At 44.9% G+C, this 72,089-nt stretch overlaps 1 protein-coding gene across 2 annotated transcripts; it reads right to left on the reverse strand.

The window, feature by feature from the left end:
- Positions 1–30,530: 30,530 nt before the first annotated feature.
- On the reverse strand, positions 30,531–38,667 carry LOC116754945 (histone H3.3A). 2 transcript variants are annotated; one of them, XM_032633836.1, is made up of 4 exons: positions 38,533–38,667; positions 36,843–36,989; positions 35,510–35,663; positions 30,531–31,194 (listed from the first exon to the last, which is right to left on the reverse strand). In XM_032633836.1, exons 2-4 carry the CDS (start codon positions 36,968–36,970, stop codon positions 31,066–31,068), a joined length of 411 nt encoding a protein of 136 aa, XP_032489727.1. In that variant the 5' UTR covers positions 36,971–36,989; positions 38,533–38,667; the 3' UTR covers positions 30,531–31,065. The 2 variants fall into 2 exon arrangements, with proteins under 2 accessions (XP_032489727.1, XP_032489735.1); XM_032633844.1 differs by having other exon boundaries at positions 38,537–38,629.
- Positions 38,668–72,089: the final 33,422 nt, after the last annotated feature.

The following is a 72,089-nucleotide window of genomic DNA, read 5'->3' on the forward strand; positions in this document are numbered from 1 at the left end:
CTGCTGGCCATATGTGACTACTGAGCGCTTGAAATTAGTGGAAATTGTGCAGCTGAAGAGCTAAATTTTAACTTTTAGTTAAATTTTAAAAACTGATATTTGATTAAACTATTGGAAAATTTTTAATATGTTTGGAAAAACTTGGGTATACAGATCTACTTTTTCAGCTGTAGAGTTTATAAAATCTAAATACAGATCAAGAACTTCCAGTGAGGGCTTCCCTGGTGGCGCAGTGGTTGAGAGTCCGCCTGCCGATGCAGGGGACGCGGGTTCGTTCCGCGGTCTGGGAAGATCGCACGTGCCGCGGAGTGGCTGGGCCCATGAGCCATGGCCGCTGAGCCCGCGCGTCTGGAGCCTGTGCTCCACAGTGGGAGAGGCCACAACGGTGAGAGGCCCGCGTACCGGAAAAAAAAAAAAAAAAAAAGAACTTCCAGTGAAAATTTGGTGTCCACTTTGGGATATGCTATGTCAAATATACACTGTTTTGAAGACTTAATACAAAAAGTTAAATGTCTCATTAATAAGTTGTATATTGATTACATATTTAAGTGATGCTATTTTGGATATATTGGGTTAATAAGATGTCATTAAAATCAGTTTTACCTGTTTCTTTTTTACTTTTTAAAAAATGGCTTCTAGAAACATTTTAATTACACATGTGGTTGATTAAACTTCTATTGGATAGTTTCAATCTAGGGAGGGAATGTGTTTAGAGAAGAGAAGGGGTCCACGGATTAACTGAGCCCAAGGGCACGCCATGATGTAAAAGCCAGCAAGATGGGGAGGAACCGGCAGAAAGCCTGGGAAGGAGCAAAGAGACAGGAGGAAAACCAGGCAGATGTGGTGTCCCAGAAGACCCTAGAAGAGGGTGATACCAGGAGGAGGGAGTGAGCATCGGCAGAACGTTGCTGCAGGGTCAAGTGATGAGGACAGAGCGTGGACACTGGGTCCAAACCGGGAGGTCACTCACTGGTGATGCTGGCAAGAGCAGGTTTGGAGGAGCAGTGGGCCCAAAGCCTGATTGGAGCAGCTCCAAGAGAGGAGGGGAGGAGAGGGACGGGCAACTCTTAGCAGAGTTTGCCTGTAAAGGGAGAAGGGAGAGGGAGCTGGAGAGGGAGCTGGGACAGAAAGGGCTCTTTTTAGCTGGGAGAAATGGCAGCATGTGTTCCTGCTGATGGGGATGAGCCAGTGGGGAGGGGAGAGCAGCTGCAGCAATGTCCTTGAGTAGATGGGGAGAGCAGAGGCCTTTGCCGGGGCCAGAAAGGCTCCATAGGTACCAGAGAGAAGGCAGAGTTCTCGAGCCCAGAGACAGAGAGGTGGGTTAGGTGGTGGAAGCTTATGGAAGTTCTGTTCTGATAGCTGCAATTTCATCCACTTGATTTGCCTCTAAACAGGCATGCCCACTTCGCAATTATCTACTTGCCCATCTATCAGAACTCTTCTTTTTACTACAAGACTCAAAGAAACAGCACCTGGGGAAGGAATATACCTTCGCTTTTGCTTCCTGTACATCCCAGGGCCGCAGCAGTGCTGGCTCCTCTCGTTCCACGTCCGGGACCCCTCTTGCCTCCCTCCACAGGGGCACTCCTCAGGACACAGGTAAACTGCCATCCGCCGTCTTATCCATCTGAGGAGAGTGTGGTTGGGAGGGGATACAGGTTGAGAGTCCTTCTCTCAGTTAAGACATCTGCATTCTCATTAACCCGGCTCTGGACTTGCCTTTCTAGCTGCTAATGAGGATGTGGATTTGTTTGTGCTTTACTCCTTCGCCATCCTCTTCCTAAAACCAAAGCTGCTTCCTGTCTTTCCTCCAGAGCCCAGCCCAGTGCCTGGTGGTCTGTAATGAAAGGGAGCTGAGTCTTTGGAAGATTGCTTTAACCGAATATTTCTCAAGTGTGTCTAGCAGGTGCTCATTCAGCTGTTGAAGCTGAGAGTCCCCTGTGCATGCGCTTACCCAAGTCCTTAGCTATGGGAATCAGGCTTGGCAGGGCCTGGGGCAGTGAAATATGTGTAGACACATTTCCTAAATGGATTTGACCCTGGACCTTTTAAAAATCAGAATGCTTAGGGGCTTCCCTGGTGGCACAGTAGTTAATCCACCTGCCAATGCAGGGGACACGGGTTCAAGCTCTAGTCCGGGAAGATCCCACATGCCGCAGAGCAACTAAGCCTGTGCACCACAACTACTGAGCCTGCGCTCTAGAGCCTGTGTGCCACAACTACTGAAGCCCACATGCCTAGAGCCCATGCTCCGCAACAAGAGAAGCCACTGCAATGAGAAGCCCGCGCACAACAATGAAGAGTAGCCCCTGCTCGCTGCACATAGAGAAAGCCCACACGCAGCAACGAAGACCCAATGCAGCCAAAAATAAATAAATAAATTTATTTAAAAGATTAAAAGGTTAAAAAAAAAACACTTTGTCACATTTAAAAAAACAAAAATCAGAATACTTATTAACAACACCCAAGGCCATGAAGGTACTTGGGAAGACGCAGTCTCTTGCCTCTGGGGAGAAACTCCCCCCAGGGAGCCATTTAGATCAGCACACCCTGCCCTGGATGCACCCTGCTCCCGTGGGCTGCCTCTGTGCTACCAACCCAGCTTCAACACCCGTTTCAATGGTGGGCAGTAACCAGGGGGACTGAGGACTTTCTGATCAGCCCCTTCATCCCAGGTTCCTGGCCAGCAGGGCCTGCCTCTGGAGCCATCTCTGTCCAGGGCACTGACCCCTCCCTCCAGGGTAGATGGGGAGGTCATCTCCCCTCAACCTTGGGTTGCCGTCACAGCCTCTGCTCTAAGAAATGCAAGGTCACAACATATTAGGGGTGGTTATTACACTGATCTTACAGAAAGATTCTTCTCTTTGAAGTGCCTCTTTGAGACTTTTAAGCACTGTTTACTGGTCATTACCCAACTGACTGAGGAGTGAAAAATTTGAAAAACTTAAACCACTGGTTGAGTGTCACTGACAAATGAATACTATATCAAAGGAATCTCTAAAATTCATAAAGTAAGTCAATGGGGAACAGTGACTAGATTTGTGAAAATATGGTTTGCACAGAATATTTTAGGAAAACATTTTTTAGGACTCAGGATCCTCCTTGGTGTGGAAGTCAATGACTAAAAATTTTATTTGAAAAGCAGTCTTTTAGGAAGACACTTCTTCTGTGAAATGAAGTCTAGTTCGATCCAGTTATGTGCGTCTGTCTCTTACATAAAAAGTCCAGAGTTAAGAATTCCAGATTAGATGGCAGCTCCACGATCACAGGAACCCAGGCCTCGCCATTATTAGCTCATGTCTTCTGTTCTCAAGGTTGTCTTTATGGTACAAGATGGCTGCTGGTGCTCTCACCCTCACCTCTCAGTTCCAAGAAGGAAGAAGGTGAGAAGGACAAAAGGGGCTAAGTTCCCTGTTGAGTTAACCCCCTTTAGAGAGCTTTCCCAGAAGCCCCACCCAATGACTCCCACTTATATCTCCTTGGCAACCCCTATCTGCAAGAGAGGTTAGAAATGTAGGTTTTTAGCCTCATCCCTCACCAACTATACAACAGTCAGTTACCAAGGAAGAAGGGGTAAGTGGACACTGGGTAGGCCACAAGCAACCTTCGCCAAAGCATCTGAGGTGAATTCTCTGTGTGGCTTGTCCTCTCAGGAGCCTGGAGGGGAATGGCTCTAGGCTTGACTTCAGCCCTCAGATGCCCTGTGCCAACGTGGCAGCCAGAGACAGAGCCGAGTGGCCCCTGGGGACTTGGACCTGAAGATGAGGGCACATCTGGAGGTCAGGTGAGGTAACCATTAAAAGGATGCAGGGGACACGGGTTCATGCCCCGGTCCGGGAAGATCCCACATGCCGCGGAGCGGCTGGGCCCGTGAGCCATGGCCGCTGCGCCTGCGCGTCCGGAGCCTGTGCTACGCAACGGGAGAGGCCACAACAGTGAGAGGCCCGCCTACCGCAAAAAAAAAAAAAAAAAAAAAAAAGGAGCAGAAACTAAAATGGCAAGTGATTGGGGTGGGGGTAAGGAGCAGACGCAAACAGCGTATGGCTGCCTGGGTCAGGTGCCACAGGAACAGGAGGGCTCGGGGCTGAGAGACGCCTGGGACAAGTCTTCAGTGCCGGCCTCAGCCCTGCCTCTGTCACAGGAGAAACCGCCTACTCGGCCTCCATCATCACGTCTTGAAGAGCACGGAAGGCAACAGAAAGACGGAAAGACATAGAGACACTCTTTCCATGTAGAAGCACTGGATCTCCATGACAACCCCATGAAGTGGGCAGACAGCTATTACTGTCCCATTTTACAGACGTGAAAACTTGCTCAGTGATACTGTACTCCTAAGAGGCAGTACCGGGATATTGAGATACTGAGCCCAGGCCCTGGGGCTCTTGGTGCCTTGGGGGAGTTAGAGGCGTGAGGCAGTGTAGCCCCAGGGCCTGGGAGTCCATCAGGACCGCTCTGGCTGGGCAAGCTGGTCTCTCCCTGCCTTTGTTTCTGGGTGTGTGGGGCCTGAGGAGTGAGGAGTCAGCAGCAATGCTTTTCAGCGGCAGGGCAGGGCGGCCATGCTGGGGAGCAAGCAGTGTGGATCACACCCACTCCTCTGGTCAGCAGGCCTGCCCCCTGGACTTGCTTTAGAGTCAGCCTTTCCAAATGGACCAGCTTCTGCAGTCATTTCGTGGGAAGGGTCCACAGCAGCATGGCACCAACTTGGATGCTACACAGCTTCCTCCCTTGGGTGACCTGGGGTGAAGGGTGCTTTGAAGCCTCTCCTGGGTGCCTGCCTCTCCCTCCACTCCCGGACCCGTGCCCTCTCTTCTCCACCAATCGGGGATTTGCTTACTGGCAGCTCTGCCTTTCTCGTTGTCCTCATGGCTCTGCTTCTTCAGGCTCAGCTCTTGGGGCCCCGCTCGCTCATCTCCAGGTTGTGGCACCCCTGATGCCGTTCTGCAGCTCTTCCTCCTGCTACTATTGCCTGGCCCCAGTTAAAAGTCTCTGGCAAGGATTTGATTGGCCCACCTCATCCTCGTGCATCAGGCTCCACCTCGTAGGCTGCTGCCAGGCAGCATATTGGCCATTTCGGGCTAGTCAGCTGTGGTTGGGAGGGAGTGGAGTCCCATGGTCGGCCTGGGGCCGGCCTGTCAGTGGGTGGCTCTAGGCTGGGCGGTGTCACTTGCAGGAGACTGTGGGGGTGAACTGTGAGACGAACCGTCACAGACGTGTCTGATACGCAGATGCTACGGTGTGGAAGAGTCTGGAAGCTTTTATGGACGAGGTGATACCTGAACTAGGCCTGGAAGAATGGGTAGGATTCCAATGAGCAGAGATGAGGCAGAAAGAACATTACAGGAGGAGTAAAGGAAATAAAGCAGATGTCTACAGAGCAGCAGGGAGTGTCGTGTGGCTTGAGAGGGACTCATGGTGAGGGTGGGGGAGTGGAGGGAAATGAGGCAAAAAGCTAGGCTGAGGCCAGACTGGGTAGAGACTGCATTCTGCAGGAGGGGGGAGCAGTGGGGCTGATGCTACCAGAGCTGTGCTCTAGGAAGCAGGGGCAGGGTGGAGGCAACCGGGAGGGAGCCCACACCTCCCCCTGCATCCTTTGTCATCCATCTGCCTGTGTCTAGGGAGGAGCCAACCTGCTCTTGACCCTGGCACTCACCAGGCTGAAAAGACACTGGCCATTGAGCACCTGTGGGCTTTCCTCCTTGCCAAAGTCCTGGCTGCTGGCCAATGGGCCGTCACTGGCGGCGATCTGTGTCAGTTCTGGGTCAGAGTTCTCTATGCCCTCTCTTCCCATGCCACTGTGACTGGTGATTGTTCAGATGGTGGTTCTTCTAGCAGCCTGGATCCCTGAGACACTAGGTGGAGCGGAGCCCTGCCATCACCCTCTCCCCCTGCGCTGGGCATATAACGTGACCGAGAAAGAAACTTTTACTGTGAAGTCATTGAAGTTTGGGGGCTGATTTACTGCAGTAGAACCGAGCCTAACCTGACTAATATACCAGCTCTGAGGGGACCTCCCCTCTCAGCAGCACAGAGGTGGGCTGGGCATGGGTAGAGCAAGGAAGACATCAGGACTTAGTGCCCTGGGGAGGATTTGGCTGGGATGTCTCCAAGCACAGGGCTCACTACTGCTGCGGGGCTACTGCTGGGCTGAGTCTGCATTGCCTGGGCGCAGACAGGAAGGGAAAAGGGAAAGGAAGGGAAAACGCTGTGGTGGGCAGGAGGTACCTGGAGAGGATGCAGGGGAGCCTGTCTGTAGAGGGTCAGCCAAAGGCGGCAAAAGAAGGGGGAGTGTGTCCGATTCACCAGCTGCTCAGCCCAGCGAGGACCCTGTCCCAGGAAGGAGTGAGGCTGGAGACCAGACTCCACTCTCAAGGGAGCTCTGACCATACTTGACCATATGACTTTCCCACTTCAAAACCAAGGGAAGGTCCAAGTACCCTAGTGGAGATTTCAAGGTCATTTACAAGCCGGCCCCTTCCTTCTGCTGATCCAGCCACTCCCTAGACTGTCTCCTCCAAACTCCTTGAGACAATGCCTAGAATGCCCCGCGCCCGCCCCTCCGTGGCCCGACCTGCTCGGGCTCTCGCCATGCCACCGTCTGCAGGCTCTGCTTTTGATTCATGCTGACCCGCGCTCCTCTCTCTGCTGGAAGCAGGGCCCTGTCATTATGGCCTGGAGGCCCCCGTCCACAGTCTCTGTCACCTGTCTGAGCTGCAGACATGGAATGGTTCCCTCCACAAACTCTGCCAGGCACGGTGCTGGGTGCTGGTTCAGAAGTGAGCAAAATAAACGTGGCCTTGCCCTCTGGGACTGACCGTCTTGGGGGCGGATGGATGTTAAACGCATAATCAGACAGGTACACCTATAGATTTGGCCTGGAAGGGAAAAACAAGGTGGGAGGGATCTCTTTTCTTGTGGATTGGGGTTTTCGAGGGAAGTTCTCTTGGAGGAGGTGTTTTTTAAACTGAGGCTGAGGCTGAGGGGTGAGGAGGCCTCGGCAGGCAGGGGCAGGGAGGGTGCAGCTGGCAGGGGGAGAGCTCAGGGTGGGAAATGGGCAATGCCAGGAAAGCCTAAACTGCCGGCCCTGCAAAACCCAAGGTGTTCTTGTTTCCCCTGGCACTTGCCTCTCTTGCTTTTCTTTTTGTCTCAGTCTCTCTCTTTTTTAAAATATTTATTTCGTTATTTGGCTGCCCTGGGTCTTATTTGTGGCACGTGGGATCTTTGTTCCTGCATATGGGATCTTTAGTTGTAGCATGCGAACTTCTTCGTTGCAGCATGTGGGATCTAGTTCCCTGACCAGGGATCGAACCCAGGCCCCCTGCATTGGGAGCGCAGAGACTTAGCCACTGGACCACCAGGGAAGCCCCTCTCTTGCTTTTCTTTCTCTCCTCCTTGCTGTTCTCCCACCAGCCCCATCTCCTCTGCCTGGACTATAATAGGTACTGCAGGTGCGCCAGGCATTGTGCCCAGGGGTCTGCACACATTCATCCTCCAACAACCCTGGGAGACAGGTGCAATTGTGCCCATTTTACAGACAAAGTAACTGAGGCTCAGAGAAGTTAAGAGACCTGCCCAGGTCACTGACCAGCAAGTGCTGAAGCGCATATTCAAATCCAGGCCAGGTGCTTGTGCTGCCTTCTCTGGCCCGCAGGGCTCTGGAGCTTGGCTTGTGCCCCAGGGCACTGCCTGGCAGGGGTGAAATGCCCTCCCTGTACCCTGGGGGGTTGTGGGAGTAGAGGAGGCTGTGACCCCAGGGCCAGGCTGCCCTCTGGGGCCCTGCACCCCACACATTGGTAATGCAAGGCCCTGAAGGTGCAGGCTGTGTATGGCTAAGTGGTTACAGCCCCAAACCACTCAATGGCCACTGTTTTTGCTGCCAGGCCCGATTGTGTCTACCAGCATCTCAAAGAAAGTAAAAGTGTCGCCATAAATCAAGGGGGCAGGCCCTCTTTCAGGCCTGATGACTTGCTGACAACATCATTTCTGGGATTAAAATGGAGCCCAGGTGAAGGCAAAGCAGCCAGGTCCAATCGCATGAATGGAACGTCGGCGGTGGCAGCACCTGGATGGGAGGGCAGGAGCCGGTCCTGCTGGAGCCCTGCCATCCAGGTGCTGCCACCGCCGACGTTCCATTCATCCGCAACAGTCCCTGGAGAGGTAGGGGTGAGGGAAGCTCCGTTTCTACAGCAGAGACACTGTGGTTCCTGAGGTCACACGGCCCACACACGCCGAGCTGGGGTTGGAACACTGGGCTCTCGGACCCGAAGCCCACATTTCTCTCCAGCGGGCCCGGCAGTGGCCGGGAAAGGGAGCCAAGGCACCACGTGGCCACCTGTGGGAGCTGAGTCCAAGCCCCATGCTGGAGGCCTTCTTAGGAGCTTCTTTCTGGGTCGAATATTTTTGCCACTGTCTGGACATCTCGATACGCCGATGGTCACTATGCTGACAGTCGGGTCTCAAGGTTGGTGACCTCCAGAGGATGAGGAGGGAAGAGGACAAGTGTAGGGCTGCATAGAGGAGACTCCTGGGGATGAAACCAGCTTTCCAGGAAGTGAAAGCAACCTCACTTCTTTATATTTCTGAGATCTTTTACTGCCTCCAGGACCAGTCCAGGAGACTGTTGGTCACTAACCTCTTAGTTTGTGTGTGTAATGGTAGCGGTGGGTGGAGGGGTGGGCGGGTTGGCCAGTCTCCTGAAGTCCTGTCAGTCTGCTCTCTGTAGACAAGGACCCTCTCCTGCTGCACCCTGCACAGCTTAACTGACCAGAGTAGTTTCTAGAAGCAGTGCTTCCTAGGTACCATAAAAAAAGAGAACACTGGGCTTCCCTGGTGGCGCAGTGGTTGAGAGTCCGCCTGCTGATGCAGGGGACGTGGGTTCGTGCCTCGGTCCGGGAGGATCCCACATGGCCGCTGAGCCCGCGCGTCTGGAGCCTGTGCTCTGCAACAGGAGAGGCCACAACAGTGAGAGGCCCGCGTACCGCAAAAAAAAAAAAAAAAAAAAAAAGAGAGAGCACTGACCCTTCTGGTTCCCCAAGAAGGGGTAGCTTTATGAATTTAGGTACCTGAGCCCGAAGCAGAGCTGAGAAGAGTCACTGTTTCTTTTTTTTTTTTTTCAACTGAGGTATAGTTGACATACAATATTATATAAATTTCAGGTATACAACATAGTGATTCACAGTTTGTAAACATTATGTTCCATTTATAGTTATAGTAAAATATTGGCTATATTCCCTGTGTTGTAAAGAGAGTCACCCTTTCTTAAGCAACCACCATGTTGAGAAACTGTTCTAGACATTTTACATCTTTTTAAAATAACTTTGTTGAGTCCTATTTTACATATCGTATAATTCACACATTTTGAGTGTCCGATTCAATGAATTTTTTTAGTAAATTTACCAAGATGTGCAATCATCAGCATGAATCAGTTGTAGAACATTTCCATCACCCCAATAAGATCCCTCACACCCATTCACTGTCAATTCCTGTTTTCTCTCTGTCCCGGGCAACCACTGTTTTCTGTCTCTATATAGATTTGTCCTTTCTGGACATTTTTTCAGAATTGAAGCATAGTTGATTTACAATATTGTGTTAGTTTCAGGTGTACAGCAAAGTGATTCAGTTTTGTGTATAGATATAAATTTTCAGATTCTTTTCCGTTACAGATATTACAAGATATTGAATGTAGTTCTCTGTGCTATACAGTAAATCCTGTTGCTTATCTACTTTACATATAGTAGTGTGTACCTGTTAATCCCATACTCCTAATTTATCCCTCTCCTTCTCCCTTTCCCGTCTGGTGACCAGAAGTTTGTTTTCTATGTCTGTGAGTCTGTTTCTGTTTCGTATATATATTTGATTGTATTCTTTTTTAGATTCCACATATAAGTGATATCATATATTATTCGTCTTTTCTGGACATTTCTTATAAATGGAATCATACAATATGCAGTCTCTCGTGTCTGGCTTCTTTCACTTTGCAGAATGTTTTCAAAGCTCATCCATGGTATAGCATGTATCAGTACTTCATTCCTTTTTACTGTTGAATAGTATTCCATCATTTGGATATACCACCGTTTGCCTATGCATTCACTGGTTGATGGGCACTGAGGTTGTTTCCAGTTTTGGGCTATAACGCTGCTAAGAACATTTGTGTTCTTTAATTTAAGTTTGTGTTCTGATACTTTAAATCTGTTGTTACTAATCCTTCCAATCCTGTGAGGTGGGCATTATCATCCTCGCCTTATACATGAGGGTACTGAGGATAATAGATATTAAGTAACTCATCCAAGGGCACACAAGTGCCATATTTCATCACTTCTAGAGAGTACTTTTTCATATTTTCATATTTCTGAAACCAGGATCTAATGAATGGCTCATCATAGCTTATTCGGCCGCATTTTCCCCTTTCTCAGTGATATGTAAAATATATTTTACAATCAAAGGCATCTTAAATTTGATGAGCTATGGTATTAAGTGGCTGATCCTAGTAACCTCCCTTATATATAGTTCACCCTTGTGTCAGGACTCTTGGTTGCAAGTGACAGAAATCCAGCTCAAAGGGGAACTTACCCTCAATAATTGGGAAGGATCCTGGGATTAAGTCATTGGACTGAAGGAAGAGCTGCAGAGACACTGAAAGTAGGACTCAACACTGTTAGGTCTTTGTCCATATTTCATCTCTGCTCATCTTTGCCTATGGGTTCTCTTCCGCCATGGGGGAAACCCCAGCTTAATAGTCCTGAGAATAAAATAACTCCCAATCCCTCTCTACCTACCTCTGTGCATCAATCCTAAGGAAGAACTCTGATTGGTCCTGCTTAGTCACATATCCATCACTGGTCTAATCACTGAGGCCTGGGGAATGGTGTACTACAATGGCCCAGGCCTGGCTGACATGCCTTTCTTCTGGCCAGCAAGTCTGTTACCAGAAGAAAGGGAGTAGGAATAAGTGAGCTGGGTACCACCACCCTCACTCCCTTAGGCCACTTTCCCATGGCATCACTCAGTATCACTGCAGACGTTACAGACTAAGAGGTATTTAGAAAGAATATCTGAAGTTTATGATTCATTCATTCTCTTGTGAGGTAATGTTCTAAAGAGTTTAATTATACTTCCAAGAACTGTGTTGTCTGAAGGGTTTAAGAAAGCAATGAAATATGCATGTAATATACTAGACGTAATTATGTTTAAACTTCTCATCAAGTAAAGATTTGTTTGCAGACAGTTCTCTAATAGAAACAGGAAAGAACCTTTTAGGATACTAAACCTGTGAATTTGCCATGTTGAATTTAAGCCCCAAAGCACTGGCTTATATTTAGCTCTACTTTTAAACTGTATACTATCTCTTCTGCATCTCTCCCAGAAAGATCTGTCATCTTCCTATCTCTACCTTTTGGCTCACTTTCCCTTTATCTGAACTTCCCATACCCCATTTGCCTCTATCCAAATTCTACCTTCAATTTAATGCCACTGTCTCTGCAGAAGTCTTCCCTAATAGTTCCATCTGAAGGCAATTTCTCCTTCTAGGTTCCCATAGCTCCCTTGCTGGGACCAGTTATATGGCACTCATCAGAGGAGACCTTAGAGCAGGATAATTTCCTGAGCATTGGTTGCGATTTTCCTCCCTATGTTTTAATTCTCATTTTAGGGAAGTAGCCAAGCCCTTCTGTGCCCTTGTCTCAGGGAAGGTTAGGTCACAGGGCTTGAGACACTTACTTCTAGTATTATTTGGGTAGAGACTAAGCTGCTATAACAAAGAGACCCCAAAGTATAGTCATTCAAACAGGATATAAGTTTACATCTCTCTCATGTGCCAACGCAGAGGAGGCCAGCTGAGGATCAAGAAGGATAAACTGCTCTGACAGGATTATTCAGGGCCCCAGGCTTCCTCTAAGCTGTTGTTCCTCCATCTCCTAGGCTGTTACCCTCATCTGCATGGTTGCAGCTGGGACATCATCCCATCTGTGATCCAACCCATTGAAAGGGGAGAGTTTAGAAAAGCACATGCCCAAGGCTTAGCAGTAGCGCACATCACCCACTCACATTCCATTGTCTGGAATTAAATCAAGTGGACACATCCAGCTGCAAGGAATGCTGAGAAATGGCGTCTCTAGCTGGAGCAACGTGTGCTAACCTAACTCGATTACTCTAGAGGAAGGGAAGAAGACATTTTGAGGCATAACTAGCAAGTTACCGCATTCTCCTTTCTGGCTTTAGTTTTCCCAAAGCTGGTGATGTTGAAGAGATTATGCTGGGTGCTCCAGGGGCTGGGGAGGGGTGACAAGCAGTAAGACCCAGAGGAGACAGTCTGGGGAAAGAAGTTATCTGCTGTTCCAGTTATCTGTTGCTGTATAATATAATACCCCAAAACTTAGCATTACACAATGACACCATTTATTTTGCTCACAAATCTGCTACTCGGGCAGTGTTTGGTGGGGACCGCTTGTCTCTGTTCTGCTCGTCATCGGCTTGGACCTGGACTCAAAGGCTGGGGCCTGGAATCACTGAGGCCTCAGTCACATGTCTGGTTGATGCTAGCTGTTGGCTGGACCCTCACTTGGACCTGTAGGCGAAGCACCTACATGTGGCCTTTCCATGTGGCTGTTGGGATTTCTCACAGCATGGGGCTTGGGTTCCAGGAGCAAGCATCCTGGGAGAGAACCACAAGGAAGCATATTGCCTCTTCTAATCTAGCCCCAGAAGCCACGCGGCATCAATTCTGCCACATTCTATTCACTAGAAGTGAGTTACCAAGGATGGCCCAGGTTCAAGTAGAGGGGGATTAGATTCTACTCTTTGATGGAAAGAGTGTCAAAGAATGTGTGGACCATGTTTGGTGATTGCCACAGGTTCCATGGAGCCTACTTGCTGTCAGCTGCAGTGAACAGGGTAGTGTTTCAGCGAGCTGGCTGCTTGTAACACCAGGGAAGGCAGATTCTAGATGTGGGAGGCCCAGCCTCACCCAAGAACCCCAACTTCATAAGAGGCATGGAAGCAACAGCACCTTCAGATCCATAGGGACCTTGTGAGCTGGGGTCACGGGCGTCACTGCTGATACCACCAGGGACCTATGACCAAAGATTGGAGACCATGTGGTGCCTGGGCACTGCACATGACCCTGTGATCCTGGGACGTGTACTTACTAGGATGCTTTCCATCTTCAGTAACAGCAAGTCCAATTTAAAATGATCTGAGGGCTGGGACTTCCCTGGTGGTCCAGTGGTTAAGAATCCGCTTTCCAATGCAGGGGATGTGGGTTTGATCCCTGGTCAGGGAACTAAGACTCCACATGCTGTGGGGCAGCTAGGCCTGTGCACTGCAGCAACTACTGAGCCCCTGCTCCACAGCTAGAGAGAAGCCCATGGGCTGCAGTGAAGATCCCGTGTGCCGCAACTGAGACCCAGCACAGCCATAAATAAATAAATATTTTTTAAAAAACTGACCTGAGGGAATTCCCTGATGGTCCAGTGGTTAAGACTCCATGCTTTCACTGCTGAGGGCACAGGTTCGATCCCTGGGCAGGGAACCAAGATCCCGCAAGTCACGCCACACAGCCAATGGAAAAAAAAAAAGTTAATAAACTGACCTGAAAAATAAAGCGTTAATAAACGCTTTATTTTTAAGAGTTTTAAGAGTTAATAAACTGACCTGAAAAATAAAAATAAAATACTTCTAGGTATTTACTTTAGAGAAATGAAAACTTACATTCACCCCAAAACGTCTACACAAATGTTTATAGCAACTTTAATAAGTCATCAATCTAGAAACAAATGTTCTTCAATGAGCAAATACATAAACAAATGGTTCATAAACACCACTCAGCAAAAGGAACAAACTATGATACAGGAAATGACATGGATGAATCTCAAAGGCCTTGTGCTGAGTGAAAGAAGCTAGCGTTGGAAGGTTGCATATTGTTCAAGTCAATTTATATGGCATTGTGGAAAAGGCAAAACTATACGGATGGAGAACAGATCAGTGACTGCCAGGGGCTAGTGGTTGGATAGACAGTTCAACTACAAAGGGCGAGCATGAGGGAATCTTGCAGAGTGATGGAGCTGTTCTGTACCTTGATTGTGGTGATGGTTACATGAATCTATATATAAGTTAAAACTCAGAAGTGTACACACACACCCTGTGAAAAAGGTCAATTTTTACTGTATGTAAATTCAAAAAATAAAATTATGCTTTTCAACAAATGGTGCTGAAACAACAGGACATGCACATGCAAAAAAGTGAATGTGAGATGTGGCACGTATATACAATGGAATATTACTCAGCTATAAAAAGAAACGAAACTGAGTTATTTGTAGTAAGGTGGATGGACCTAGAGTCTGTCATACAGACTAAAGTAAGTCAGAAAGAGAAAAACAAATACTGTATGCTAATGCATATATATGGAATCTAAAAAAAAAAATAATGGTACTGATGAACCTAGTTGCAGGGCAGGAATAAAGAGGTAGATGTAGAGAACGGACTTGATGACATGGGGTGGGAGGGAGAAGCTGGGGCGAAGTGAGAATAACATCGACATGTATACACTACGGAATGTAAAATAGTTGGCTGGTGGGAAGCAGAAGCATAGCACAGGGAGATCAGCTCAGTGTTTGCGATAACCTAGAGGGGTGGGATAGGGAGGGTGGGAGGGAGGCGCAAGAGGGAGGGGATATGGGGACATGTGTATGCATACGGCTGATCCGCTTTGTTGTGCAACAGAAACTAACACAGCATTGTGAAGCCATTATACCCCAATAAAGATCTATTTAAAAAAAAAAAAAGGGAGTATGGATACAGACCTTATACCCTTCACAGAAACTACCTCTAACTGGAGACCTAAGTATAAAAGGTAAAACTATAAAACTCCTAGAAGATAACATTGGAGAAAGTCTAGGTGAACTTGGGTATGGTGATAGCTTTTCAGGTACAATACCCGACACTGGTTTGTCCCGTGGAATGGCACGTGAGAGGCTGGGCTCAAGCAGGTTCAGAAGACACAAGGAGGTTGTGTGTGCTTGTGGCTCAGATGCCTGTAACAGAGACTCTTTCTTCATCGCCTGTCTTCCCTTACTCCCAGGACTTCATAGAAAGTTCCTTGTGATCAGTTGGCTGAGAAGTAAAAAATTCAGGTCTGGTTTACAGAAGGTTCTACACGATCTGCTGGCACCAACAGAAAGTGGACAGCCGTAACCCTACAGTCCCATGCCAGGGTGGCTCTGAAGGACAATGAAAGAAAATCCTCCTAGTGGGCAGGACTTCAAGAGGCACTTTGCCCACTTTGTCTGGGCGGAGAGACGGCCAGAAGTATGGGTCTATATGGATTCATTGGCAGGGATGTGGAAGGAATATGATTGGAAGGTTGGTGACAAGGAGGTCTGGGGAAGAAGTATGTGGATGTGTCTCTCCAAACGGGCATGGAATGCCAGGATATTTGTGTCCCATGTAACTGCTCACTAAAGGGTATTCACTGCAAAGCAGGCTCTTGCCAATCAGGTGAACAAAGCATGTTCTAAGGATGTCAGTCAGCCTCTTTGCACAGCTACCCCAGTGCTTGCTCAATGGGCCCATGGAACCAAGTGGCCATGGCGGCAGGGTTTGAGTCCAAGTCTATGCACAGGCTTCCCCTCACCAATGCTGACTTGGCCGACAACTGTCTCATCAGCTAGAAGCAGATACCGACACTGAGCCATATTGGGGGGCTCAGCCAGCCACCTAGTGGCAGGTTGATTACATTGGACCCTTTCCATAATGGAAGAGGCAGAGATTTGTGCCCAATGGACTATACACGCATTCTGGATATGGACGTGCCTTTCCTGCTCATAGCGTTTCTGCAAGCAGCCCATGCATGGATTTGCGGAGTGCCTCGCTCACGGCCTTGCTGCTCCACACAACACTGCTCTGGATCAAAGAAGTCACCTCATGTCAAAAGAAGAGCAGCAAAGGGCGGATGCCTGTGGAATTAACCAGTTTAATCACATACCCTATCACTCAGAAGCAGCTGACCTAATAGAAAGGTGGGATGACCGACTGATGACCTAGTTATGGTGCCTGTTGGGAGTCACCACTCTGAAGGCATGGGGTTCTGTCTCACAGGTTACAGTGGATGCTTTGAGTCAGAGACCATCACGTGGCACTGTCTGTCCCACAGCCACGACAGCTGGGCCTGGGAATCAGGGCGAGAGTGGCTCCTCTTGCTTTTTTTTTTTTTTTGCAGTACGCGGGCCTCTCACTGTTGTGGCCTCTCCCGTTGCGGAGCACAGGCTCCGAACGCGCAGGCTCAGCGGCCATGGCTCACGAGCCCAGCCATTCCGCGGCATGTGGGATCTTCCCGGACCGGGGCACGAACCTGTGTCCCCTGCATCGGCAGGCAGACTCTCAACCACTGCGCCACCAGGGAAGCTCTCCTCTTGCTTTTATCACACCTAACACTCCACTCGTGGTCCCAATTTCTGTATCAGTCAAGGGCCAGTCAGGAGACGGAAGCCACAGTAGTTTTTTTTAACAGAGAAAATTTAATATAAAGAACTGTTCATTAACACGACATTGTAAATCAACTCTACTTCAACAAAATAAAGTTTTAAAAAAAGAACTGTTAAGTAGGTAAACATTTAACTAGTAAGTGAAAGAGTAAAAAGAAAGCTTTAAGGTATCACAAAGGGAGTAACTGCAGGAAGCAGCCACCACTCTAGAGCTGGGAGAATCAAAGTGGTCAGAATGATGAAAACAGAAACTCACACGAGAGGCCCGGAGCTGACACACGGACCTCAGAGAAGGGGGTACTGCTCGGCTGGTGCTAGCGTCTCTGAGCTGGGAAGAAGGGCCCTGTGGGTCTGGAATCCAATCTTCTGAGGAGGGGGTGTTGTCCAAATAGTGCTGAGATCTCCGGTAGGTGAGGGGGGTGGGGGGTTGCGGTGGTACATGATGAGGAGAAACTCTGCAAACTGGGTTGAGCCGCTGCCACAGGAAAGAACTGCTATTGCAGGGCTGAAGAACTGAGACCGGGGTGATGCCCCCACAAACTGGAAGCAGATGGAAAGCCCACAGGAAGCCTCCGGGAAGAAGTCAGTCCCCTTTGCCCCCTCTAGGCTGGCAGTCTCCTGCCCTGCTCCCCGGTGCGGTCTACAGGCGAGCCAGCAGGAAAGCAGAGGTGCTGCCCCGCACTGCAAAGTGGAAATGGCACAGGGCAACCCAAGGGGTTGGGGTGCGTTGGTCATTGCCGTTTGGAAGACCCTGCTTACTAAACCTGTGGCTGGGTCCATGTTTGTCCTTATATGCTTCCCAAAACCTAACAAAGGTTTCATCCATTTCTTAATTATCTAAATTTCTCCTACCAAGATTGAAGTCAAGACCTGTCTTATAATTCTGATTCTGCCCCTCAACAGCTGTGTGATTGGTGCCCGTCATTTCATAACTCTGAGCTTCAGTTTCCATATCTCTAAAATAGGGAAAACAGGGCTTCCCTGGTGGCGCAGTGGTTGAGAGTCCGCCTGCCGATGCAGGGGACACGGGTTAGTGCCCCGGTCTGGGAAGATCCCACATGCCGCGGAGTGGCTGGGCCCGTGAGCCATGGCCGCTGAGCCTGCGCATCCGGAGCCTGTGCTCCGCAACGGAAGAGGCCACAACAGTGAGAAACCCGCGAACTGCAACAACAACAACAAAAAAAAGATTAAAATCGGGAAAACAATACTTATTCCTCAGGGTTGCTCTGACGACGTGAGAATGAAAGCTTAGCATGGTACTTGGCTCATGGTGAAGAAGATATTCAAGAACATCTCTTCATCCTGAATATGAAGCCAAATATCTCCCTTTAAATTGTTTGTCAACCATTTTCAACATTAAGTTCCAGGGTCCTAGGACTCTTGGGTTAATCCATCGTTCTTTATCTCCCAAGAGCAGGCTACTGGGAGACTTCCACAGTGTCCCCACCACTCAACCAGCAGATGGAAGGGAGGGAGGCTCTGGGGAGATCCCAGGTGGCACCTACCTGAAATCCCCAGGAGTGGAGGTGGCATCCTCTCTCTGGGTGTGCCCTTTCCTTAGAAAATTATTCCCCTGCTGTGCTGAGGACTCTTTTATTATTTTTTATTTATTTATTTATTTTTGGCTGTGTTGGGTCTTCGTTTCTGTGCGAGGGCTTTCTCTAGTTGCGCCGAGCGGGGGCCACTCTTCATCGCGGTGCACGGGTCTCTCACTGTCGCGGCCTCTCTTGTTGCGGAGCACGGGCTCCAGACGCGCAGGCTCAGTAGTTGTGGCTCACGGACCTAGTTGCTCCGCGGCACGTGGGATCTTCCCAGGCCAGGGCTCGAACCCGTGTCCCCTGCATTGGCAGGCAGATTCTCAACCACTGCGCCACCAGGGAAGCCCCTGAGGACTGTTTTGACTGCACCTTCTCTCAGACTCATTGCCAAGTGCTTGATTCTGTGAGGAGGGAGGAAATAGTCCTGTTAAAACCTCTGGGCAGGGGCTGGGGTGGTACAGAGGCAAAGCTCTGTTGAAGTGGTATTCGTGCTGGGGTCCCCTCCCCAGGTCGCCCCAGGCCTCCTCCCCAGCAAGTGGGAGAAGCTGAGCTGGGCCGTTAAGGCACCCTTGGGAGACAGCCCCCATCCCAGGACCCTTCTACATTTGATGTCCCCAAGATGACTCCTCCAGGACTTAGGATTCCCTCTCCCCAGGGGCAGCTCCTCAGGCCTTGCCCCGACTTCATAACTGATCACTTTGCGATAATCCCACATGACTGATTCCTAAGTAAAATCCCATCCTAAAGCCTCCCCGGTTGCCTCTCCTGACCTGTATAAATCTTGCTTATCCCCGAGGGCACGGGGAACGCTAACCTGGACGACCGCCGCCCCGCCGCTTCCCTCAGCACTGGCTCCCCTCTCCTGAGTGTCCCATAAGGACTCGCTTTCTCCGGACTGGGAACCGCCTGGTCATCCTTTCTCCTAGCTCCCAGCGGGGCGGCTGAATAAAAGACCGAAGCTCCGGGTAAAAAAAACTTAATCCGGAGCACTGGGAATCGGGCCGGTCCGGGCGAGCCAGGAAAGCGGCCTCTTCCTCCACAGGGGAGGCTGGGGTGCAGTGACTGCGCCTCGGAAGCCTGCGGCGTCCTGGCGTTTTCTCCGACAGCCCTGCTTCCTGATCAGTTTCAGTCAGGTCCAGGTGGGTTAAAGGCTGAAGCCCACCTTCGAGGGGCAGAAGGAGGCGGCTGCCAGAGACAACCGCGGACGCGGCGGGATCAGCAACTCCTGCTCTCCGGGAGCCGCGGCAAGAATAAACGCAGTTTACATGCTCATGGCTTCTCCGTTCATAAATGTTACATTTTCATCCACAGTTTTCATCTGAGGCAGCTGAGCATTAACCAGCTTTGTTTTTCCAAAACTCCAAGTGTAATCCCTCGGCGGAACGCGCGGCGTCTTCGGGGCCGCAGCTGCAGCTCGCGGGCCTCCAGATGGCCACGGGGGCGGGCCGGGGGCGGGGAGGCCCTGAGCTCGGAGCCGTGCGGGCCGCCGGCCCCTCGTCGGAGGAAGGGGCCCCAAACCTGAGGGTCGGGAGAAGCTGCGGGGACAGCGAGCCCGGGCCCTGCCCCTGACCCCCGGGGAGGCTGAGGTCTGGGAAGTAGGCCTCATCGTGGGCGCGTGTGGCCCTCGCAGGGACGGCAGGGGGCGTCCAGGATCTTCCCTCCTGGGGGTGCGGGCGGGGAGTGCGCTGCAAAGCCGTGACTCCCAGCGCTAGCTCACCTTCCGGAGCTCCAGAAGAGCATCAGGCGCGGAGGGGCGTGGTCTAGGAGGGGAGTGGACTTGGCGGGGGCGTGTCGGGATTCCGAGGGGCGTGGTCTGGATGGGGCGGCCTCCAGTGACAGCGGACGAAGGCTGCGGTGCTGCCCGCCGGCCTGGCGTTAGTTTGGAAAGGGCTGGAAAGATCAGCTTGGCGTCGTAGGAAGGTCCCTCAGGCGCTGGACAGTGGGTGAGGAGGGAGAGATCGCAGGGAGAGAGCCCAGGTCAGGAGGCGATTTTAGAAAAGTGCGGAAAAGGAAAAGCCCTCAGTAGGGCAACAACAGGGGCAAGGAGCGAAAGGGGTGGGCTCGAGAGGCGAAAGGCGTGGAGGACTGGCCTCCCAACCAGAGGTAGACGGGGTGTGGGCGGCGAGGGGCAGGGAGGAGTCTGAGCGCTCGATTCTCGAGGCCCCGTCCTTGCCCCGTCCCCCGCTGGCTGCTCCCGAGGGCGGACTGGCAGCGGCAGCCTTTTCCGCACCCGATTCCCCGAGACTAGGCAGCGCTCCTTCGGAATCCGTCCTTGGCAGCCGCCGCTTCGGGCGCTGAGAGCCGCGAGTCGCGCAGGATGTGCAGGAAGGACCCCTATGCGCGGCCCTCTGCTGACCAGTCTGGGGCCAGCGCGGTCGCCTCGGCTCAGCTGGCCGTGAAGTCACCAACACGCTGTCGGGCCCCACCGGGGCTAAGCCCGGGCCTGGGACGTCTTGAGGGTGCCCGAGGCTGGTGACAGGAGTCCTGGCCACCTCTCTCTCTCCCCACGCCGTCTCGCTCCCCTACACTTGGAATCAGAGCTGCTTATTTCAAGTCCAAATGTGATGATGATGACCAATTAAATCTGTGCATTGATCACTCACTGTGTGTGCGTTCTGGCTCTGTGCTAAGCATTTTTTCGTGCTTTTTCTCATAAATTCCCCTCCTCTCCTACCCCTTTCGTCATTTTGGCCAGCACCACCTGTACTATTATTTACTTATTATAATTTTTTTTTTTTTTTTTTGCGTTATACGGGCCTCTCACTGTTGTGGCCTCTTCCATTGCGGAGCACAGGTTCCGGACGCGCAGGCTCAGGGGCCATGGCTCACGGGCCCAGCCGCTCCGCGGCATGTGGGATCTTCCCGGACCGGGGCACAAACCCGTGTCCCCTGCATCGGTAGGCGGACTCTCAAACACTGCGCCACCAGGGAAGCCCACTTATTATAATTTTTAATCCACTCAAAATGTAAAGAGGTGCTATCTGAAATCCCAGGTTTGATGTACAATGTTTATTTTACTAGTTCATAAACTATATATATATATATATATTTATTTATTTATTTAAAATGTTCACTCATGGGAGTTCCCCAGCGGTCCAGTGGTTAAAACTCTGCGCTAAGAACTGCACGGGGTGGAAGTTCGATCCCTGGTCTGGGAAATAAGACCCCACATGCCCCGCGGCGCGGCCAAAAAAAAAAAAAATCTTTCATAAGCCACATGAAATCACCTCATGTCCCACCAGTGGTCCCTGTTTTTTGGACTGGTAAACTGAGGCTCATAGACGTTAAGTGCCCCGCCCACGGTTGTGGCACTGGCCAAGCTACTGCCCTACTTAACTCCTGAAACTGCCCTCAAACCAGACACAGGCGACTACAAAAGGATACAACCTGGAGCAGTCCAAACAGAAGGATTCTCGCAAAGGGGTACCACAAACACAGGGATGTGTCCAAGACGCTAGGGCTGGGCAGGGATGGGAAGTTGGGGATTCTCAGCCTCACTTCTCCCATCTCTGAAATGGAGGTAGTAACAGTCTCCTTCCTGAGGTCCTTGTGAGAACTGAGGTAAAGCAGAGCATTTAGTACAGTGCTTGGCTTGGCACGTAGCAAGCCCTCAATAAATCCCTCCTGTTGCTGTAAAAAGTTGGGTAAGGAGCTCTGAAGCCATGCTTGTGAGTGAGTGGCTCCTCTGCCAGAATATCTAAGATTCCACAAACTCTGCTCCCCTTAGGCTCCCACTGTTAGCGGTTTGGTGCATATCTTTCCAGATCTTTCCTCTGCATATGCATGTAGTCTCTGGTTATATATAATGTGTACATACACACACGATTTACAAGTGATTTGTGGTTTTGTTGCTGTTTTTGTTGTTAGACTCATAGAAAGAAAAATGCTATGCTTGTTGCCCAGCTTTCTTTTTTATTTAACAGTATAGCTTGGAAACCTTTCCACATCAGCATGTATAGGTCTCTCTGCCTCATTCTTTTCAATGGCTATATAGTATTTCTTTCTTTCTTTTTTAAAAATATGTGTTTATTTATGTGGTTGCATCAGGTCTTAGTTGCAGCAGGCGGGCTCCTTAGTTGTGGCATGTGAATTTTTTTAGTTGTGACATGCATGTGGGATCTAGTTCCCTGACCAGGGATCGAACCTGGGCCCCCTGCATTGGGAGCACAGAGTATTATCCACTGCACCACCAGGGAAGTCCCGGCTACATGGTATTTTTTTTTTTTTTTTTTTTTTGCTATACGCGGGCCTCTCACTGTTGTGGCCTCTCCCGTTGCAGAGCACAGGCTCCGGATGTGCAGGCTCAGCGGCCATGGCTCATGGGCCCAGCCGCTCTGCGGCATGTGGGATCTTCCCAGACTGGGGCACGAACCCGTGTCCCCTGCATCGGCAGGTGGACTCTCAACCACTGTGCCACCAGGGAATCCCTCATTATAAATTTTAACTAATTATTAATGTATAGAAATTATATTGACTTTTTAAAAATTGGAGTATAATTGACTTATTACATTAGTTTCAGGTGTACAACATAGTGACTCAATGTTTTTATACATTACAAAATGATCACCACTATCGACTTTTGTATATTTTATTACCTACCATCTTATTGAGATCTCATTAAAACCAATAATTTTATAATTGAGACTCTTGGGCTTCCAAGATAAATATTATTTGTTAATAATAACAATTTTATAATAAACATATCAGTGAATATTTATTGAGCATTTACTATGTGCCAGGAACGTTCCAAGCAGCTGACTTGTTTTAATTCATATAATCCTCACAACCCCAATAGCACAAACATACAAAACACACAACAGCAAACAAATATTCTATCTCTCCCATCTTACAGGAAACAAAAACAAAAACACTGAGCTACACTTTCCTCTTCATTTACTTTCCATTTCTCTTTATTTTAAGCAAAATTCCTGGAGTTACCAATTCATTTCTCCTAATTCTTTTTAAAAACATTTCCAACTGATTGTTTTGAAAATTTTAAGCCTATAGAAAAGTTGAAAGAATGGCACAATGTAAATTTACCAATTGTTATTTTACCATATTTGTTTTATCTTTTTCTCTATATATGTTTTCTTCTTTTTTTTTTTGTTTTTTTTTTTTTTTTTTTTTTTTTTCTTCTTTTAATTGAAGTATAGTTGATTTACAATGCTGTGTTAATTTCTGCTGTACGGCAGACTCAGTTATACATATATATACTTTTTAAAAATTCTTTTCCATTATGGTTTATCCCACGACATTGAATATATTTTCCTGTGCTATACAGTAGGACATCGTTGTCTATCCATTCTATATGTAATAGTTTGCATCTACTAACCCCAAACTCCCAGTCTATCCCTCCCCCACCTTCCCCTCTATATATTTTGGATTAAGCTGCAGCTGTTATGACTCTTCACTCCTTCAGCATGAGTGAAGAACAAGTACATTCTCCTCTATAACCTTAATACCATTATCATACACCAAAGAAATTTGAAATTGATGTATTATTTAACATATATTCCATACTGAAATTTGCCCAACTGTCCCCAAAGTTTCTTTTTAACTTTTTTTTTTAATCCAGGATCCAATGAAGGATTGATTAACATGCAATTAATTGTCATATCTCTTAAGTCACCTTTAACCTGAAACAGTTCCCTGGCCTTGTTTTGGTTTGTGAAATTGACATTTTTGAAGAGCCTAGGCCAGTTGTTTTGTAGTATGTCTCACGCTTTGGATTTAACTGGTTGTTTCCTCATGATTATATACAGATTAAACATTGGGGTAAACGTTTGGGTAATGTTGTGTCCTTAGTGTTTTACATCAGGGGTTTATAATGTCAGTTCGTCTCATTATTGACAATGTGAAGTGTGATTATTTTGCTTAAAGCCCCGGTCACTCTTGAATCCACTCTAATCAGGTTTTGTTCCCTCGATTTCACCAACATGGCTCTTATCAAGATCACCAATTACCTCCACGTTGCCAAATCCGATGGTCAACTCTCAGACCTCCCTCTTCCTGACACAGCAGTAGTATTTGTCACAGAGACCACTCCTCTTCCTTGGAGTACTTGCTTCTTCAGGCTTACAGACATCACGGACGCCTGGCTTTCTCCTATCTGCCCGCTCGTCTCAGTCTCCTTCGGAGTGCTCCCTTGCTCCCTAAACTCTGAATGTTGAGTCCCTGAGTGCTTGGACCTCTTCTCTAATTTCTATCTACACCCACTCCCTTGGTGATCTCATCCAGCTTCTTGGCTTTTAGACCATACATTTACTGATGACTTCTGAATTTCTGTCTCCAGCCCAAACCTCTCTCTTAAACCACAGGCTCGTATCCAACAATCTACTTGAAATCTCCACTAAAGTCTAATAAGCGTCTCAATCTTAACATGTCCATAACTAAGGTCCTTATATTCCCCTCCAACCTGCCCCGACAGGTTCCCCTGTCTCAAGCAAGAGCAACTTCATTGTTGCAGTTGCTCAGGCCAAAAACCTTGGCACTGGACTTCACTCGTGGCGCAGTGGTTGAGAGTCCGCCTGCTGATGCAGGGCACGCGGGTTCGTGCCCCGGTCCGCGGAGCGGCTGGGCCCGTGAGCCATGGCCGCTGAGCCTGTGCGTCTGGAGCCTGTGCTCCACTACAGGAGAGGCCACAACAGTGAAAGGCCCGCGTACCGCAAAAAACAAAAACAAAAAACCTTGGCACCATTAACTCCTCTTTCTCATGCCCACACCCATTAGCAAGTCCCAGCCATCCTACCTTTCAAAAATAGCCAGCATGCCACTTCTCACCACCTCCACTGCCATCACTCAAGTCCAAGCCACAATATCATGTTACATTTAGGTTACTGCCAGTAGCTTCCTAAGGGGTTTTCCTTCTTGCTCTACCTTTATTCTCCTCATTTTCCACACAGCAGTTGGAGTGATTTTGTTAAAACTTAAGTCACAACTTATTAGTCTTCTGCTTAAAACTTTCCCGAGGCATCTCCTCTCACTCAGCGTCCTTACTAGGACCTCTAAGTCCTGCAGGATCTGGTCCCCATTGCATCTCTGATTTCTCTCCTACTCTGCTCACTTCTTCCACTGCACCCATTCCTGTCTCCCTGTGGTTCCTGAACACACCAGGCTTGCCCCCAGCAGGACCCCCAGTAGGGCCTGGAATATTCTTCTCTCACATCTGTGTGGCTTGCTCTCTTATTTTCTTTAGGGCTTTACTCCAAAGACACCTCAGTGATGCCTGCCTGGCCTAACTCCCAACACCCACTTCCCTTGTATCACAACACTTTTTACCCATGTTACTTTTTCTCTTTAGCACATACCGCTATCTAATAAATGATATACAGTCGTCCCTCCGTGTCTGTGGGGGATTGGTTCTGGGACCCGCCTCGCATACCAAAATCTGCCAACGCTCAAGTCCCATAGTGGGCGCTCCGTATTTGCAGATGCGGAACCCGGGGAAATCGAGGGCTCACTGCATATTTATTGAAAAAAAATCCACCTATAAGTGGACCTGCACAGTTCAAGCCTGTGTTATTGAAGGGCACGAGCTTGAACTCTGTGGGTCCAAGGCTACACGGATTTTTTTCACTAAATACATCTTACAGTACCACACGATCAGTGGTGGTTGATTCCCTGGATGTGGAACCACGGCCGTGGAGGGACCAACTATGGGACTTGAGCATCCAAGATTTTGTTATCTGCAGTGGGTCCTGGATCCAATCCCAGGGGATTCGGGGGAACAACTGTATTTTACTTCTTTATCCTTTAAGGATTATCCTTGTCTATTTCCCTCACTAGAATATAGCTCCATGAGGACAGAGAACGTTAACTTTGTTTTGTTCACTTCAGTATTCCTTCAACAGTGCCTGGCACGTGGAAGGTGCTCCATAAATACTGAATGAACAAGGCATCGGGTGGACCTGAACTACCCCCCGCACTGCTGGTCTTGCGGGGTCTTATTTCCCTGACCAAGGATCAAACCAAGGCCACGGCAGTGAAAGCCCGGAGTCCTAACCACTGGACAGCCAGGAAAGTCCCAGAGCTGGAACTCAGCTATGAAGCTACACTGCAAATAATCATTTCCTTTAAAAAAATACATTTTCTCGTTGACTAGAACTTTCCAAAGAATGTTTAGTGATAATGGTGAAAAAAGTACTCATAATGACTTTAAGAGAATGCCTCTTAACCTATGGTTTCACCACTAGTTATGTACTTACTGATTCAACTGACTTTGTCGTGATAAGGGTGTTACCTAAATCCTATTTCACTTAGACACCTATGCTTAATGGCATAAGAATGATAACTATTCAGCAGGGTTTTAATAGAAAATGCGTACTACTTAGAAAGATAGGAAGTTGGAGGCATTTTTCTCTACAACTTTGCAAGAAACAATATGTATGCTGACTTGATTTACCAGAATTTAAAATTCTAGCCCAGCATTTATTGAATATTATGTGAACCCCTGTTGTGTAGCACATTCTAGTAGGGGTAGAGTCAGGAAAAATGCAATGTAATTTCAGATTTTGATAAATAGGGAAATAAAGCCAAGGGATGTGACAAAGGGCATGTGGGCAGAGGGTTTGGCTACAGCTTAATAAGCAAGTGGTGGAAGGAGAAGATTGACAGGGCCAGGTCACGCAGGGCCTGCCTCATGAGCCAGTTCAGATGTTACTCTGTGAGCAATGGGAAGTCACTAGATACTTTTAAGTGCGGAAATGATCTGAAATGACTTATGTTTTAGAAACATTCTCTGGGGGCTGTGTGAAGAGGCCGGAGGGAATGAGTGGATGAATGCAGACTGATTTAAGTTATGGCAATAGTCCATAACTTAGCTGCTGATAGCAGCTCGGACTAGGATGGTAGAAGGAGTAAGTAAGTGCAAAGTTTTGGATGCACTTTTGGAGAAAGTCAACAGGATTTAATGGAGGTGAGGAAGAGGGAGGAATCAAGGAGGTAGCTCAAGACTGAGCAGGTGGTGAGCAGCACGTTTTCAAATGAAGAGTTTTCTTGTAATTTCTATAATCTGTCCCTCTCATTCCCAATTTTGTCTCCTCTGGCCCCCATTTGTTTCTACTGTCAAGACTTTCCTTAACTTCTAGTGCCCCCGACAAACTAACTGCTCTTATTTGTATGTCTCACACTTAGAGCATGGGAATTAGAGAGCAAGGCCTTGGATTTAGTCTACTGGGAAACAAATTCCGTCCCCTCTATTTACGTTGTGATCTTGGGCAAGTTTCCCCTGTAAAATAGGGTATATAATAGTACCCACCTTACAGAGTTGTTGAGAATTTAAATTGGAGCAGCTTTATACCTTTACATACTCAGCATCTAGCAGATCCTCGATATATTCAAATGTGCAAAGTTGATTTCCTCTCAGATTCTAGGCTGTCAAGATAAGAAGGGCAAGAGCTTGGACATTGTTCAAGCACTAACCCACCTGACGGTATTTAGCCAAGAGAAGATTTCCTCCCCCCGTTTGCCTAAGAGAATGACATTTCCAAATTCCTTCCTAGAAGTTCTTCCAGCATTCCCTGATTTCCCTAAAACCTTATCTAAAGTTTTTTGTCTTACCACATGAGTTCATAGGGTTTTTCATCTGTAAATTTGTCTTAGACTTTAGGAATATTTTCTGGAAACTTTTACGTATTAATCAACTATTTTCATAAGATACTTCATATTCAAAAGCTGGTTACCACCTTGTTACAGATGTTAAAAACTGAACTTAATGACGAGTGGTGAGTTTAGCTATGGTCCCCACATATCACTTTGGGCCCAACTCTAATTCACTATAGATTTTTCCTAAGTAAATTCTCATGTAGCCAACTCCAAAGCGGAGCAGGTAAGAGGATTTTCAGCCCAGGAGGTTAATAAGCATCAATGGGAGTGGCAGATCACACTCATATCTAAGTCAAAGAATAACCCTGACCTCAAGATTATGAATATTGTTTAGACCCTAGTCAAATAAGAATAATCCTCCCAAATTTCATTGCCTCTTTAGTTAAGTAGGAAAGAGTTACCTACCTTACAGGAACAAGAGAATACATGTCAAGTAGTAACAGACCATGGTATACTGAGACAAGCTCAGTACATTCATCAGACATCTGTGTACCTGCTTTGAGTGCCAAGTTCATCTATTTTGTATCAAACATACTTCAATTGGCTCTTAGTAGCTTATACTGCAGTGAACATATGCTCCTGCCAATACTCCAAGTAATACTAGTGCCTGCCTGTAGAAGCCTATACAAACGACCACACTAAAACTAGGATACCATGTCAACAAATTAGAAACAGGCTCTCAAAAAATCTTATATTTCTCAGTGACTTTACAATAACCTAAAATCTAAAAATGAAGTTACTGCTAAAAAGGAGCTTAACACCGATGTTTATGTTTATAAGCCCAATGTTACATCTTATTGACATGAATCTGTTCTTAGCCCATTGATTAATACATCTCAGTTCACTTCCAGAGCAGCTTCACTCATATGCTACAACTAATGTCAGAGTTCCCTGTGCTATACTGTAGGTTCTTATTAGTTATCGATTTTATACAGAGTATCAATAGCGTATATATGTCAATCCCAATCTCCCAGTTCATCCCACGCCCCTCCCCCCTTGGTATCCATACATTTGTTCTCTACATCTGTGTCTCTATTTCTGCTTTGTAAATAAGATCGTCTATACCAATTTTTTCAGATTCCACATGTATGCGTTAGTATACAATATTTGTTTTTCTCTTTCTGACTTACTTCACTTTGTATGACAGCCTCTAGGTCCATCCACATCTCTACAAATCACCCAATTTCGTTCCTTTTTATGGCTAATATTCCACTGAATATATTTGCCACATCTGCTTTATCCATTCCTCTGTTAGTGGACATTTAGGTTGTTTCCATGTCCTGGCTGTTGTAAACGGTGCTGCAAGGAACACTGGGGGAGCATGTGTCTGTTTTTGTTTTGAATTTTTTTTTAATTAATAAATTTTCAGCTGCATTGGGTCTTTGTTGCTGCGCGTGGGCTTTTCTCTAGTTGCAGCAAGCAGGGACTACTCTTTGTTGCGGTGCGCGGGCTTCTCATTGCAGCGGCTTCTCTTGTGGAGCACGGGCCCTAGGCACACAGGCTTCAGTAGTCGTAGCACACAGGCTCTAGAGCACAGGCTTAGTAGTTGTGGCGCACAGGCTTCACTGCTCCGCGGCATGTGGGATCTTCCCCAACCAGGGCTCGAACCAATGTCCCAGTCAGGTGGATTCTTAGCCACTGCGCCACCAGGGAAGCCCCCTTGTTTTGAACTTTATTTTTTACACAGCAAGTTCTTGTTAGTTTTCTGGTTTATACCTATTAGTGTATATATGTCAATCCCAATCTCCCATCCATCACACCACCACCCCCTCCCCGCCTGCTTTCCCCCCTTGGTGTCCATACTTGTTCTCTATATCTGTGTCTCTATTTCTACCTTGCAAACCAGTTCATCTGTACCATTTTTCTAGATTCCACATATCTGTGTTAATATATGGTTTTCCTCTTTCTGACTTACTCTGTATGACAGTCTTTAGGTCCATCCATGTCTCTACAAATGACCCAATTTTGTTCCTTTTTGTGGCTGAGTAATATTCTGTTGTGCATATGTACATCTTCTTTATCCATTTGTCTGTCCATGGGCATTTAGGTTGTTTCCATGACCCAGCTATTGTAAACAGTGCTGCAATGAACATCGTGGTACATGACTCTTTTTGAATTACGGTTTTCTCAGGGTATGTGTCCAGTAGTGGGATTGCTGGGCCATATGGTAATTCTTTTAGTTTTTTTAAGGCACCTCCACAGTGTTCTCCATAGTGGCTGTATCAATTTACATTCCCACCAACAGTGCAAGAGGGTTCCCTTTTCTCCACACCCTCTCCAGCACTTATTGTTTGTAGACAATTTTTTAATGATGGCCATTCTGACTGGTGTGATACCTCATTGTAGTTTTGATTTGTATTTCTCTAATAAGAAATGTTGTAAGTCTTAAAAGGTTCACCATCCTCATTTCACATTAATCACCCCAATGCTAAATAAAACAGTGCTAAGAATGAACTATAGGTGCTTGATTAATAACTTCAGGGTTAATATACAATATCTTAAAATAGCCAGCTCTCTGATGCACCAATTTTTGAAGACTGTTACATTTGCAGTTAAATTACCATTATTCAAAGTTTAATAACAGAGATTATGTTTATAATGTTATAAACTACTTATACAGATTTAACTATTTTCATGTGATTCTGCTGGCCAGCTAGGTTTGGGAATTGCTGGTTAAAAGTACACATATCCATAGTCAAACTCTGGTTTTGGAAAACAGAAATACCATCTTTAAATTTTTAAAAATTTGAGGAAAGCCGGTAGCTCCAGTTTCCTTCCCATACAAAGCTTATACTTTCCTCCTCAACAGTTTCAGATAAAAAGTGACAAAATACCTGATACTAAAATTCTTCTGAATATGGAAATTTCAAGTAAGTTAATTGTACAGATAAGGTTGATAGTAAAGACCAAAAGCAGGTATAGTTTAATGTATTTTAATAGCAAACTTACAGGAACAGCACAGAAGACAGACAACATTAAAAACATGTACTTGCATATAGGACAACTCAGTTAGAAAAGTATAGTGAATGGATGGAATCTACTGTATGATAAAAATGCTACAAACACCATTTAGTTGCAGTCAATAAGAAATTTACTTGTTTTAAAAAAATCCAAATGCTGGCATTGTCCAGAAAAATTTAACAGGTTTATTTATAATTGTTATAAAGTTGAACTGCTGAAACTTGTTCACTGAAACATTTTGACTTGCATTAATGCTTTATGTCCCCGCATTTATATTAAAAATTCACACACAAATGAAAATGGAAAAACTGCCAATACCTCATTTCTGTCCCCCATTTTTCCACCTGCAATCATATACTTAGGTACCTTTTGACCCCACGGGGAAAAAAAAAAAAAATCTAACGTTCAGAACTACCAATAACAGGAAGAGATTTTTTTTTTTTTTTTTTTTTTTTTTTAAAGAATGAAATGTTTCCCATCATGGTGGATTCTTAAGCACGTTCTCCACGTATGCGGCGTGCTAGCTGGATGTCTTTTGGCATAATCGTTACACGTTTGGCATGGATAGCACACAGGTTGGTGTCTTCAAAAAGGCCAACCAGATAGGCCTCACTTGCCTCCTACAACAGGAATAAAGAAAAAAATATTAACAATAGTTAAGTTACATCTGTATCAGTTAAAAAGATGAGGTTTTTGAGGCCTTTAAAAACCTACTTCAGAAGATGCTGACTATTTTACCAAATGCTTACATTTTAAAATCTGTGCGACGAGGCTGAAAGGCAGCTTATGAAAGTGAAAACTCAAGTCTTTATCAAATAATACAAGTCAAATAATTTCACTACTAAAAAAGTTTAATTTTTTTAATGTTATATGTGATTTTTAGTAAACTGAAATGTGTCTTGAGTAAAGCAAAAAATCCAACTTAAATTCTAACATTCATTCTCATCCTAAGATAAATGGAATCATGTATCTAATCCAAAGTAATATACTCTCCTACCCTGCTGTGTCCTTTTTCTGAATCTTACTCACACTTCATTATATCTGTTTGACCACTGATTTCCATCATATGGTCCTCATCTACCTTTCCTTTAAAACCTCAGTTTTACCACTAGAGTGCTACTGGGTCCCAGAACACACCAGATTTGTGTCTTACTTACATACATTGACCTACTTTGCTGAGATATGCCCCCATGCCCCCCACTAACTGCACCTTCCTCTATGCACCCCTATCTGTAATGGCATTTTTGCTACCTCCCAGCATTAACACTGATCCCTCTGGTTTTTCTTAAGACTTTTCTGAAGGCATCTTCTTATCCCTACTTTCACTCAAAAACTGGTAGCTACATGAATCATTCACCAACACTTGGCATGTGAAGAGGAAAAAACGGGAGCTTCTACTTATAATTAACTCTTAAATTGTGAGTACATCTTACAGCTGTCTGAAAAGCTGAAGAATCCTTTAGTCTAGGTTAAAACATCTGCTTACTCATTTTGAAATGAACCTACTGTTTTACCAGTCATCAGTCCAACTGTTTCAGCGGATTAGGAACACACTAAATGAAAGACGATATTTGGCTTCTCTATAAGCAAGTTATTTCTCTGTTTGAGATATATTTAGGGGAAAAAAACCAGATTTTTGTAATTGCTATTTTTGTCCTAATTAAAAAAATTATTTCCATTTTGGAAACTCTAGGTAATAAAACTAAAAGGGAAATACACAGAATACTTGAGCAATTCAAGCCCCACAATACTACGTAACGCACAAGATACAGAGATGGGAAGAACCAGTTTTGCTTTTTACAAACATTTTGACTTTGCCAATAAAACTTGAGATTCTGCTTTTAAAAGAACACAGCAACAATTAATTCAAATGGTTTACGTTATTCTATCTTATGAAAAAAATTATTTCCTACATTTATATCTTCATTCTTTTTAGCCTAATCTCTCTCTTCTATAAAAATCTCTTTTACCTGAAGTTTACTATCCCTACATGTCTTTCTGCAGCATTTGTTATCAAGAGCTAAGTCTTATTTACCTACCCTTTATAGACTACCTAAGATTATTCCATGAAGGAGAAAGCAAACACTCCTCCTGCCCCTGGTTCCCAGGTGCAGGTAACTTTGAACTCCTAATTCCTTGGCAATCATAATGGCCTTGTATACTAGCCATCTTTTAAAGCCCTTAAATTACTTAACAGAGATCTCTAACCCTAAATGAAATTTGCATCTTTTCCTTTTTTCTTCTTGGCCAGGATATGTGGCTGCGGGACAGTTCCCTGACCAAGGATTGAATGCGGCTCCTCAGCTGTGAAAGCGTGGAATCCTAACCGCTGGACCACAAGGGAATTCCCGAAATTTGCATCTTTTCTATGCAATTAGTTCCGTGTATCTTACCTATTCCAAAGAATATATTAAAAGCAAAAGTCCTTAATGTTCGGGGATTAATTCTTGGGATACTCTAGAAATAGGTAAAAAATTTAGGAAACACAGCATACTGTAGCCTACCTACTCTTACGGGTCTGCAACACACATCAGATACTAGGACTGAAGTTCCTCAAGAAAGAAACTAGTTTCTTTTTTGTTTCACCCAGCGTATCTCAGGATTATGCAAATCTAGAAGGCTTCTGCAAAACAACAGCACTATGAGCTGCTATATGGACAAGCCAACAGGTCCTGCAATTCTGAGACCATTTAAGAGTGGAATAATGATCTACTGGCTCCCCTAGTACTACTCAAATGTGGCATGTAGCAGCTGGGCCTCTCAACTGCCATCTTACAACCTGGCTATAGGTTTTATAGAGTTGTGTCTGGTCAGCTCTGGGAGAAGAGTCAATACTCATAGGGAATTTAACCATGACTCATATTTCTAATTCTATTGCTAGTGTCCCAAAGTCTCCTAAACATTAAGGCTATGATAGGAATTAAAGACTGACACATTAACTTATAGCCCAGTGAACGTAATTTTGATAACAGCAAAAGAAAAAGTATCTTATAACTGGAAGAAAATGTTAATTTACAACATTTTGAGTATATTCAATATCTGACTCTTCCACCACTTCAAACCACCAATGTCCATTTTTAACATGATACCTCAGTTCAAACTCTCAGATATTAGGGGCAAAGGCTAAATTTCAAGTTAGCTAATTCTTGATTATCTATGGCAAACCTAGACTAAATTCTCTCCCCTCCTCATTTAGTTGTATTAGAAAAGTTGTAAACTGTGTAATTCTAAAGGCAAAAATAGTGACTTTTGGAATTCTATTTCAACTGCTCTCTTCTATTGCCCTATTTCCATTAGCAAATTCTCCATCTCTGTATCTTTAAGAGAACTGATGTATAAAAACAGCAACACAAAACAAAATAAACTTCTAACAAAGATTACTCTTCCAATAAAGAGCTACCTAATGCAGAGTACTACAGGCAGAATTGAACATTTTGCTCAAAACCAATACAACCACATTTACTGACAAATATAAAACACACACCTTAATAACAGCAATGTGGAAGTTTAGACATGAATTTTAAAAAACAATAGTCTTTTACTCAGACTGTTTAGTAATCAATTTACAAAGCTCTATCATTGACACTTAAGCTCAACAATGTTGGACTTTCAAGTATAGTGTGTTCTTTAAGCAGAGCCCTGCTAACTCTAACTACAAAACAAAATTGGCAGCTTTAGATCAATGCTTGAGAATATCAATAATATTTCTATATTTAAAATTAGTGGGGAAAATGTGATTAGCAATTACAGTAATAAAACAAAATGGGATCTAAAGATAGTCAATGATTAAAACAGAAGATAAGGGTTTTAAATAACAGCACTGGAAGATTTTAGTAGTTTGAAATTTCAGTAATTTCAATTCATTGAGAATTTAATGGATGCCTACTCCTGGAATTTACCAATCAAATGAAGTTCAGACTAACCATAGAAACAGCTCAACCAATTACACTTCAGGGTAGAATCCACCTATCAAATCTCCCTCACACATAAAGGAAAAGCTTGGCAACAGCAGCCTTGAAAAATCCTCCAATGGAGTGTATGTAGATTCTGGACCCTCCCCCAAAAGAGATTCCGATTCAGGTCTGTGGAGGTGCCTAGCCATCTGCAATTTTAATCACCTCTAACCCCACGCTCTGAAGGAGGTGGCAGTCTTACCATACTTTGAGTTACAATGAATGCCAAACTCGTTAACATTATAGGTTACTTAAGTGATTGATGTTAATTATACCCACATACCTAATCAAATACCTTACTTGTGGGCATTTCAAGTTTTAATCTTGGCACAAACCACCAGTATTTCAAATAGACAACCACAGCTAAAACAGTACTTCTCAAAGTTCTGACACACTGGAGCTAAGAATAAATTCACTATGTTTCCCATTTAAGTGGAAATCCATACATAATCCCCTTTAGCAAACTACAAGTCTTCCAATTTCTCTTTACAAGCCTAGTATCTTTTTCTCCTTATCGTCAACCTAATCCTAACTACCACTCATGCTTCTTTTACCTCAATGCATAGTTCTTTTATGCTGCCTGTTCCCATCCCAGATATTATGTTCTCTCCACTTGCAACTGCCTCTTCAGGCCCAGGAAGCCATTTATTCTAACATTCCTTTTATATCAGTCACTGTTTGAAACTAATTACCAATTACCTCTAGCCCCATGACTTCTTGATGTCCTGCAGCAACTGTAAGCCAAACCAGAAGGTTCTTTTTCCCTTTAAACACTGCAACGTCTAAAATTTTAAAATCTTATGTCTGCTTGTATGACCTTGAGCAACTTAACCTTTCTGACATCTTAACAGTGAAATAGATAAGACCTACCTCATCCGCTTGTGATGATTAAATTTAACAAGCATATGCAAAGATTTAGAATTGTTCTTGGTACAAAGCAGGAACGGCCAACTCCTAGAGCCCTTCCCACCTGCCATTTTACCTGCAAAGCACCAATAGCTGCACTCTGGAAGCGCAGATCTGTTTTGAAGTCCTGAGCAATTTCCCGCACCAGACGCTGGAAGGGAAGTTTGCGAATCAGAAGTTCAGTGGACTTCTGATAACGTCTAATTTCACGGAGTGCCACAGTACCAGGCCTTTAAAAACAAAACACAATAAAGACACGGTTACCAAATACATAAAAAACATAAAAGAGTGGTCATCAGCTTTAAAAAGACGCACTTTTCAAAAAATAAATCACCCAACTATTCTTCAGCTTCTGTATCAAATTTCACTTCTTAATTTATGACCCGAATATTCAAGTCTGTTAAGAGTAACACAACAATCCTTTAAAGCAAAAAGCATGATATTAAAGTAGATTCCTGGCAGGGGGGTTTAATCAAAGTCCCCTTTATTTTCTTCCTCTTTAACATATATATCACTAACTTGTTATAATTACAACTTGGGAAAGTACTAGGCCACAAATAAAGAGGTCAAAATTGTTCAGACTCTTCTCAATTTGGCAGCACTCTCCTTCTTCCCACTGGCACCCCCAATTCTTCTAAAAGACCTACCAGCACAACCCAATGAGTTTCCTTTAAAAAATACACTTATGGCATTTAAGCGTGATTTCCCAGAATACCTTTGAACACTGCACATCCCTCATGAATGATTAAATGTGAATACTCTTTTATGGTGTATCTTCTATATGGAAGTTTTCTTTCTTTCTTTTTAAAACTAATTTTAAGCAAGAAATTTACCTCAATTCTGACTTATTTCTTCCACTTTTATTTTAGGCTAACTGTAAAATCATTTGCGGAAGGCACCTAAATACAGACAACTTCTGCCCTCTAATGGCAGATGCCCTTAACAACACTGATCAGGTTAGTTCAAAACTGTGCTAACAGAAGGAAATAAACCAATTCAAGTAAATGAAGGACTTACCTAAAACAAAATGACCCCCAATCTTGATTAAATTACTTTACCAAGAGAAAGAGTATCCTCAAAAATGTATTTAAAAACACTTTACTATTTAAAAAATATACATTACACCTAACAGCTAAATAAAATGTTACCCTATCCCATTAACGTTATTAGTGATACAACCTCTCCTCTGGGCTATGGGCAGGATCATGGCTTCAAAATTAAACATGTTCCCAATAAAACCTAACACTAAATTATATATATATTTTAAAGTATTAGTAAATATTCAAAAGGAAAAATTATTAGTTTCTCTAAAGCAAAAAGTATAATTATACATCTTTTTATTAAATTATACAGATACTGCTTCGGGAGATAGGCTTTGTCCCATTTTTTCCCTCCTCTTGTTTTAATACCTGTAACGATGAGGTTTCTTCACCCCTCCAGTAGAGGGCGCACTCTTGCGAGCGGCTTTCGTAGCCAGTTGCTTCCTCGGTGCTTTACCACCGGTCGATTTGCGGGCAGTCTGCTTTGTACGAGCCATGGTATAAAGACCTCCTTACCTACCAGCATCAAAACACAAAAATCACCATATGCAACTAACAAACATACAAGTTTTCCTGCCATTACCACCGCCCCCCCCCAAAAAAAATCTGGAAATTATGATCAGTATAAAAAAAGAATGTCTGTAATGTTACATAATTTTAAAGTGTGCAGATTACGTCTACCACCCAAATATGACTTCCTGAAACAAACTGTAGTACTAGAAAATTGTTAGCGTTAACACCAACCATCTCTCAAAAATGCCAAATCTGAGCGATAAACGGCAAAACAAAAAGACCCCTGACAGCCTTCACTTCAGTTTCTTTAATTAAAGTAGAAATTAGAAATGTCTGTAAATATTCGATCCACTAACAAGTCAAAAGAACGAAGCCACAAACCACGGAAAGGTCGAGTCAAATTACAGCAAAAAAGGTTTTGGTCACCCCCCCCCCCCGCCGCCCCCCCCCCTTACGTCTGGCAGTTGATAGACTGCTGTAAATATCTGAAAACATTCCTGCTTCTGCATCTCTACAGTTCTGTTGACAAAAAGGCGTCTCAAAAAACAAGAGAGGAACAACAGCTACCACCAGCGAGCATTCTACAAAGCACCGTCCTGGCGTCCAGTCCTCAGAAGCTTCGCAGTGAAATTAAAAAAAAAAAGTGCCCCGCACCCAGGCTTTAATTAACGCACGGGACCGGCCGACCAGTCCACCCCAAGCACCACATAAACTTTTGGTTTCGCCTCCTCCGGCCCCTCGGCACAGGGTCCCCCAGCCTGCCCGCCTCGCTCCCAGCGTCTCGCGCAGGCACAAACTCGGCTCCCAGACCAGAACAAAATGGAAACAATCGCAAAACGTATCCGATTCCCTACCAAAGAGACAAAACACCAAATCGCTCGAAAATAGCCCGATCCCCTGCCACGTGCCGCCCTCCAAAATGCAAAAGTTTTTTTTGTGCATTTCAAATGCATCAAGTTTCCGCTTCTCTAAAAAAGGAGAAAAAAATGTTTCTCTTTAAAAAATTTTCCTCCTTTTTCAAATGGGGAAGAGAGAAACGGGGGAAAAAATATGGTCGGTGACCAGAGAAGAGAGACAAGATGGTGAAGCTTAGCAACAACTGTGGGGAGGCAGCAAAAAGCGAGTTACCCCAGGGTGGGAAGCAGCGGCGATTTCCACCCTTTTCCCGCTCGAAAACTGGGGTCCGGGGTCCGGGGGCGGTAGTTAAGAGGCCCGCGCGGGTCGTGGTGAAGGTCTGGGGTCCCGGGAAGGGGCGGCGGGCGGGATTTCACCGAAGAAAGAGGAGCCAGGGGCGCGGGGAGGGAGAGCAGGCTCGGCGACGCGGCGGTTGCTGCTGTTGGGCTGAGGCGGCGAGAGACTGGGGAGCCGCCGGAGCCGCCGTCGCCTGAGGGGTGAGGGAAACTCGCTCCTCACCTCCATTTCTGGGCCAAAAAGTTTGTGGGCCAAGCCGGAGGGACCGTGGGTCCCCTCACCGCACCGCCGGGGCCCGGCCCGGGGTTGACGGCAAGCGGGGCTCGGTTCCGGGTAAGCGGGCAGACGGGGAAACTTACCCCCCTTCTCCTTCGGCTGGAGCTCAGCGAGCTAGAGGCGGCGCTGGCGTCGGAGAGCGACAGCGGCGCGGCGGCGGCAGCGAACACAATTGAAAGATGGCTGACACCGAGGCTATCCCCCAACACGCGCCGCCCCGCCCCCGCGCCGCGCGCCAACCAATCACACACAATGGAGGGAAGGCTCGGCCCCGCCCCCGCCCCTCGCTCGCGCCCCGCCTCCGCCCCTCCCCCCACGCGCCCGTTCGCTGGCGCGCGCTCGCCCCTCCCCCGCGCGCCGCCCGCTCCCTCCTCCCGGCCGCCTCGCGCAGTGTGTGTACAAACACAAAAGACACGCCGAAGGGCCGCCGGCTCCGGCCGAGAAGGCCGTCCGCCCGCCCCCGTTTTAACTCCGACTCTCCGGCCCCGCACTCCCACCCTGCTCCGTGCGCACACGTCTTGGCACTCGGGAAGCCCGGGTTTGGGGCGCCGAGGGGGAAGTGAGGGGGGAGGAGCGGGCGGGAGGAGGCGCGGTCGGTGAACACCCGGCCTGCGGGCGTCTCAGGCCGCGGCGGGGAGGGCGAGGGAGGGGGCGCCCAGCTCCGGCGCGGGCCCAGGCGCGCGTCCCCGAGGCGCCCCGGGCGGCGTGGGGGCGGGGAGGAGGGCACCGCCGGTCGGGTCGGTGCACCCCAGTTGAAAACACTACCCAACCGGAAGCTTGCAAATAGCAGCCTAGCGTCCCACGTCCACTTTCGGATGGGGCTGCTCTAGCCGCTGGCAGGGCTGCTGGACTGCAGTCTTCACGGTTTCTCTCCGGGCCAGGTGCGGCCGGCCCGCCCGTAGACAACTTTAGTCGCTCAACACACCGGCCCGGGCCGTGGCGGGCCCCGCGGTGCGGGCTGTAGGCAGTCCGCAAGGGCTCTGCCACCTAGGACGCCCGGCCCCGCGCAGGTGGCATCTCCAGGGCCGAGGGGCCGGGGCTCGCCTTTTTCCTGGGCCGGGATGCCTGATGCAAGATGGCTGTATTTTGTAAGCCTCTAAAACAATGTGTGGAATACACAGCTAACTGCACCAGAGCCTCACTACCAGTCCTGACAGCTTGTCCTACTAGCAAGTTCGGCCTTTTAACCTTTTCAGTATTCGGTAGAATTGCGAAATACTGGATAGTCAAGTGTTGTCAGCAGCTTCTGCATAGTTTAGATGCGGCGGAAAACGGCAGAAATAAGGAAAACGTGGTTTGGGGATTATCACATTTATCCATTTTCCAATTCTCAGTAGCATAGGAAACAGACTTCAGGTTCAAGTCATCCACGTTGTCAGCTCATTGGCCTTAGACTATCTGTACCGTCCCTAGATGGTTTTGACAGCACTCGCAACCATGTGTGAGGGTTTTCAATAGAAGTGTCATGAAGACATCCCATAGGATAGTGAAGGAGATAAATTTCATAGATGGAGGGCATAACTACTACTGGTAGTCTGAAGATCTTATAAAGCATCTTAGTCATAAACATTATCCTGAAATGGATATATGGAAATCAGATATGAAAGATTATCCTGAAACGGATATATGGAAATCAGATATGAGAGAGGGAGTAGATTTGTCCAAGGACACTTGAGTGATGAAGAGACCCAGGAGAAACCAAAAAAAATCCAGGCCTCCTGTTTCATTATTATTTAATGAATGTTAAGTGTGTGTGGTTGCTCTGCAGAATACATGCAATCTGCAAGCCTCTCCTAAAAGCATGTATGCAAAAGAGCTTAGGCTGAGCTGCCAGCAAAGACTTCCTATAATTCGGGCCAAGAAGAGGTTTCTTTGCTTGTTTTTATGTTTTGTTTTGAGGAAACCAAAATATTTGTTGGGTTTTTTTCCAGGAGTTTTCCAGGAAGGCTGTTGTACATCAATTAAACTCATCATATCTTCAAGAAATGTTAAATGACACTGGTAACGTTCTCTTTATATGCTAGATTTTTCCATAGCTTCTATTTTTTGTCTTCAAAATATTTTTAAGGACAGGAAAGACTATTTTAGGTGAAATAGTTCTGATCTTGGATTATCTGAACCTACTCAGCTGTCCATATGTAAAATAGGAGTGATATTTATTTGTGTGAAGATAGGCCACAAGTTTTTTCTAGTTGTAGGATCAAGTACGTTTAGCACCTAGGTAGGTGCCTGGTTACCTACCTAGTGGCTTCTGGAAGTTTTCTCACTGAGTGAATATTTATTGGGTACCAACTGTGCCTGGCACAGTTCTGGGTGCTGGAAGACAGCAGTGAACAACACAAGCCCTCATGGGGCTTATAATCTCTGGAAGCATTGCTTTGCACAGGGAAGTAGCACTTGGAAGAGGGAAGGAAAGATGTCCTTTGGAGTCCTAAGATTGGCAAAAACTGTAGCTGAGGGGAGAAGAGCACTTTAGAGTCAGATGATGGGGGAAGGAAAGCTGTCAGGACAAAAAGGGATTCTAAAGGGGGTACCAGGGTCAGTCCTGAATTGGCTTTACTTCTAGAACTCTTGGGTTAATAATGGCTTCAAAATTTGGAGTTTAAAAAACAATGGAGGGACTTCCCTGATGGTCCAGTGGTTAAGGCTCCATTCTCCCAATGCAAGGGGCCCGGGTTCGATCCCTGGTCAGGGAACTAGATCCTGCATGCTGCAACTAAAGATCCTGCATGCTGCAACTAAAGATCCCGCATGCTGCAACTAAGACCCAGTGCAGCCAAATGAATTTAAAAAAAAAAAAAAGAGAGAGAAAAAAAAAAAAAACAGTGGAGAGGAGGGGAGCAAAAGCTTTTAAGTTAAAACATTTTCCCTAGAGTAGAAATCTTATGGTCACTAATTCAGATTTATTTATGAGTAAAAGTTTAAAAAGTAGAATGGAAAGGACTTTAAAAGCACCACTATTGATATCTGTTTAGCTTGTGAATCAGTCCAATGCAAAGATTACTGCCTCAAGGAGCTGTTGCTTCTGGCCACTCAGTTGCTGTACCCATGCACACTTTATCACATCACCCTTCCTCTTTATCACATTGATTTAAATCTGTCATATTTGTTTACTTGCTTGTTATGTCTCTTCCCCAGAGAATGTCAACTGTAGGACAGCAGTGGTCTTATCTCTTTCTTTCCACTGCACTAGCACTGCCACCTCTACTCTACTCCCCCCACCCCTGCCAGTGTGGGGCTGTCCCCATTTGTTGAATATTAGGTGATCTCATCCAGTCCCATGGAATTGTCAAACATACACAAAAGGAGAGTAATATGATGAACCTCTAGGTACCCATCAGCTAGCTTCAAAGATGATCTACTCATGCCCAATCTTGTGTTTCATCTACGCCTGTACTCATTCTTCCTACCTCCCCCCACTCAAATGATTTTGAAGCAAATTGCAGGCTTTACATCATTTTACCTGTAGATATTTCAGTATTGTAATCATTGATTAATGATTCATATGCCCATTAAATCTCTTATCGTCTATGATTCTATTTGCCCTTTGTTGAAAACTATGTCCTGAGACTTTGGATCCCAGTGTCCTCTTTCCATAACTGTCCCTCCTTCAGTGTTGCCCGGTAAATGGCATTATGATTTACTTAACTGCTTAAACCGAAAAGTGTAGGCATCCTACTTAAGCCTCCCTTTCTTTCATTCCCATAGTCCTATTGGTCCTACCTATGAAAAGCTTCTCAGAATGACCTACTCCTTTCCTCCTCTCCTCACCTCTCACCTGGCCCCCAGTTACTTCCTATATGACCTTTCTCTTTCCACTCTTGCACCTCTGTATTCCATTCTCTACGCTGCATGCAGAGATTAGATTTATAGAATGTAAATCAGCTTAAGTCATACCCTTGTGTAAATGCATTCAGAGGCTTCCCACTGCTTTTGGTTAAATGCAAGGCCTAGCATCACTTCTGCCCTCTCCAGTGGTATTCTGCTCCAGCCCTGCTACCTTACCTTTCAAGCTCTTCCCTCCTGAGGGTCATTTCACTGTGTTTCGCAGCTTGAATGCTCTCCCCAAGCTTTTCACAGGGCTGGCTCCCTCATCTTCTAAGGCAGCTTTTCCACTTTTCCATGTCTCTTAGAAAAAGATCCTCTTTGTACGGTACACTGAGGAAAAGTGAAGGGGATTTGGAGCGATTCAAATAGAACTTGATTAAAACTTTCGTTATACATTTTTATATTACATAATCACTATGAAAGAAAATAATTACATTTTAAAGAAGATAATACGTATCAAACTTGTGTAAAACTCCCAAATAAAACGTTTTCAAAGTTTTTAATGGGAAATGTTGAGCTTACATCCATGAGCATAATTTTTTATATCAGGTTTTATACTTGAAATGGCCACGTGCCATTCCTGATCAAGATTTTAGGATGAAGAGCTCTTAAAATTCTTGATGATCTTACTGAAAAACTTCAAAATAATTGTTTTCAGTCATTCAAAGAAGTGTAACTGTTGAAGTTATATATTTAAAATTCTTGCCTTTCTTTCATTGACAAATGTAAACTTGGAATTTCTTGTTAATGGATTTTGAATCTAATTAAACTTTTTAAAGGTCAAGTATTTTAAAATTATGATACAGCTCAAATTTGCAAAATGCACATATTGCTAAGCAGTCACCCTGTAGGTGCCTTGGTCACCACCAAAAAGAGTCTAAAATAGTGAGAAGTACCTGGTAGGAGAACGGAAGTTCAAATCTGCACCAGCAGCCCTGTTCAGCCTCCTTGTCCCCAGCCCAGACTGGCTGCATTTTGGGCTACACCAACACTCCCTGGGCACCTGGCATGGTATTCCTCTGTCTCCTTGTCCATGATGGGCAGTGTTCCCTGCCGCAGAACTAAAGCAAGCATGAGGGGCTAGAACACCTCCTGGGCTGTGTTCAGCATATCACATGGAACAGTGGGTCGTGGGCACCACTTATCTGCTCAGCTCTGTGCCAACCATGGGGCACAGGTCAGACCCATGCCTCTCGGGCTGCCCTCCAAGGAGCCTCAGAAGGGGCTGCTCACAGCCAGGAGCCCTGGGCCATAGGACTGAGAGGACCTATCTCCTGGTACCTACGTAGCCCAAAGTGAAGACCACTGGATGACTCTGAGGTCTCAGTTCAATGTCACCCCTCAGAGAGCCACCCTGTCTTCCTTGCCCCCCACCCCTCATGTAATACTCGGTCACATTTCCATGCTTATTTCCATCAGCAGTTCTCACAACCTGATGTTTTGATTCATTTGCTGATCAGTGGTCTCCCCAACTAGACTGTAAACTTGATGAGAGCAAGGACCTTGATATTTTATACACTGTTCTGTCCCTGTCAACTTGCGTAGTACCCAGTCCATGCTGGACACTTAATAACTGTTTGATGGATAAATAAACAAAAAGTGACCATAGTTTATAGAGTTTTATAACCAATTTTTAAATGTATTTTGTTTGCAGGATATTCACATCTGAGAAAATGTACCTCTTAGAGTTAATGAGCTATGATATCTTTCTCCGTATTCTCATCAGTATAAGGAAGGTAAATCTTTTTCTCATGGTGAAGTTGTGAGGATGAATGTGCTTTTGACCAGGGCTAACCGTCACTATTAATGTTTTATAAATTTCGAACACTCATTAAGTGACTAATGGCATCTATTATCATTATTTTCTGCTCACCAAGCAGCCTTGGGATCGTAGTTGGGCTCCTTATGTAGATTGGAGGTGCCCTCCCCAGGATCCTGGAGATTGTCACATTTCTTTGTAAATGAATAAACGGGTGTCCCAGTTCTACATCAGTCTTGGTGAAGTGAGTTGGTGTAGGTCTGCCCTGAAGAAGGACGGCCAAGAGGTTAAGTGGTTTCTAAGACCACAAGGCCCAGAGCCAGGCCTTTGAACCATTGTGAATTCATACATATAAATGGCACCTGGTGAAGTTGTTGGACATTAGACAGCCTTTGAGACACTCCCCAACCCCTTTCTTCAAACTCCAACATTCTAATATAATGATCTTGACACTTGCTAAGTATTAATAAACAGGTGAGAAAATCCTATTTCATAAAAAAGCCTTTAAAAAAAAGAGGATTCTCTCTTTTTAAAAAAATCCCCCCTTTTCCAAGAACTGGATTAATTGTCCAAGTTCAAAGAAAAGTAAGGTTCAAGAGGTATACTGCCTTTGGGACCTCCCCAGTGACGCAGTGGTTAAAAATCCGCCTGTTAATGCAGGGGACACAGGTTTGATCCCTGGTCCGGGAAGATCCCACATGCCACAGAGCAACTAAGCCCATGCGCCACAACTCCTGAAGCCCACGCGCCTAGAGCCCGTGCTCCTCAACAAGAGAAGCCACCGCAATGAGAAGCCCGTGCATCACAGTGAAGCCCCTGCTTGCTGCAACTAGAGAAAGCCCATGTGCAGCAACAAAGACCCAACGCAGCCAAAAAAAAAAAAAAGTACTACCTTCTCCTCTGGGAATAAGAGGAGTTATGCTTCCTTTGACAGACAGAATATTCTACTCTGCAGAGCTTGCCTGTCAGAAGAACAAGGACTTGAATTACCAGGGAGCCCTGAACTGCCTGGTACCATTTTTTAATGGTTCAAGCAGTGGTGTTCCCCTTTTCTAGTATCAAAAAAAGAGTAAATTCTTTCTTCTATAATCCCCTTTCTCACTCCTAGCATTTATAAGAATACCTCAAATACCAGACAAGTTAACTTATCCCTAGTATATTAAGATTTTTTCTTTTTAATAGACTATTTTTCCCAATTATATTAAAATTTAAATTATGGAACACATGGGGACTTCCCTGGTGATCCAGTGGCTGAGACTTCATGCTCCCAATGCAGGGGGTTCGGCTCTATCCCTGGTCAGGAAACTAGATCCCATATGCCGCAACTAAGTGCAGACTGCAACTAAAGATCCTGCATACCACGACTAAAAAGATCCTACACGTGGCAACGAAGATCCCACATGGCACAACTAAGACCCGGCACAGCCAAATAAATAAAGAAATATTTTTTTAAAATTATGGAACATACGTTATCAAACCTTAAGTATGAAGTCTTTACCTGGAAAGGAAAATTTCTAAGTCACCTCAGTCTAAAAATCCATGCACCTCCGCTATATTCTTAGATGGCTTGTCCTACCCTAGGTTGGAATGAAAGAGCTTAGGGCTCATATGGCTCCCTGTTGAGACAGTAAGTTTCCCTAACACCACTTCCAACACTGACATCCACCAACAGCAAGACCCATCCTGGACACACTGCCCCTCATAGAGGGAACTCTTTCTACTCAAGCTCAGCTCAGCTAGGGTTTCCAGATAAAATGGTGCCTGGGACATATTTATACTAAACAATATTTTGTTGTTTTTCTGAAATTCAAATTTAGCTGGGCATCCTGTATTTTTATTTCCTAAGTCTAACAGCCCTTACGCATGCTAAGGGGATATTCCTCTCAACTTTCCATGACCCCAGCTCCCATTGCTCAAGCTTCTCTAAGCTTCTTCAGCAACTGAATCTGGCTTCCTTTCGTGGGCTGGCAGGGCTGGTGTCTGCCGGCACTCTTGCCACACCCATCTTACCCTTTCTAGAAAGCAGTGTTCCATGTAAGATCTCCACACTCAAGGAGTTTCCAGGCCCTCTCAGGTCTCTTCTGGGGCCTTTAGAACCCTCCACCGTCATGGCGAAGTGCCGTAATAGCTGAGGTTATTACTCTGTTCTCCCTCCTAAATATTCTGCCGAGAAACTACCCCAGGAAGCAGTCTGGAGTCCTTGTCACATCCTGCCAGCGCTGTGAGGTTTGACAGTGCTATCTGAGTTCAATTCCTACTTAGTCCTTCCCCCAGCAGAACCTACCCAATGATGACTGACACCCATGGCACAGCCAGGATCAAAGGAGACCAAGTAGGAAGGGAGGGGACTTTGGAGGCAAACAGGACTGAGTTTGAATCCTACCTCTGCCACTAATCAACGGAGCGTTAACCTTTCTGGGTCTTAGTTTCCTCGTCTGTAAAATGAGCAAAATTACCTTAAAGTGTAATAATAATCCTACCTTGCCAGGTCACTAAGGATCAGAAAGAATAAATACAGAGCACCTGACACAGAGTACGGGCTCCACAAATGACCATCATTGTGTCAAACCTGTCTTTACTGCTTTCAAAAGGTATGATCTACTATGTATCATTGCAATTTAAAGTAGCTGTGTTAATAGTTCCCAAACACGTGGGCAAACTGTAACCTTTTTTGAAGCTTAAAGGTGCAGGTTAGCTTGAAAGAATTTGTCATGCTTTGTTTAGCTTCAGTCCCCTGCTAGGTAGCTAGTCAGCGCCCCCCCAGGACATAGTATGGGCCCAGTACTTCTACATAAGGTTTAAGAAGAAGCTTAATTAAACAATAACCACATTATTAGAAGCCCCACAATGTCCCCCAGTCTCTGAGGTGGAACAGTAATTGCAGAATCAGGAGGGAGGAAGATCTTTCTATGCTGGATCCACAGGAGTGTTAACATCTCAGAGAGAGAGACAGGGAGAGAGAGAGACTGACTCTGCCTAGGTGATGTTTTGGCCTGTGAGTAGTGTCCTTCCCTGGATATTCTCTCTGATGACCCTTGGGGGTCAAAAAGGACACCCTGCTGCTACTCCCCTTATTCTATGGAGGAGGCTCTCCCTGACTTTACAGATGACTCAGTTATCTTGGAATGATATGTTTATGTTTCCTCCAAGAGTGATCAGGTTTTCCTTGCCTCTGGGTTATCTTGAACACCAAAAGTAGCTTCTTCACACCTAGTTACCAGGATTCACAGATGAGAGATCTGTTGTCATTTCAGAGGCAAAGTTTCTCTCCCTAGGTGCCTTAAACTTATTAGGAGATGAAGAAACCCCAACACATTAAACATGGTTTATACAAAGATTATTAAAAATCTTTTATATGCACTATTGCCCCCTACAAATTTTCATGCGTGGGCATAGACTCCCTCCATTTCCTAATCGGACCAGTGCTGGGAAAATTTAGAAGTTATATATGTGCCAGGAAATGGGAAAAGAAAATTGAAAAACATTGATTTAAATAATTCTGGTTAAAAAATAGTAGGTATTTGGACTGAATAGATGTTTTTTTTTCTTACTTTATTGCAGTATATGCTTTCCAAATTTTTATTTTTATAGTGAGACTGTATTACTTCTATAGTTAGAAAAAATGGAAGTGCAAAAACTGGGAAAAGGCACCCACGGCTCCTGACAGAGTGACTGGGAATGGCAGACACAGAAAAATGGCTCTGCTCCGGGGTTTGCCTCTTACAAATGTGTGGCCAGGCTCTGCCCACAGATCTGAACAGGATCTGCTAACTGCTCACTAGGTGTGAACAAGGGCAATTCGCGTCGGTTCAACAAGCATCTATTGAGTGCCCACCGTGTGCCTGGCACTATGCTAGGCACTTGCTACAAAGGCAAAAAGATAGCCCTTGTCCTATTGAGAAAGGGATCATCTCAACATGGTGTGATGTGTTCTCCATTCGAGGCATTTCAGGAGTTCTGTGGGAGCACCAAGGAAACCTCAGGGTCAGGGAACATTTGGGAAGTGGCAACACCTAAACTTTCTTTAAAATATTTTCAACATTTTAAAATATTTTCTTATAAGGAAGAAAGTTATTACAGATAACTACTTCTAACAGTTTGTATTTTCAAATATTTTGACTTCTTTCTTTCTTTTTTTTTTTTTTAATAAATTTATTTATTTTTGGCTGCGTTGGGTCTTCACTGAGGCATGCGGGCTTTCTCTAGTTGCGGCGAGCGGGGGCCACCCTTCGTTGCGGTGCGCGGGCTTCTCATTGCGGTGGCTTCTCTTGTTGCAGAGCACGGGCTCCAGGCGCGCAGGCTCAGCAGTTGTGACGCACGGGCTTAGTTACTCCGCGGCATGTGGGATCTTCCCGGACCAGGGCTCGAACCCGTGTCGCCTGCATTGGCAGGCGGATTCTTAACCACTGCGCCACCAGGGAAGCCCCTTGACTTCTTTCTATACATCAACATGCATAAACATGATATTCATATGCAAACTTTTCTTTTGGCATTTTTTTTACAAAAAATAGGAATTAGCCCTGAAGAATGAGTAGGAATAGAGCAGGTGAAGAAGAGATGGAAGGGTGTTCCAAGCAGAGGGAATAGCATGAGTAAAGGTAGTGAGGCAAGCATTTTCATAAAACCGGGACACATATATCAAGACAGGAAGTCTCAGGAGAGGAGGCTGGAAAATGACCAGAGACTTGGTCCTAGATGGCCTTGTCTGTCAGCCCAAGACACTTGGGCTGTGGGGAGGGTTAGGGAAGAGACATGATCAGGTTTTCTTGTATGAATATCACGTTGGCAGCAGGGTGAGTGGTGAGTTTGAGAGGGTTAAGACTGAAGGCAAAGAATTTGCAACAATGTGGATGGACTTTGAGGGTGTTAGGCTAAGTGAGGTAAATCAGACAGAGGAAAACCAATACTGTATGATCTCACATATGTGGAATCTAAAAAGAAAACCCCCAAACCCCAAACCCCCAAACCAAGCTCCTATGTACAGAGGACAGACTGGTGGTTGTCAGAGGTGAGGCATGGGTTGTTGGAGGCATGGTGTGTGTGTGGGGTGGGTGAAATGGGTGAAGGGGGTCACAGCTTCCAGTTATAAAATAAATAAGTTATGGGGATATAATGTATAACATGGTGGCTGTAGTTAAACGTACTGTACTGCACATTTGAAGTTGCTAAGAGAGTACATCTTGAAAGCTCTCATCACAAGAAACAAAGTTTTGTAACTATGTGTGGTGACAGGTATTAAGTAGACTTATTGTGGTGATCAATTTGCACTATGCTGCTTCCCCTTGAATTACACGGGGTTGGACTGTGCGGGTCTACTTATAGGCGGAATTTTTCAATAGTAAATACTACAGTACTAAAACAACCTCAGTTGGTTGAATCCGCGAATGTGCAGTTGTGGATACGGAGGGCCGATTGTAAAGTTCTACACCGATCTTTGAATGCCGGGGTGTGTTACCCCTAACCCCTGAGTTGTTCAAGGATTGACAGGATATAAATATCGAATCATTATGTTATACACCTAAAAGTAATACAATGTAGTATGTCAATTATACCCCAATTAAAAAAATTTATCTCTATTCAACAAGTATAATTGAGCATCTACGAAGTACCAGACACTTAAAAAAAAAAAAAAAAGACTGAAGGTAAAGAAACTCATGAGGAGACCTCAGGAATGCATATTTATTATTATTATCATCTTTGGCCGCGCCACATGGCTTGCAGGATCTTAGTTCCCCGACCCGGGACTGAACCCAAGCCCTTAGCAGTGAAAGTGTGGAGTCCTAACCACTGGACTGCCAGGAAATTCCCAGGAATGTATATTTTTTATACTTAAAGATATAGTCAATTTCACCTCCCTAATCAAGAGGAATTTAGCTTTTTAGCAAAAATAGTTTAATGATTTGATTGTATCAGAGTCTAAGGGATTAAACATCCCTGCTTATCCTGTGCTTTCATCTGATGGGCTCCATCATCATGTAAAACAATAATAATAAACATAGATAATATTTATTGAGCATTTATGGTATGTCAGGCACTGTGCTGAGTACATTAGGTATGTTTTCTTAAATAATAATAAGTATATATTATTCTGCCCCATTTACAGATGAGGAAACAGGCTAAGGAAGGCAGGACTAGCAAGTTGCAGATCTGGGAGCCCAGGCTCTCCTGCCCACATGATTTGCAAACTTTTATTTGTCTAAGATTAGTCACAGTTATCAGAAATTTACCTTGAAAATCTTTCAAATGGCCACATTTCATAATATTTTTACGTACTAAGAACTGGTCAGTTTTTCTAGGGTGTCATGCAGATATACTAAGAACCTCACAATAAGTTGCTAAAATCCAGAATGTAAACCATAATGCTTACTATTTAAAGCTGCAGTAATTTTCAGAGAGATTAGCATCTAAATGCAAGAGTCATCCAGTAAAGAGGGTGAACATCAACCATTGGCCATGTATCGGCAGTTAGCCTATTAGCCTAGTACTTAGTAAATACCCTTCTATCATTTTAGAGGTGCAGTGCCTGAGCCTGGGGAGCCCCAGCCAAGAAGCCCCAGCTCAGTCATTCTGCACCCCTGGAATATGGTTTTCAGAGCTGCCAAGTGAGGCTGAATGGCCGGCACATTGGATCCAAGCCCATTAAATGGACAAAACCAATGTGAAGGGCCTGGCTCTTTGTAGGTACCCTGTAAATACTATTTTCCCCTTCTCTTTGTCAATGAATTGCTGTTTAGTTGTATCTAGCCACTATTTATTGTTGTATTAGAAAGTAATAGAGTCGTTCCCATATGTTGCATCCATAAGTAGCATTGAAAAGAACAGTGTGTGGCAACAATGCTTTCCAAGGTATTTACATAGAAATCAGACCCTTCATATGAGGCAGTGTGCCTGGAGCTGTTTGGAGTTTGGCTTCAGACTCAAATCCACCAAAAGACTTTTATTCTGAAAAAGCTCCCCTAATTGGGATTGCTGCATGCCGTTTATTTGCCTGCCATAGTTTTATTTCCTAGCAGTCCTCAGACACATCATTGGAAATTGTGGTTTAGAGCATCATTTAAGTGCTTTTTATTTTTTCCTGCTCATCTGGCTTAAAAGATAACCTTTGTCAGTTTACCATCTTCAGTATATCATCTGTTTATAATCCATTTTGTACCTGTACTTTCCCTTCTAAAACAGGGGGCCGTTACTCAATGAAACTATCATGAGAATCGTTCCAAAACTTCACCTCAACACATCGGTTTGTTGGTGGTGATGACATGGAACAGACACCCTCATGCATGGCTGATGGTTGTGTATGTTAGCTCACCTCTTTTGGGAAGCAATTTGCAGTATGTATTGAGAGTCATTAGCATATTCATACTCTGAGCCTGGAATTCAACTTGTAAAAACTAAACTAAAGAAAAATTAAAAATATAGAAAATGTATTACAATGGTATATATTGTGGATTTATTAACATTAGTGAAATTATAAACAACTATAAATATGATTAATGTATTTTAGTAATCTTCTGAATGAAATATTACCCTTTCATTAAAATACATGCTTTAAAAATGTTTATTAGCAATTTTTTTAAAAAAATGTAATGTTGGTTGGAGAAATCAGAATATAAAATTGTGTATTTATTTTGGTAATATGCTGGGAAATTATACACTGGTATATATAACTATACAGCAGGATGGTGGTATTATGGGTGCTATGTTTTTCTTCCTAGTTTTGCAGAATTTTAATACTATGATTATATTATTTTTATAGCGGAAAGGTTTTTAATAAAAAACTCTTATAAGTACAATTAGAACCATATGACATTATGATGAGAAGTTTTAGAACTAAAAGCCCCAGGATACATGGACTGACTTATGGTCTGGCAACAGGACACAGGATTTGAAATTGGAATATTCCTGCAGATCCAGGACACGTATGTACATGTAAACTGGCAGTGATGACTGTAAGCCAAAAGTGAATCAGGTGACAGGGCTTTTGGAGGGAAGCCCTCCAGGCACTATATTGTCAGTGACTCAAGGCCACCCATGGTGCCTTAGTCCCAGGGTGGTGCAAGCTGTCAGGGGACCAAATAAAATCCATACCCTCCTGTGGCTAAAACAATGAATCTTTTGAGCAATTGTCCTGTTCCAGAAACTTCTCTGTTGGTGGTGTCATCATTCTATACAAAGGCAAGTCCTAACTAACATAAACACTGGTACAGAAGCATTACAATGCCTTACCCATAATTTAGAAGCTTTTTGGTGGAATTCAGATAATGACATTCTGCTACTTTTTCCCTCTCCCAGCGCATTCACCGAGTTTGTCCTGGAAAAGAGCCTTCCTTCTAGCCCCTGCGTTAAGCAGCGCATCCAGGATGGTGCCTGGAGACTACACCAGATGCTCATTGCCATTGCTGCTCTCCCCCGCCCCACCCCTCTCTTTCTCTCTCTTTCTCTGTCTCTCTCTCGCTCTCTCTCTGTCACTACTGTTACATACACTCCAAATTAAGTTTTCATAAAAAGGGATTGCTGAATGTCCTGAAGGCTGATTCAGTCATTTGTTCATTTATTAAGGGATTAATTTAAACAGGCATAATTTATTACATACTGGAATTAAAGACTACAGAAAAACATCCCTTCCCCTCCCCCTCAGTTTATAGGTTAAATCAGAGTCACAGAAACTGCTGGGGAAAGGGGGGCAGGGTAGGGGTGTCTGTGTGCTTAGGACCCTGATCCCACGAGCCCTGTAGAAAGGGCTCAGACGGGGAGCTGCCTGCAGAGAGTGGGCCTCAGTGTTGTGCCTGAGGAAGGCCTTCGGAGGGCTGGTGACTTACTCTTAGTGCTGAGATTAGCTGGAAATTTAGAGGGAGATTCAGAAAGGGGAAGGAGAAGATGCTGAGGACAAATGTCACATACTAGACAATATTGTTTGCTAAGTGAGGGAACAGTAGGACTTTCGCTTTTTCTTCCTTGATCCGCCTCTGGATTTCTCCTTAGGGTGGTTCTGCTAATAGAAAAGTGTTCATGGCCACCCGCCTAGGAGGCTTTCTAGGAATTTATTGACCAGAGTTCTTTGATGCCTGAGATTTGATGCTTACCAAGAGTCAGTCTGAACAAATTCCTAAATATTAGACCTGAAGACAACATTCACAGGGGCAGTAGATGATGCTAATCGCTTCTTTCCCTACCAGAGACTGGCAATAGCACAGGCTACCTCTAACTTGTGGGATCCTAGCTCCCCGACCAGCGATCAAACCCACCTCCCCTGCATTGGAAGGCGGATTCTTAACCACTGGACCACCAGGGAAGTCCCTAAAAAAAGCACTATGCTGAGTGCTTTCCATGTGTTAAGTCCTTTAATCCTCCTGAAACCTAGGAGGCAAATCCTGTTATTAGCATCCCCATTCTACAGATGAGAAAGCTAAGGCATAGAGACTAATTTACTTGTCCAACATCACAGAACAGTGATAATGAGAATTCGAACTAGGCAGCCTGGTTCCAGAGTCAAGGTCCTTAACCCCTTATTAGTTTTGTGATAATAAAACCCAGCTGTGCTCAGCAACCTAAATAAAGAGCAGAGAAAATGCTTTATCCTCTTCAGAAAAGAACAAGACTAACTTTTTCTGGAAGCATGGTTGTGAAAAGGAGTGAACAGTCTCTAGCTCTAGTGCCTGCACAGTCACTGCCTCCTAGCTGACCAAGAAAACTGAGGGAATTGGGTGTGAATTCCCCTGGCTCCCACCTGCAGACATCTCCATTGGACCACCCTCGCCTGCCTCCTCGGGCTCAGAGAATTGGGTGTCCCCTCGCTTTAGCGGATCTGGGTCCCTCTGGCATGCTCCAGGGGCTGGCCTCATCGGATGCGTGAGCCAGGGTCCTGGCAGAGGGAGCTGACCCCTGAGCACCACTAGGGCTTGATGGAGAGACCGTCCCCAGGGATGTGGGCAGGGTAGGAGGGGGCACCTGGGCCCAAGCAACAGCAGGGAGCCATGGCTTACTCTAGGCAGAGGGGTGAGGGGCGTGGGGAGAGGTGACACCGTGAGGAGAGGCTGCCTGAGAGAAGGGGGGGCCTTAAAGTCAGGTGGAGCAGAGCTATGTTTGGGGGCACAGAGGAGAGAGGAGGGAGGGTCTTGGATAAATGGAGGAGATATTCCTTCACTCCTGTATTATCAGCCTCTCCCCTTTCTTCTTCTTTTTTTTTTTTTAATTTATTTTTGGTTGTGTTGGGTCTTCGTTGCTGCGCTGGTGATTTTTCTAGTTGCAGCAAGCGGGGGCTACTCTTCGTGGCGGTGCGCGGGCTTCTCATGGCGGTGGCTTCTCTTGTTGTGGAGCACGGGCTCTAGGGTGGCACAGCCTCTCCCCTTTCCATTGGTTTCTTTCATCAACTATATTAAAGAGAAAGTTCCCTCAACACTATTTTCCCCTCTACTGCCCACCTGTCCGCTTCCTTGCATGGACAAACTCCTCTATAGAAGAGTTTATAATACTTGTCTTCATTGTCTTACTACCTGTTAACTCTTTAAAAAAAATCCCTATTGAGTTTTAGATTCCAAACACATATTACATTATGCAAAATTTGAACACTACAAAAATATGTAACATAGACAGTAAAAGTCCTCCTTAATATTAGCCCCCCTCCACCCCGCCCTGCACATACACACCAGAAATAACCAATGTTAAAAGTTGTGGTGCATATTTGTCTAACTTTTAAAAACTACATGCATAATCAGAATGGCTAAAATAAAAAATTGTGACAACACTAAATGCTGGCGAGGATACAGAGAAATTGGATCTTTAGACTTTGCTGGTGGGAATGTAAAATGGTACAGCCACTCTAGAAGAAAGTATGGCTGTTTCTTAAATTATTAAATATGCACGTACTGTATGACTCAACAATTGCACTCCTGGACATCTAGCTCAGAGAAATGAAAACTTATGTTTACACAAAACCTGTGCATGAATGTTCATAATACCTCTATTTGTAGTTGCCAAAAACTGGAAACAACCCAAACATCCAGACAGCTGAAAGGTTAAATAAACTGTGGTATGATCCATACCATAGAATACTACTCAGCAACAAAAAGGAAGGAAATATTTATACACAAAACCTGGATGGATCTCCAGAGAATTCTGCTGAGTGAAAAAAAATCTCAAAAGGTTACATAGTGTGTGATTCCATTTATATAACATTCTTGAAATGACAAAATTATAGAGATGGAAAACAGATTAGCAGTTGCCAGGGGTCAGGTAGATGGGAGGAGGGGGGTATGACTGTGGCCATAACGGGGTGGCACAAGGGGTGTATGTGATGCAACTGTTCTTTTTTTTTTTCTCTCTTATTTATTTTATTTATTTACTTTTGGCTGTGTTGGTTCTTCGTTGCTGCGCGCGGGCTTTCTCTAGTTGCGGCAAGTGGGGGCTACACTTCGTTGCGGTGCGCGTGCTTCTCATTGCGGTGGCTTCTCTTGTTGCGGAGCACGGGCTCTAGGTGCATGGGCTTCAGCAGTTGCAGCACACAGCCTCAGTAGTTGTGGCGCACAGACTTAGTTGTTTCGTGGCATGTGGGATCTTCCTGGATCAGGGATTGAACCCGTTTCCCCTGCATTGGCAGGCAGATTCTTAACCACTGCACCACCAGGGAGTTCCCTCATATGAGTTTTTGTGTTTGCAGCTCTTTTAGGTACATACCTAAGGAGTGGAATTGCTGAGTCATATGGTAACTCTATATTTGACTTTCTGAGGAACTGCCAAGCTGTTTTTCAAAGGGTCTGCTCCATTTTACATTCTCACCGCCATATGAAGCTTCTGATTTTGTCACATCCTTACCAACATGTGCCAGTGTCCATCTTTTTTATTATGACCATCCTGCGTGTGAAGTGGTATCTCATTGTGGTTCTGTATTATCTGGCCTTCTATCTTCCACTGTCATTCTTTTCCCCAACCCCTATCACCTGTCCTTTGGCCCCCACAGTCCCATGTGCGTGTAGGCAGCTATTAGAGCGCTCAGGACACCGTGTGTCATCTGTGCACGCACTGGACTCCCCTACTAGGTCCAAGCTCCTGGAGCATAGGCTGCCTCTTGCCCACGTGCTTGGTCATCCATCACATTGCTCAGCACACAGCAGTCACTTTAGGACAGTTTGTTGGATGAATGCATGGGCAAACCTCCCCAGAAAGGAACACCAGTGGGGTAGGAAGATAAGGAGGCTCACCTAATGGCAGGTGGCCTCATGGAGGCTACATGGAGGTGGAATGGAAAGTGCTTTGTGAGCAGCAGAAAGAGGGACAGTTGGAAAGGAAGAGGGAAGAGAGGAAATGCCTTGGGGCTACCACCTGGGGACTGAGAGCCTCAGAGCCTGCAGGAGAGTCTTCCTCCACTGCTGTCCCGGGTGAAGAAGGAAAAAAGTGGAAAAATAAGGGAAGATACAGAGAACTCAGTCTGCCTCTGCAGTTCCTCCTTTGCTAAACTCAGCACCTAATTTCTAAATTTGGAAGCCCTTTATTAACTGAAAAGATGTTCAGGGAGAACGGCCTCAAACACTTGGCACTTCTTTTCTCCTTGGATGGAAGGAGAATCCCTCTGAGCAAAGGTTGGACAATGGCTTTGCTGTGTCCATGGAAACCTTTCCCTCTGGGAATAATGCGTCTTCCCGATTACATGGGTATTTTGAGTGTTCTCCTTTTCAGAATAGTTTAAGAACAATTCATATAAATGCAGTCTTTTCTAATTATAAATTTATATTTGGGTAAAAGTTCATTCATAGTAGGGCTGAAAAAGAACAAATTATAGGACTCAAAGACAGAGAAAACTCCCTGCAAGAAAGTTTGAACTTACTTAAAAATAGTTGAGTGAAATTCATTCGTTTTCTTTTTCCTTATATCTATTTTATAAATGTTTTAGAATGAAAATGTCTTATTTTTGTAATAAGAAGAAAAAAAACCCAGTACTTCTTTTTAACTAAAAGAATTACTGATCAGTGAACAAGGAGTAAAGATTATAAGTAAAGCAGAGGAGCTGAGGCCACCTTACCCAGATTGGGGGCTTATAGGATAAGGGAGTGTGTGTTTTCTATGCTTCATAACAAATGACCACAAACTTATAGTGGCTTAAAACAACTCCCATTTATTATCTCACACCCTGTGGGTTAGGAGTCTGGGTGGGCACGGTATAGACTTGACCCCCTGCAAGGCTGTCATCATGGTGCCAGCCAGGTGTCGGTTCCTCTGGAGGATTAACTGGCAATGGATCTACTTTCGAGCTCACTCACCATTAGCAGAATTTAGCTCCTTGTCGCTGTAAGTCTGAGGACCCAGCTTTTTGCTGACTGTGGGCTGGAGGCCATGCTCATCTCCAAGAGGCTGCTCACAGCTCCTTGTCACGTGGGCCTCTCCACAGGGCCTCTTACAACATGGCAACTCACGTCTGCAAAGCCAGGAAGGGAAACAGCTAACAAGAATAGAATCTTACATAACATAACCTGATCACAGACTAACATCCCATCACCATCATATTCTAGTGGTTAGAAGCATCCCACTCAGGAAAGGGGATTGTACCAGGAAGTGGGAATCATGGGGATGATCTCAGAGTCTGTTACACAAAGCTCAAAAATTTTTGTGGGAAACACATCCCCTTGTCACTCAGCATTCTGGTACATTCCGAAGGCTGCTACTGCAGGCATCCATGATTCTCCACCTGACAACTTTCCTTCCATGCCACCGACAGACATCCTGGGGAATTAATGTCGCTAGAAGCCGGCCTCAGCCAATGACGGATGGTAAGTGGAGGCTCCCCCGCTTCTTAACCCCTTGGGTAGGAAAACTCAGAGGCGTGTTCAGTACTGTCTCCCAGAGTCCCCAGCAGGACTGAGCCCCAGTTCCAGTCGCCACAGAGCTAACATGCTTGATAATGTTCTCTCCTTGGCTTCCCTCCCTTCCCTGCCTCCCTTCCCCACTCTCAGTCTTCCTCAGATCACCTCTTTTTTTTTTTTTTTTTTTTTTTTTTTTGCGGTACGTGGGCCTCTCACTGTTGTGGCCTCTCCTGTTGCGGAGCACAGGCTCTGGACACGCGGGCTCAGCGGCCATGGCTCACGGGCCCAGCCGCTCCGCGGCATGTGGGATCTTCCCAGACCGGGGCACGAACCCGTGTCCCCTGCATCTGCAGGCGGACTCTCAACCACTGTGCCACCAGGGAAGCCCCAGATCACCTCTTAAGTAAACTAGTTGCACTCAAATCCTGCGTCAGTGTCCCATTCTGGGACAACCCAACCCAAGACAGTGGGAGTCAATACTAGACTGGGTGGCAGAGGAAAAATATCAGTTACAAGTTGAATTTAGTATTATACCTGGAGTGTGTCGTAGTTCATTTGGATGGCTGTAACAAAATACCACAGGCAGGGTAGCTTATAAACAACAGAAATTTATCTCTCACAGTTCTGGAGGCCAGGAAGTCCAAGATCATGGTGTGCAGAGTTTTGGTATCTGGTGGAGACCCACTTCTGGGTTGCAGATTGCTGACTTCTTGCTGCGTCCTCACATGGTGGAAGGGGTGAGCTGGCCCCCTGGAGTCTCTTTTATAAGAAAACTAATCCCATTCATGAGGACTCTATCTTCACAACCTAATGACCTCCCAAAGGTCCCACCTCCTAATACCATCACCTTGGGTATTGGGCGTGAACATGTGAATTTGGGGGGAGGGACACAAACATTCAGACCATGGCAGAGTCCAACAAAAGGGACCTGAAATCAGCAAGGACTTGGAATTGGAGAAAGAGCCTAGCGGGTCTGGGGGTGGAAAGGAGGAAACTGAAAAATCGGACACAATCCTCAATGAGTTAGTGCAAACGTAACTAAGCTGGGCATGGTTACCTTTCCCATCTAGAGACAGACAATATTCTAAGATTCATCACAGTGTAATAAAGCAGGTTTTTGCACCCTAAACCGCTGCCCCTGAATGGGGCAACTGGATACATCACAGAGGAAGCGCACAGAAGAGACAGCCAGGTTTTGGTCCTCTGACAATTAGCAAAGTATGGCCACTTCCTTGTTAACTGTACCCTGATTTTCCTTGCAAGTCTTAAAGATACCTCAAAATCAATATGTCCCAAACCAAATCCATGATTCTCCTTGCTGCACTCCTGCTTTTTTTTTTTTTTTTTTTGGTTTGTGGAATTCCAGTTCCCCGACCAGGGATCTAACCCCAGCCCTCAGCCCTGGGGGCTCAGAATCCTAACCACTGGAGCGCCAGGGAATTCTCACCTGCTTCTGTTAGTATTCCATATCACGACCCACCCTGTTGCGTGGGCTAAGCACTCAGGCATTGGTCTGGTTTCCTCTTCTCAGAATCCATCACCAAATCCTGCCCTTCTACCTTCTCAATTTCTGTTGAGTCCGTCCATTTCTCTCCATGCCTACCACTCTGACTGCCTCAGTCCAGCCCTGCCATCTCTGGACTCCCAAATTGTGTCACTTGCTAATGGGCAATCCCTCTGGGAGGAAGGCCCCTCCTGCAGCCTCAGCTCCCTTCCTTAGGTCCCCATTCCATGCACCCAACCCCAAAATGCACACACTTTCAGTCCCACAGACCATGTTAACTTTCTGCCATGCTTATTTCAAATCTTTTCCTTCCCCTTTAAAATAAATCAAACAGAAAACAGATGTGGTTGAAATTCTTTTGAACTTTTCCCTTCCCCCTCCCCCCATTCTCTTTCCCTTGTCAGAGGCACTACTATTAAGAATTTCATTGTGTTTCTTTCCCATTCATGATTTTATGCTTTTAATATATAATGTGTGTTAAAAAAAATCAGTGGTTATGTTCCTTTTGTTTTTTGAAATTATGTAAATGACACTGTATTGAGGCTAGAGGCAGGAGAACATGTGAAGCTTTGGGAGCAGAGGATCAACGTGTCCCTGAGTTGTTACCACAGAAGTAACTGGGTGCCCAAATGCCTGAGGCCTTCTCCGGGACATTTTCCCCCCGCTTCCACCTTCAGCCTGTTATAGAGGAGAGGATACGGCTAAATCAACCTCAGATTTGTTGCCTCCAGATACTGAGGGAGGACATAAAAAGGACGCAAACTCTCTTCCAGGTGGTAATGCCAGCCAATCTATACATTCCAGGTTGAGAATTATACCTTGCCATGATAAAGGGTCCAAAGAACATTGTCAACTCAGTGTCTTTGGCCAGGAGTGAAGTTACTGAATCTTAAGAGGCAAGCGATCTTATGGCCTCATGTTGTCAACATACTTGTCACCTCTACCTAGAACTGATCTGGTTCAACGAGCTCTATCACAGTGAAATTTAGAACCTGCTAATACCACAGTGGGATGGACAACATAGAATTGTTGTTTGTTTATCTATAGAATCTATATTTTTGGGGGGTGAGGGAGGCGTGGAAAATGAGGAAGTGGAAAGGACGCGACCTTTGAAGTCAGACAGACCTGGGTTCCCTTCCTGGTGCTGCCTCTTCCTGTGTGTTGCTTAAGCTTTAGTTTTCTCTTCCGTAGCACAAGGAGGAAAATCCCATTATACGAAGCAGTAGAGAGAATTCAGTGAAAGCACTGAGCGCTCTGGGACATGATCGGATCTCCTTTATCTGAATTTGGGGAGAGTGAAAGTTCTGGTTCTGGGTTGTGCCTGCGAAAGGCAACATACAATGTGAAGATCAAATTTGGGCGACCGTTCATCAACATGGTCAGCTGGCCTCCGCCATCATCTCACGGCCTGCCAACGGAGGGAGCTGGCTTTGTTTTGATCCTATGGAGTAACCACAGTGATGGTTCAGCGTTTGCAAGTGGCCTCCTTTAGTCCTTCACTGTATCACCTTACCAATCCCAGACCCACAGGCTATCATTCACATGTGGAAGGAGAGCGATTTTCTGTTTTCAGAGAACCATGAATGCCATAGCCTCCAGGTGACTATTCAGCTCTGAAGTGTCTAAGGTAGCCTGTTAAACCCTGTCCTGAGTGAAAGAGGCTTCAGACACTGCTATCAGACGTGTCAGGGATCTCTTTCTCCGTTTGAACTAGATTTGAGGATCAGAATCTCTTCTCCTTCTCCACAGCTGAAAGAGCAGTTCTGTCTACTGGCCTCCAGAGCCTGTCATCAGGCTACAATTTGGCCTTTCATCTTAGGAAGGTCAGAATGGGTAGAACAGCTGGGTTCTGTAATTCCACCCCCTGCTCCATCTTCACTCATGTGTAACTTTAGGCTGGATAAACATTGCCAAAGGAAACATACATTATTCAGGGAATGTGAGCTTGTAGGTCTCACGCCCACAGCATGTATCTGTATCACACACTCACCGAAGAGGTGTGTTGCTGATGGTGAGTCGGCCATCTTGTTTCAAACAGTAAGAAGCTAACAATAATTGGAGGGAGATGCCCAAGTCAATTCTGTGGATTACTCTCCTCCTAGGAAAACACAAAGGCATTCTGGTGGACAGAGTTCAAGGTGATCACTTCTCCATCTAACCTATTCTTTAAGTCCTTTCAAGCTGGTTTCAGAAGGCTTTCAGTAAGTCACCCAGTTGTGGGTGGGACCTTATCTCCTGGGAACTACTCCCAGGTACCTGAAATACCATTTGAGAGCAAGCAAGACATGTTCCCAAGCCCCAAGGGCTTCTTTGAGGCTACAGTTACACTTCACTATGTGCTGGTCACACGTGGATTTTGGGTGTGACATATAAACCTTAGCAGGTTGTTGGTTAGTGATTCAAAAATGTGAAATCATAAACTGTGCGATATTTATCCTTTCCTTTTTGGTTATAGCACTGTTGCCCTGGAGCTAAGGTGGCAGATAGCAGACATGTTTTACATATAGTCCATGTCTTGTCTTGTGTGCTCATCCTCAGATTCGGGCTTTGGTACAGATTTGCCAAACACGCAGATGCCAATTAGGAGACTAAAATCCAGTCATTACTCAGAGATTAAATATTTCAACAGTGCCTCGAACTATAATTAAAGGCAGTGAGCTTCGTTATTGGGAGAACAAAAAACACAGAGAGGCAGACAACTATTTTTGGAGTTGTTCTTATCTTCAATACAATTGACACTTTATCAACTTGTTTACAGTATTTCCAACCTTACAAATGAGTCTGAATAAAGTGCAGTAAAATGACACATTTGTGAAATGGCCTAGAGAGAAGCAGGGAAGAAGCAGGCAGAAGAGGTGATGAGAACAAGACAGGGATAGAATTCTCCCCCAGAAGAAGGTTAAGAAAGAAAATGAAATAATTAAAATCTGTCATCTGTGTTGAATTTTAAGGGGTGGTACTGTTCAGTTTTGACCCAGATTTACTCTTTGTATTTTGTTGCATCATCCAGTTTATTATTTTTTATTTATTTTATTTTATTTTTTAAAAAACATTTTTTTGGAGTATAGTTGCTTTACAATGTTGTGTTAGTTTCTACTGTACAGCAAAGTGAATCAGCTATATGTATACATATGCCCCCTCTTTTTTGGATTTCCTTCCCATTTAGGTCACCACAGGGCACTGAGTAGAGTTCCCTGTGCCATACAGTAGGTTCTCATTAGTTATCTATTTTATACAGAGTATCAATAGTTTTTATATGTCAATACCAATCTCCCAGTTCATTCTACCCCTCCCTTTCCCTCTTGGTATCCATATGTTTGTTCTCTACGTCTTTGTCTCTATTGCATCATCCAATTTAAATTATAGTTGCAAGAGTATAAAGTACACATACAGTATGTGCATGTCTTGAGCATATGCTAATTAAATTAATTACTTTATAAATATCAAGATTGTATAAATGATGGTCCATATATAACAGAATATATATATAATCAGAAAAAACTGACAAGAGAATTAAAGTTAAAAATTCCATTTCTCATTACCTAAACATTTGGTCAACTATCTTCTTATGATTTCATTTGTCTCCTTCGTATCCTGTCGTTTGGGCATCATTTGAGCACTTCCTTAATGGCTTTTTTAAAAAATTAAGAGTTAATATAGGTAAAGTGCTTACAAGCGCTGTGTAAGTGTACACAATTATTATTACTTCTAACTCTAGAAATTAAGAGAACTAAGAATATTTTGAAGGTACTGAGAATGTTTTACTATATATTTTAATACTCATACAGCACAGGTATTTCCAAAGCAGTGTCAGGAAACACCACACATTTCAATAACATTTCATACTTCTGACTCTACAGAGAGTGGAACAGATAGATGTATGGCAGGAAACTGTACTTAAGCTGACTGAGATTCATCTTGGTTAATGACATTTTCTGACAGCTAGTGTGATGTCACAGCATCCAAAGTGGAAACTCATTTCACAGGTACTGTGATAATATCCAATCCACAGATACTAAGGAACTCCCCTCTAGTACTTACAGACATCTGTATCTAAAAGAAATATGCATTCTTAGAGACATTTTACAAAGAAAGATGTCTAAAGTATTTTCCCTCTTCGTCAGTTTCCCTCTAAAATTTATTGTGGTAGGTGGGTATCATAATACAGAAGATAGCCAGTTACAACAGAATTAAATAGACTCTACTTCAACAACCAGAGAAATCTGATTATAGTCTAGGTATTAGGAGAAACGGAAGAAGTACTGTTCTTTCTGTTAGGTGTCATATTGACATTATGGTCATGTGAGAACATATATATATTTAAGAGAGGCACACTGACATATGGAGCAGTGAGTTGAAATAATTTCTAGGATTAAAAAAATAATTCAGAGAAAAAGAGAGAAGGGATGGTACAGCAAAATCTTGCTGATTGTTGAATCTGAGTGATGGAAATATGAAGGTTTATTGTTCTACTCTGTCCACTTTTGTGTGAGTTAAAAAGTTTACATAATAAAACTTATTTTAAAGAACATTAAAATATTTGGTTTAACAGTTTATTTTTTGCATATGCAGAGCATGAATTAGATGGAGAGAGTTCTGTCATATTTGAGACTGTTAAAGGATTTTTTCTAGTTTACTAGCTCTCAAACGAGTATGCATCAGAGTCCCCTGGAAGGCTGGTTACAACTCACATTGCTGGGTCCCCCCGCCCCAGAGTTTCTGATTCAATAGGTCTTTGCAGGGGCCTAAGAATTTGCATTTCTAAAAAACTCCCATTTGATACTGATGCAGCTGGTCCACGGACCACACTTTGAGAACCACAACTCTAGCTAAAACATCTCTTCTAAACTAACTTGCTTCTTTTTATTTACTTATTTATTTATTTGGCTGCACCGAGTCTTCATTGCGACACGTGGGATCTTCATGTGGCATGTTGGATCTAGTTCTCTGCCCCGGGAGCGCAGAGCCTTAGCCACTGGACTGCCAGGGAAGTCCCCTGCTTCATTTTTTCTGTCACCAATTCCATTCCTTTTCTTTTTCATGTCAAGTATGAGCTTTAACTATTCACTTCGGCCAGTTTCTGATCCTATTTAATTTATTGTAGAATATGCTGAGTGTCAAAATCTGAAGAATTTAGTATTAAGATTTTCACTATTTGATCTCAATCTACTTAGCTTTCTAATCTTATCTTTCACTCTTCTCCCGATTCCAAAAATACCAGGCTACCTGACTTCTAAACAAATCAGTCATATTCCTACCTCAGTAGGAATTCCTACCTATCATCCCCTTCTGGGATGCACTTGTGCACTCACACACATACACTTACACACTGGGTTCTGTCCAAATACCTCCTCCTCCATGAAGCTCTCCTGGGCTACCAGCATCCATGTTGATCTCTCCTGCTGAAAACCTCTCATTTTAGTCTAATCATATCCTGTCTTGTAATATTTTAAAAATTATTATTGGTTATATGCATGCATCTTATCTCCAATAGACTGTAAACTCCACAAGGGCAGGGGCTGTGTTTTATACAGAACTTTTTTTTTTTTTTTTTGGCTGTGTTGGGTCTTCCTCGCTGCGCAGGAGCTTTCTCTAGTTGTGGCGAGCAGGGGCTACTCTTCGTTGCGGTGCATGGGCTTCTCATTGCGGTGGCTTCTCTTGTTGCAGAGCATGGGCTCTAGGCGTGTGGGCTTCGGTAGCTGCAGCACACGGGCTCGGTAGTTGTGGCGCACAGGCTTAGTTGCTCCGCGGCATGTGGGATCTTCCCGGAACAGGGCTCGAATCCGTGTCCGCTGCATTTGTAGGTGGATTCTCAACCACTGCGCCACCAGGGAGGTCCCTATACAGAACTTCTTTGTACAGCTTACAGACTTTGGCAAGTTCATTTACCCTAAAAAATGGGGGAGGGGGATACTTACTTTTTGCTAAAGTAAATAATGGAATGGAACCTGAAGTCTACAGATGTAGAAGCATCAGTGAAAGGCAATTGAATTCTATTATCTGTTTACCTCCGAGCAGTGTTATGAGAATAATTAATGTTTACACAGGACTTTGAGATGTTCAGCTGAAAGGGGCTTTAAAAGAGCTGAAATGATGATGATGATCCCTGGAACTCTTTCAAAGCCTCGTACCAAATTTCATAGCACCCCTCAGGTTTTCTCAGGCTGGGAAGAGGGTCGAGGGCTACTCCTCTGATAGCAGCTAAGAGGTGACTTCCCAACAGCACTTGGGGTTTTCAAGGAACACAAACTTTAAGACTGGATGTGTTGAAAATCTCAACATAACAAACTCTTGGCTTCCTGAGCAAAACTGAAACTGGAATGCTCCTTTTCACCCTCCCACAGGGATGTTGGACTCTAGAGCTTGTTCTATGTTTCACTTCTGATATCATCCCCTTTGTTGTTATCGCTCTGTGATGACAGGATTGTGCCTGCAGGTACCTGGATTAGAACCTCCATATTTGTGTTATTATAGTTCAAAGGCATTTTTGGTCTGAGTATATATATATATATGTATATATATATATATATATATATATATATATATATATATATGTCTGAGTTCTGCTCTTCCGCAAGCATCCTCTCTCTCTCTCTCTCTCTCTCTCTCATAGAATATCTCAAGAGGTCTCTTGTTTACCAACTGAAAATCTGTTTGTGACCCAAGCTAGAGAATGTTGCATCAACGTCTCAACTCAGGTTTTCTCTAGCCCTCATTTTCCTTGATAAGAACTTTCCTCTCTCTTTTTTCTTTGCTTTATTCCTGCATCCTTGTTTAGGCTGACTTAGCTTGGTACCACTTTGGTTTATGGTTAATAATTCATTCACCATAAAAAAATATTTTCTCTGAATCCGTAACTATGACTGCCTATTATAGATGAAAAGAAAAGAGCTCCAGTTCTTTTACAGGCCCAGGCAGATGTGGATACGGTTATAATTAAACAGTAAATCAAAACAAGATACTGTCAGAGCATGCCTCAGATGTGTTGGGAGAAGTCAAATGTCCTCACCTGCCAGCAGGAAAGAAAGAAAGAAGGAAAAAAAAAAAAAAGAATAGCCCAGTCACGCTTGACCAGACAGGGTTTATACCTGGTATGATCATAAAGCCACTCCTGGCCTGTATTTCCAGGAATAAAAAATCCAGTGTACAAAGAGCCAGGGTCATGTCCCACACCAGATGCTCATTCCTTTCTTAGCAGCAAGATCAGGTCAAACCATTTCCTGGTTGGCAAGGGGCAACTTTGGTTAAATTAATGCATGAGATTAGAGGTCCTCAGACTGCTATGACTCGTGTGCCAAGAAAGTCTGCAATTTAATTAAAACAACAATAACAAAAATCACATAAAAAGACTCCACTCCAGACCCTAAATTAGAAGGTGTTGGTTCTGAACCTGGATCTGCCATCAGGTAACCAAGATCTCAGGGCTACTTCCTCTGGACTCGAAGGCTCATTGTTGACATTTGCCCTTGCACAAGGACATCAATGTGGGTGGCCCTTGATTCCTGACTCAGACTTTAGGAAAACAAACAAATAAGCAGTGGAGGAGGGCTGGATTCTCAGTCTCTTAATTGCCCTTTGAGCCCAATTCAGGATATACTTCTGTGAAAGAAGCGTCTGTCTCATGGTCTAATGTAAACGAATGATAACTTAATGATGCTTCCTCCCTACTTTACTGTTATAGGAAAATGTTTCCTGAGGTGTACACAACCGACTTATTACCTTTGGTACACAAATCTCCCAGTAAGTTGATGACTGTCTGTCCTCATCATAGGATCTGATTCTGGAAGAAACCTTACAGATAATATAGTCCAAACTCTCATTTTTCTATGCCTTCTTTTAGACTGCTCCAAGGTAAAGGGATCAAAGGATTTGCCACAGTTACAGAGCCACAGTCTGTAACGTGTCCTCTAAGTGTGGTTCCCAACAATCTGGCAGCCACAGCCTCGCCTGGGAACTTACTAGAAATGCAAATTCTCAGGCCTCACCCCAGACCTACAGAATGGGAAACCCTAGGGATGGGGCCCAGCAATCTGTTTTAACAACCTGACCTGACGGTGCTAAAGTATGAGAACCACTGGTCTACAGGAAAAACATATATTTATAGAGGCAGAAAATTGGGGTGGGGAGGGACGCTTTATTGTCCACCTTGAGAGTGCTTAATATTTGTATAAATAGCCATTTTTCTCCGTCCTTTGCAACTCAGTTTCTTCATGTGAAAATTTAAGATTACCTTATTTTGCTCTATTAACCAAGAGAGGGCTGACTATGTAGTGGAAGAACATTCTCTTTCTACCCGTCTTTCGTCTCATGATGGAGCCAAGATTCTGCTCAGAGAGAGGTGCTCCTGCCAGTACCAGCCCAGGAGGCTGCTAGGCAAAGAGCTTTCCTGTATGATTCAGAAGCAGCCTGGGAAAGTTGAGGGAAGAAATCTGCAGGAGGACTGCCTGGTTAGGAAACACCTGGTAGAGAATTCCACATATGATCAGAGGGGCTGAGGGCCTGGGGCCTCGCAAAGAAAGGACAAACGTCCCCAGTAACCTTCCATGGGCTGTTATCAGAATAAGTGATGGTAAGGTGGGGTGTGCCCAAAGGGCTCTGAGTTGTCAAAGAAAGGCATAGTATAAGGACTATTCATAGCGCCCTGTATTTATTTATTACATGTGGGTGACATTTTCCTATTTATCTTTCTGCCTTGACAAATCCATCTGAGAATTCTTTTTTTTTTTGGCTGCGCCACGTGGCTTACAGGATCTTAGTTCCCCGACCAGGGATTGAACCCGGGCCCCCAGCAGTGGAAGTGGAGAGTCCTAACCACTGGACTACCAGCGAATTCCCCAACTGGGACTTCTTGAGGAAGTCCATTACTTGGACTTCATAACCCTGCCACCGGGTACCTAGTGAAGTCATTCAACACTGACCGTGTGTGGAGACAAGTTAATTGCTTATTGAACTTGCAGCAGTATAGGCTAATGGTTTGGCATGGGAATCAGACTGCTTGTCTTCTGCGTTAACTAGAGAGGTGGAGAGTTGTTTAACCTCTTTGTCGGGGGACTTCCCTGGTGGTCCAGTGGTTAAGAATCCGCCTTCCAATGAAGGGGACGCTGGTTCGATCCCTAGTCGGGGAACTAAGATCCCACATGCCTCGGGACAACTAAGCCCGCGTGCTGCAACTACTGAGCTCACGTGTCACAACTAGGGAGAAGCCCGCGTGCCGCAACGAAGAGCCTGCGCGCTGCAACAAAAGATCCCGCCGGCCGCATGGAAGATCCCACGTGCCACACCTAAGACCGGATGCAGCCAAATAAATAAATATTAAACAAAACAAAACACTTCTTTGTGCCTCAGGATTTCTGCCGAAAAAAAGAAATCAGTAACAATAGCATCTACCTAGTGAGACTTAAAAGAGATAATCCATATTAGTGCCTGGTATGAAAGCATGAGTAAAATCAAAGTCCTCTGCTTGCGCCTGCGTCTTTGGTTCTGCCATTCTGCTCTTCGGAGCCTCCCTGGGCCTCGCCCCCATCCGTCGCAGAGGTTGCCTGCTCTGCCTCCTTCTCCAGAGTGCGCCTCAAACGCCGCTCCTCCCAGAGCCCCTCTTGATCCCCCATCAGGCACACAGCACTGCGTTTTTATACTTTTATCGTACTCATCACATTTTCGCTCAGATTTTATAATGTACCAGGGACCTCAGCTTACTTGTTCTGTTTCATTTTCTATATCCCTCTGACGTGCCGAGTGAGAGGCGTCCTAGACTGAGCATATTGGTGTTACGAGGTTTTCCTGTCACAAGGACTCAAAACCCCAGTTCACGTTGGCTTACAAAGTAGGACTTTCTTGCTCATGAAACTGCAGATTCCTGAGGAAATACATTCAGGCTTCATGGGTGGTTCCATCAGGGCTCAGGCTCTGTGTCCTGGGATTCCCTCAGCTCTGGTTTCTGAGGTGTCATCTCTGTTCTCAGTACAGCCAGTAGCAACAGGTTGGGCTACAGACTTCTCAGTTCAAGTCTGGGGGGAGAATGCATTTCCCTAAACAGCAGATGGAAGTCTTTAACTTCATTCTGGCGAGGCCAGTTTACATCAGATACTCATCCCTCAACCCGTAAGGGATAACTGAGGTAAGGGGGTGGGATCACCCTGGTTAGTCAGAGCCTGGCCGGGAATGAGCGGGTGTCCAACTCCTTCCAAACTCCCGCAGCTCCACAGTGGGGATGCTGAAGACAAGTTTGGGGCTGTTGATGAAGGGAAGGATGCTGGGAAGGAAACCCTTTATTACCCACTGGAGTACACAATCCATACAGATTAAATAAAAGAGTGTGGAATAAATAGCAGTGTAATTTTTTTTTTTTTTTTTTTGCAGTGTAATTTTTTATGACACTCATCTGCTAGTCTTTACAATATTTTTGTCAGGCAGTTTCTGAGTAGCTCTTTTTTTTTTCAATAAATTTTAATTAATTAATTAATTAATTTATTTATTTATGGCTGTGTTGGGTCTTTGTTGCTGTGCACGGGCTTTCTCTAGTTGCGGTGAGCGGGGGCTACTCTTCATTGCAGTGTGCCGGCTTCTCACTGCGGTGGCTTCTCTTGTTGCGGAGCACAGGCTCTAGGCGTGTGGGCTTCAGTAGCTGCAGCACACAGGCTCAGTAGTTGTGGCTCACGGGCTTAGTTGCTCCGTGGCATGTGGGATCTTCCCGGACCAGGGCTCGAACCTGTGTCCCCTGCATTGGCAGGCGGATTCTTAACCACTGCGCCACCAGGGAAGCCCCTGAGTAGCTCTTTAGATTTACATTGAAGTGCAGCAACAAAAATCTTTGGCCTTGGAACATTTAGAACTCAACATACCTTCTCAAAGCCCATTTCTATATCTTTTATTTATTCAACTTATTTATTTATTTTTGGCTACTTTGGGTCTTCGTTGCTATGCGCGGGCTTTCTCTAGTTGCGGCGAGTGGGGCTGCTCTTCGTTGCGGTGCACAGGCTTCTCCTTCCAGTGGCTTGTCTTGTTGCGGAGCACGGGCTCTAGGAGCTTGGGCTTCAGTAGTTGCAGCACGTGGGCTCAGGAGTTGTGGCACGTGGGCTCAGTAGTTGTGGCTCCTGGGCTCTAAAGCGCAGGTCCAGTAGTTGTGGTGCACAGGCTTAGTTGCTCCATGGCATGTGGGATCTTCCCGGACCAGGGCTCGAACCTGTGTCCCCTGCATTGGCAGGCAGATTCTTAACCACTGCACCACCAGGGAAGCTCCTATATCTTTTATTTCATTTCATCTTTTAAACCTCAGAATTGTATTAAACATATCCTCATTATTCAAGCAAGTCTCTCTTTTATTCAGTTATGTTTATTCATGTAACACGTACCCATAAACCCACCCCCAAGAGACACATGCCTTCCTGTACCTCAAGGAACCTGTCATCCTGAATCCTGTGTTCTCATTTATTTGCTTGTCTTTTCATATCATTTTATTTCATCTCTATGTATTCCTACAAAGTACATTTTTATTCTGGTCTTTTCTGGCTATATAAAAAGGGTCATAATAAATGTAATTTTTTGGAATTTACTTTTTTCACTTCATATATTGCTGAGATTCAACCATATTGTTACATGAAGCTGTAGTTCATTTGTTGTAACTGCTGAATCACATTCCACTGTGGGAATAAAATAGAGCTTATCCATCTATTCTCCTTTTGATTGGCATTTGAGTTGCTATGGAGTTTTTTGTTACAGTGAAGAGCAGATAGGATACTTGTGAAAGAAGATCAGCAAGGAGAAACTTATGCTGTAGATAGCAAAAACTATTGTGAAGCTATAGTAATGAAAGCAGTGTAGTGCTGGCCCAGGGATAGAAAAATTGACCAACGGAATAGAATGGGATGGTATGAAATTTTTCTGTGTCAGAGGTGGCATTTAAGACTAGTGGGGAAAGGAGAGACTACTCAATAAATGGAGTTGGATAAAATTATTATCCATATGAAAAAGGATGAAGTCGAATCCCTACCTCAGACTATAAGTAAAAATTAACATTAACTGGATTAAAATCCTACGTATAAAAAAACACATAAAAACTCTAATTAGAAAATGCAGGTGAATCTTTTAGAACTTGGAGTTGGAAAAGACTTCTTAAGACACAAAAAGCATTTAACAAAAAAGGAAAAACTGATAAATTTGACTACATTCAAAGTAAGAACATTTGTTTGCCTATAGATTTTAGGCAAACAATCTCCAGGACTAAAGATTATTCTGCTGTTTTAAACCCCACCCCCATGATAAACATTTTATAATTTGAGATTAGATGTGAATATAAATAAAATTGCAGCTGACTTCACAGTCTTAAAGAGACCCATTGTTTCCTCCAAATTGCAATAGTCTTACTGTAGCCAAATCACCCTCTTCACTGGATGTGGCTCTACTTAACCAGGTGTTCGCCTCTTGCTTGCTGATCGCTCTCTGACTCCCACTTGGAATATAAACATCAGAGTCTTTACAGGCTGGAAATAGTGTTGGGAGAAAAAGGTTAAATTTTTCTGTATTAGAACAAATGGGAGGGCTTCCCTGGTGGTGCAGTGGTTGAGAGTCTGCCTGCCGATGCAGGGAACATAGGTTCGTGCCCTGGTCTGGGAAGATCCCACATGCTGCGGAGTGGCTGGGCCCGTGAGCCATGGCCGCTGGGCCTGCGCATCCAGAGCCTGTGCTCTGCAACGGGAGAGGCCACAACAGTGAGAGGCCCGCATACTGCAAAAACAAAACAAAACAAAACAAAACAA

The sequence above is a fragment of the Phocoena sinus genome, chromosome 1 (assembly GCF_008692025.1).
Source record: "Phocoena sinus isolate mPhoSin1 chromosome 1, mPhoSin1.pri, whole genome shotgun sequence".
Classification (NCBI taxonomy): domain Eukaryota; kingdom Metazoa; phylum Chordata; class Mammalia; order Artiodactyla; family Phocoenidae; genus Phocoena; species Phocoena sinus.

What these genes read in the sequence shown, in the direction of transcription:
- LOC116754945 (XM_032633836.1), bottom strand. Translation starts at nt 36,970, where the DNA reads ATGGCTCGTACAAAGCAGACTGCCCGCAAATCGACCGGTGGTAAAGCA. An exon ending in AAGAAACCTCATCGTTACAG is followed by an intron (nt 35,664 to 36,842) that starts GTATTAAAACAA and finishes TTGTTTTTAAAG; the next exon opens with GCCTGGTACTGTGGCACTCC. An exon ending in CAGCTATTGGTGCTTTGCAG is followed by an intron (nt 31,195 to 35,509) that starts GTAAAATGGCAG and finishes TTCCTGTTGTAG; the next exon opens with GAGGCAAGTGAGGCCTATCT.